Genomic DNA, 60071 nt, shown 5'->3' with positions numbered 1-60071 from the left:
TTTTTTTTCTTGTTTAAATATACTTAGCGTTGTTTTGTTAATAAGGTGCCTAATCCACCTCATCGTTCAATGTAGATGGGATATAACTCCTGTTAATCTTGGTTAGAAAGATGAGTAGGTAGGTTAACATGAGATGAGTTGCTCCTTTCTCAAATGAAATAGATGCATGGCTTGTTCAAGTCCTAATCTCGCCTTAATCTTTCCTCTAGAATCCATTAGACAGTGGTAAACAGTGCCTTTCAGAATAAAAGAATAGCAGGTTTCTGGTACAAGCCTGCTTCTTGACATAGGAATGGAAAAATATATATGGTTTTGTGATTATGTATGCTTCAAGGGTGCTTATTTGGTGATTGATGGTCTGGTGATGTGAGGAGTTAACTCCTTTTCTTTGTCATTTTTTGACCAATAAGGAACTGGGACCAGCGGCAAGTACAAACTACCAACTGCAAAGGGGTGCTTAAATATTGGGATCATTTCGATTAAAACATTCAAGCTGCTCGAATGACAGGCTAACACATATAAATAAGCTTCTTAATCAAAACATATCAACAGAGTTAAGTAGATACCGAAAAGAAAGGGTTAGGTTTTGTCCTTTTAAAAAAGAAAGACAGAAGGGTTAGGTCGAAACAGAGCTTGTGAACGTGAGTTGCTATGGCAGTTGCAAATTAGACGAAATGAAATGGAAAAGAAAAATGATACATGGAGTAGGTAGCTCATGCACAATACCGGGACAAGTGTCGGACCAAATCAGCACCAGCAACCGTGTCCTTATTATAAGTTCTATGTTTTTTTAATTGAAAAAAGAACTTTTTTTCGAAATACTTAATTGAAAAAGAACTAAACAAAGAAACATAGAGGCATTGAGGCATACAGCCTGACAAAGTGGATCCACTTTGTAACGGCGCCAAAGGGGGAAGCTCCATGCGTGTCTGTAGCACGCGTGTACACTTATTTGTGTGTGTGTGTGTGTGTTTTGCAGCGTGTATGTGGACATATACGTCAAACAAATAACACATTAAAGAGGAGATAGAGAGAGAGAGAGAAAGAGAGGTGGAGGACTAATGGCCGGCCAAGTAAGCCGAGTTCTGGATGACGGCATGCACTATGTTATTCATAGTGGCCGCAAAGATCTTTTATGTTAATCCATCAAAGGAATCTTTGTTCTTCACGCTGTCTGTCTCTCTGTTTATAATCTTTGATGATTCATTAATCCTTGCAACAGTTCCATCATCTTGTGTGCATGTGCATTCTAGGCAACTAAGAGGTTCTCTTCTGACATGCCGTAATCTATGGTGACTGAAACCTTTGTTTGGAATTCTGCAATCCTCCTCCTGTGTGAGGCCAAAGCCGTCTGTCTCCTTTGCCTCCGTCTTTGTCACATCCTGTGGCTTTTGGTTGTGCCTTCCTTTGGTGAAAGGGAGCATCTAGTGCGTAGTCCTTTGCCTTTGGCCATGATTGCTTCTCGTCTCGAAACGGAACAACCAGCTTTTTGCAGGGAATTGGACCCCCTCCTTCCCCGCCACCAAAGTTATGCTACAGTTTTGCATCTTTTTTTTTTCCAGCTACAACATTGGTTGATTCTTCAGGGCTCAAGAAACTTCATTCAGGCAGTTTTGCATGGCATTGCCAATCAAAGAAATCATGCGAGGAATCTCTGCTTAATTACCCAAAGTGTTGGGTGTTATGCTGACAAAACAAAATACTAGCTCGCTCTGAATCTGAATATCTGACGATGATGCAGATAGAGGTGGTTGGACGTCGTCAGTTATCCGTGCCACTAGACGAGCATGACCATGATGGACGATGAGCGAGCAGCATGTCATTACCTGGCGTCCGTTGGTCCGAGGCCAATCATCATGCAACGGCAACGGCATCTGTCCACTAATCCTTGTCGCGCGCTTACCTGAACCTGAACTAACAGGCCATTATATTAGCTGTCGTCGTCGAATTCAGAATTCTTCAATGGAACTGCAAGAATCCACGGGGACTTTGCTTGGAGCTCAACTCAATGATGCAACAGCTTTTGCCTGACAGCCGAACGCGTCCGGTTGCAGGGTATGATTGGATTGCCGCTTGCTGCGGCATTGCATTGCATCCCCCCCCCCCCCCCCCCCCCCCCCCCCCCCGGTGGTGGCAGACAAAGAAAGCATGGAGGACGCGATCGATGCGAGCCCGGGCGTGGCGATAAACAAGCCGTAGCCAGATTGGCAGACTACCCAACAATCCCGCAGCGTGAATCATGCATGCAGGTTATGTGCGTGCGCGCCCATATACTCTTGTTTTAGACTTTTAGTCACGATGACCGCCGGGACCGAAGCAACCCCGATGCGCTGGGCCGTGCGTGTAGTGCCGGTGCCGGCTGCCGAGAGCAACGACGCCCAAAGGGTGCGTGCGTGTCGTTGGGTGCGCGCGCCCACGCGGCAACGACGGAGCCCAGGCGGGGGTGATGGAGGCGTCGTACTTGCCGGTGGGTACGTACGAGCCACGGCGGCGAGCGACCCGATGGATGGATGGATGGATGGAGTGCGTGTGCGTCTTTCTTTCGGCTGTTGGCTACCGCCAGATCAAAAGTAGGCGTACACAGCTTGCGAGGGAGGGTCGCGCTGGACGCCACCAGTACAGCTACAGCAGCAGCATCGGTTGGAGTGGAGTCAACGAGCGCGTGCGGATCCTCCTTTCTGTTTGGTTTGGTTTCGCCTCCTGAGAGCGAGGAGATTGGAATCCTCGCCCCTGCCGTGCCGTGCCAACAGCAAGGGGACGCCCGAACGGGGGAACAACGGCCGGGGCGCGCGTCTGGTGACGTCGAGTTCGGCCTTCGGCGTCCCTCTACGGGGCAGAGGCAGGCGCGCCGGCCTTGCTTGGGCGTCGTGGGAGGACGCTGAGGAGACAGGTCGAGAAGCAATAGTGGGGCTTGGCAGAGAAATGGCCCAATCGAGCGGGAGAATAGCCATGAATGAATGCATTCTGGTGGATCTCCTCCCACCTCGATGAGAGCCCAATCTGGTGGTGCGGCTTAATCATCTGGCCCAACCGGCCCATGCTAGTCCAAAACCTGGAAACTACGTCCATGAGAGCCAAATATTTTTTTTTTAAACGAGGAATAAAATAACCATGAATGCATAAAGCCGTTAATTAGTACCTCAAGTAAAAACTGAAACGCAAGTGATCAACCACTTCCATGAGAAAGTTTGATCTACCAAAATTGAAAACTTGATCAAAGTTTGCTCCTGAACCTTTTTTCCACCCGAATTTGCCGCAAACTTTAGTAAATGAAGAAAACAAATCTCCTGGAACAACATCGAACTTTTGCTGCTAAATTGATCCTTGCATCATCCATTTTGTTTTTTAAAACTAAAGGCAGGAGCACTGCCGCATTATTTAAGAAGAAGTTACCTCATAGTAAGAGAAACGAGGCCAAACCGAACAATGCTCAGTTAATTTAATTATGGAAAACCGAGCGAAAACTACACAAAAGCGGTTGCAATACCTAGCTAAACTAGGCATAAGCACCACCACAGATGACCAAATACCTAACTGCAATCCATTTTGACCTGAAAACTCAACTGGCATGTCTACAGTCCAGAAATGCAGAAAAGGTGAACAACATATGAAAACAGTTCTTTTGGAGCCCCCTATGGATAAAGATCGAGGTGTGTAAAAATAGCCAAACGGAGAGCAACTGCTGGAGAGACGGATGCTTCACCAGGTGTCAACTGGTAGCCGGCCCAAACAGTTCTAAACTACGGATTTGACAAGTTCTGTTTGCAAACATGGGGTTCCTCTATTGCCCGGCTTTTTCTCATCTTTGTTGCCCTCCTCTCCTCGCTCCCCTCCCCCGTTCCCCCCGCGCCACGCCATTCTTGGCCGTTTCAAGGTTACAAAGGTACGACGCTTTCTCCACTCCTCTTCGTTTCGAGACACGCAATGCCAACCAGACTAGATTAGTATGACGTATTCTTCATTATTCCTGCGGTTGAGAAAGCAGCCATGAATTGATCTCATCGGGTTCCAGGTATGCTGTCGTCATCTTTGTTCTTATTCCAGGTATGCGTTATCGTGTCTAATGTTATCATGCTACTATATCATGTCTGGCTTTAGAGTTACACAAATTCGCAAAAAAGAAAAAGTTAGGCAAGAAACATTATTAGAACATCAAACTGGATTACTTTTTCTGCTGCCTTTTTTTTTCTTTAACCGTTGCAGTCATTTTCTCCAACAGAATCGAAAGAACTCCCCTGCCTATTTGACATAACGAAGAAAATTATCACAAAAAAAGAGAAATTTGACCGTGTATTTCGGCTTGTGGAACAAAATATGATTCCTTCTTGGTTTTTTTTATGAAAAGAATCATCATAAAACATTTGCACCCAAATAAATGAGAGAATAGGGCGACACCCAAACATTTGCAGTAGATCAAAGTTCAAACAGTTTTTTTTTTTTTGGTAATCAAGCAAAAGTTCAGACAGAATATTGTAGTCTACATGTGCAATAGATTGAATTTGAGTGGAAATGGTTTGACAATGTTGGAGAGCAGATGGACATCAAATCAAAAGATTACTTTTTTCCTTTAAATAGAAAACATCAAATGCTCGTTCTACAACGTGGCAGGAGCGTTTGTCACAGAGACAACGGTGAAGAGAGAAAATACACAAGAAAACGGGAAACATGGCATGCATGTTGTTGAGAAACATCTCAAGGTCAACCATATACAAAATCAGAGCTGAGAAACTAGAAATCTCCCAAATCGATGTTCATCCTGCCATGCATTAGCAGGCTAAATGCGTGTTAGCGTGCAGTAAGCTCCAACAAACAACTGACAAATCTCTCGGCTTCGCTTTGTTATGCAGCGGAAGCAGCCGCCCATGGCCACACGGCCGTCGCCGCGGTCGAGCGACGGCACGCGCCCAAGAAGCAAGAGCGGGGCCGGCAGGCCACCGTCGAGCCCGCGCAGCTCAGACCCGTCGCGCCCGTCCACGGGCCGCTCGGCTGCGGCTTCCGACAAGCCGTTGCCGTCGTTCCTCCGCCCCACCGTGAGCTCGTCGCTGCACAGCTCCTCGTCCTCTTCTTCCTTGGTGTCGCCCTCCTCCTCCTCCTCCAGCTCCAAGGGCGCCGCCGCCACGGCGAGGCGGTCCGCCGACAAGGCCCCGGCGCAGCCGCTGGGCGCGCTGCGGCCGATCACTCCCAAGGACAAGGACAAGGCGCCCGCGGCGGCGTCGGCGTCGTCATCCACGACGCGATGGTCCGCGGTGTCGCCTAGGCAGCTGATGCAAAAGGCGTCCAACGCCCTCAGAGCCACCAGCAAGTCCCACGGCAAGAGAAGCAAGGAGGCGGCGGCGTCCGGCAAGGGCGGAGCCAAAGGCGAGGCGGCGAGAGCACGGTCCCAGCAGCCCGAGACGCCCGCCGAGCCGTCGCCGGCCGTGACCCCCGTGGACTCGGAGGAGCCTGTCCTGTACGAGCCTGAAGGTGGTGTTCAAGATGAAGAGCACGTAGCGACGTCGTCGCGGGAGGCTGTCAGTACTGACATCGCCACCGTGGAGGAGAGAGATCACGAAGAGCAGGCCGTCGAGGTGGAGAAGACCATACTGGAGGAGCCTGAGGCTGTGAAGGAAGCGCCGCCGGAGCCGCAGCTGCAAGAAGAGAAGCCGCAAAGCAGTGCGGTTGCGGAGACAGAGGCGGAGTCCCAGAAGAATGCAGAGGATGAGTCGCCGGCCGTCGTCGTAGAAGAAGCCGCGGTGAAGGAGGCAGCAACACCGGTGGGACAAGACGAGCCGGCCACCAGCACAGTGGCAGAGAAGGTCGTCGAAGAGACGAAGGCCGAGGAGAGGCAACAGGAAAATGCTCTGAAACCAGAAGAGATCACAGAGAACTCTGAAACGAGCGTGATCTCTGATGAACAATCAAACGAAGAAAGAAATGTGATATCTGAAGAACTGTCAAAGGAAGGAAGCAGCATGATCTCTGAAGAACGGCCAAAGGAAGCAAGCAGCTTAATCTCTGAAGAACTCAAGGAGGAACCGAGCGTGATCTCTGAAGAACAAGAGGAAGCAAATCCTGCGCCTATCCAGAAGCACGAGGAGGTGGCCGAGGAGGCTAAAGTGGCTGCTGGATCGAGCGCGTCAGCCCCGACAACGCCACTGAAAGAAGCAGCTGACGACGACGGCGACGAGGAGGCAGTGGCCAAACAGGTGAGCGCTTCGGAGCCCGTAACGCCGGTTGCAGAAGCCATCAGCAAGAGCAAGGCGGTGATCGAGACGCAGCAGAGCGCATCGGCGCCAGTGACGCCGGTGAACGCCGCCAAGAAGAGCGGCCCATCAAAGCCGCAGGCGACGATCCCCGAGGAGTCGGCGGCGATGGCGTTCAAGGGGCGCAAGGTGAAGACGGCCATGGAGAAGCGGTCGGACGAGGAGCAGCCCAAGAAGAAGGAGGTGGCGCGGAGCAACGACGTGCTCGAGGAGGCCAAGAGCAAGCTGATGGAGAAGAGGAAGAGCAAGGTGAAGGCGCTGGTGGGCGCGTTCGAGACCGTCATGGACAGCCCCCGGGCAAGTTGAGCTGATCAAAATTTGGAGGGAATGTTGAGTGGTGATGTCAGATGTGTGGTTTGAATTTTGATGGGGTGTTCTGATAGTTTGCTTTCTTGTTTGTTGATCGTTGCTTCTTGTGCTCACTTAAACAGATGGAGATGTGTTATTGCTGATTTGTTTATTTTCTTGATGGACCTGTTATTTATAAGGAGAGAATGGCAGTTTATATGTGGCTTTGTTTGATGCAATGTAAGGTTTCCATGTATCATGTATGTGATGTAGCGCTACCAGGGTACGTTTAGCTTTTCCCTTGACATACAGTTGTAGAATAACACAATTAAATGGGACAGTTTGTATTGTTGAGATTGCAAGCATCAGTTTGTATTGTTCATGCGTCGCTGCAGATATGCTCTACATGCTGATCCATATGGGCTGGAGTCTTTACATGAAACTGAGGCCTTTGAGAATTGGATTTTGAGTTCGTTTATTTGTTTAAAACTTGTGTGTGATTGTCGTCCAGCTCTCTGCTGTTGGCTTCGTGCTCCATTTCATCTTCACCCAGAACAACACCGCACCCTGGATCCTCCTCGCCTACCTCTTCATGGTATGTACCTGATCAAACTATCAATTGATGTTCCTTTTACATATAGTTGCTATTCTTTAAGATTTGGTTCCTCGCTTAGAATACTTTTTAGGTCTTGTTGTTTAGCAGTTGCTTTTTTGTTTTGTTGATGGTTTTGATCCCAGTAAGAGTGCCGAGCTAGTTTACTTGTGGGTGGAATGAGCTAGGTCAAGTTACTTTAGCTCTTCTCACTTCTTTGCATGTGATCTTTCTATTGTAAACTGCTAATCCTAGTATACTGAATCTGAATAGTAGTCAGCTTTCAATCATAAAAATCAGCTATGATTGCTTTGATAATCTTAATCAACACATAGAGGTGACAGTTGCCGGCTACACGGCTGGCCAGCGTGCGAAGCAGGTCCCTCGCGGGAAGTATATCTCTTTCGTGTCCATCTTGGTTGGCACGGTGATCACCATGATCCTGATCCTCATGCTCAAAGTGTTCCCATTTACCCCACGGTACATCATCCCTGCCGCCGGTCTGATGGTTGGCAACGCCATGACCGTCACTGGTATCGCCATGAAGAAGCTCCAGGAGGATGTGACGATTGAAAAGAACCTGGTCAGCTACAAGCCCTCTCACAACTTGGAGACATGTGCCATTTAATTTTCTTTCCCTTGGCTAAATCTTCTTTCTTCAACATTACAAAACGACAATTTTCTTGTGAGTTTTACTCCTTTTTCTAGTATGTGTGAGATGCATGTGTTTTGTTAGTAGAAGTTGGAACTACAAAGTACAGAGGATGCATAGTGTTACTGTTCACCATCTGGCAATAGACATGCTTTGAGTTTTACTTTGGCTTGCACAACCCTTCTTTTTTTAGCGGGACTTAATACTAGCTATGAAACAATATAGATGGGTTTCTTGAAACATTACTATAGAGAAAATAGGTGGCTATCACATCACAACTAGCTCTAATTAGCTCCAAATGTGTCATAATGTACAAAGTATAACACATATAACATATTATGATTCGTGAACTAAATAAATATTAATTTGTGGAATGATCATCCTACTAAAATCGCAAACATTTACACGTCCATCTTTTCTCTTTTCTTTGCAGGTGGAGTCTGCACTTGCTCTTGGTGCAACCCCACTCCAGGCGACACTCCAACAGGCGAAGAGGGCACTGGGGATTGCCTTGGCCCCCTCCATTGACAACGCCAAGACGATGGGATTGGTCTCTTTCCCAGGCGCCATGACAGGTCTCATTATGGCGGGTGCATCACCGGTTGAGGCCATCCAAGTGCAAATCGTTGTTAAGAACATTGTTATAACTGCCTCCACGGTGAGCATCATCATCTCATCCTACCTATGTAGGAAGGCCTTTTTTTACCGAGGCCTTCCAACTTAGTGATGAAGTTTTCGATGACTAGGGTGGTTAATTAGTATTGGAGTACAAGAAATTTTTTGTCTTCTGCCATGGTTTAATAGGCCAACGCGTCAGTGCAAATTAGCTTGACATGGTATTGAATACAAATGTATTGATTTGATTTAGATAGATTAAATAACTTCTGCAAAACTATATAAGTTGGCAAAACATTCGCAAAGATACATAGTTCAGAATGATATCATGAAACTAAAAATTTAAATAGAACACTTAAATATGTAATTTGGTGCCAAGAACATGGATACATGGACACATCTCGCTCGTCCAAGAACATGCAGACACCTATAGGATGTGGAGTGCGTCGCGCGACAGTATGTGAACGTTTCATGCACCCTGTACCATGACTTGCTCTCTGTTGTGTGCTATGCCCCACTCCATCCTCAAAACAATGACATGTGTGGGGCGTGGATGCATGCAGAGGCATTTATTTCGAGGGTTGTTCGATTATGTGAAGAGACGCAGTTTGGGGATGTTATGTGGCTAGGCTAGGGACTTGAGGATCTAGGAAAGATGATGATATACCTACATGCACTCACCTGCCAAGTTGATATGTCCAAATGAGCAATTAGAGAGATGGTGTAAGCTAAGTGCACCCACCTGCCAAGTTACTGCACCGAAAAGAACAATTAGAGATATGATGCACCTAAATGCACCCATCTGCCAAGTTTAATTTGTGTACTAATCATACATTTAATTCTTTAATATAATACATCAAATTTACACGAAACATCAATATATTACTATTTTTACACATCCTTGGATAACCATACTAGTATTTTACATATACTTTTAGCTCTCATCATACACCTTGCAGTATAAACATTATTCTTCCTTTGCTTCAAAGTGCAAAGCATGTATCATACCAAGATTTAGTATTACACATCTATGTTACCGGGAACATCAATCTATATTTCTTTTTCAAGAATTTTTTTCTAACACCCATGTGTTTTAAGAACATGTGATGCAAATTTATTTTCTATCGATCTTCCACTTTTTCGATACCTTTAGCTAGCTAAGCTCGAGGAAGCGCCGTGCCATCGGATGCTTAGCACTAGACAGCTCGGACGGTGGAAGAACCTCCACGATTTCGCCGGCGACAAGGAGGCACACCAGGTCCGCGATGCGCTGGATCTGCTTCACGCTGTGGGAGACGATCACAGCGGTGAGCCCCCTCGTCTTGTTCAGCCGCAAAATGGTGTCCTCGATGTTCTGTGTGGATATGGGGTCCAGCGCGCTCGTCGGTTCATCCAACAGGAGCACCTGCAGCAATACAAGAAAAAGATCATCTCAGAAGCAATGGCAAGAGCATGAGATTCCATAGTGATCGTCTGATCGAGCAATGGAAGAGATTGAAAGAAGCACGAGTGTGTACGCGCCCATGCCTCGGGTTCGTTGGCGAGCGTGCGTGCCAAGGCGACGCGCTGCGCCTGGCCGACGGACAGCTCGGTGGCCGGCTTGGAGGACATGGCAGGATCCAGGTCGGCCAGGTTCAGTAGATTCTGCACTTCGGCTTCGGTGAGCTCCTTGCCACGCAGCTTTGGCCCATAGCGCACGTTGTACGCCACGGTTCCTGGCGTAGCAGGTAGCTTAGAAAGACAAATCAAACCAATCTTACAAAGCTCTGAATAAAGTTTGTCTTTTTTTCGGGAGGGGGATGAAGTTATCAGCAGTTTTATACTCTTTTCTTTCCCAAAAATATGGTACGCATCCTCTCTCTCTTTTTTGTTCACCATTTGTGTCATTCCTCAAAGCGTTCACCATTTTTTAGTTAAGGAGTTGGTAAGGAGCTTTAATTTGAGAAAGGAGTCGGTAAACATTTGACTGCTCTTTCAGAACAAAGCAGTAGACTCCACAGCGTATACTCTTTAGACGCTAGCAGGCATACCATCCTTTCTTAAGAAAATATTTCTCTTTCTAGTTCTATTGCTTGGAATGGGCTAATTTTTAGTGCAAAAGGTTACCATCACCTAGTTGCTGGAGGCTTGATGAACTGATGATGTGTGCCAGGAACAATTCAAATGACATTAGCAAGTCTTTATCCAATTGATATGAAAACGGCATGTAGATTTCACAGAAAAAGTCAATGTACACCTTCACGTGGTGTTATGAAATCCCGGAATCTTTGTTAAAGAATTTATTGCGTGCCTGCTTAAGCAATAATCAAACAGAATGGTTTTGTATATTTGAGTGCTTACTAATGACTATCAAACGACAAGAATGAAAGCCCGTCTAAATTCACCGAGGCCACCAGCTCTTGCTCGTCTCAGTCGACACGATTTCATTAACTAACTGTTCATTTGCACAGCACTTCTCAAAACGAAGATCATGTACACCCTTCAGTCACAAATAAATAATTCTTTAGATATCGACAATGTCTAAACCATAATTTTTTACAAGTGCTTTTGTTAAAATATTTAGTACGCTTTCGAGACAAATTTACTCGAATCATTTTGAAAAATAATCAAAACTCAAGACATAAAAAGTAATATACAGCAAAACTTTAGAAAGGTTGATCTAAGATAATCTGAAGTGTCAGTTATTTGTTAATGTAGGGAGTACTACGGCAATAATTGAGGAGAACACGTCAGTAGAAAAAGGTCAGATCTGTCAGTCCTAGTCCATGCTTTACTATGTCAAAACCGTCCTTTGGCTAATAATAAATCCCATTTTGAAACCAAGAAATCTAAGGCATCGTTGCCACACCTTTCAAGCTAAGGTCATGTTTAGTTCCTCAAAACTTCCAACTTTAACACTATGTAAAAAGAAGATTTCCCGTCACATCAAACTTGCGGTACATGCATAGAGTACTAAATGTAGACGAAATCAAAAACTAATTGCACAGTTTTGTTATACTTTGCGAGACGAATCTTTTGAGCCTAATTAGTCAATATTTGGACAATAATTCACAAATACAAACGAAACGCTACAGTGTGCTACAGTGCTACAACAGTAATTTTGCACCTCCAAACTTTGGGCAACTAAACAAGGCCTAAAATTCTCAACGTGCGCGCACCTGTCATCATCTGCGAGCAAAATGATGTCACAAAAATCGTGCTTAGCGTCACCCATACTTCCATAACAAAAGAAACTTCAACGCTTTCAAACTTTAGCAGGGTCACGTTGGATATTCGGATGCTAATTAGAAGGACTAAACATGAGCTAATTACAAAACTAATTGCACAGATGGAGTCTAATTCGCGAGACGAATCTATTAAGGCTAATTAATCCATCATTAGCAAATGGTTACTGTAGCACCACATTGCAGATCATAGACTAATTAGGCTTAATAGATTCGTCTCGCGAATTAGACTTCATCTGTGCAATTAGTTTTGTAATTAGACTATATTTAATACTCCTAATTAGTATCCAAACATCCGATGTGACAGGTGCTAAAGTTTAGCACGGTGTTCCCAAACACCCCCATCTGATTCATTTTGTGTTTGACTCAAATGAGACCTTCAAGGCTTCATTCTTTTATTTATTCCAAATCAAGTGAGCACTTTTGCTTGAAAAGGTGTTTCTGCGACACTATAATTTTGTAGCTTTTATTAATTTTTGCAATGGATGCTAGTGTTATATTTTGTAGATCATGTTAGACAAAGTGATTGTGAACAGAGATGGATTAATTAGTATTTAATTATCATCGTTGCTAATTAACTTTCACAATTGTCAAAGTGGGAAAGTTTTTTAATCGCTAATGCGGTAATGCTCTTGATCTAATACATGTACAGTCCACAAATGCTGATGAATATATCTAGGAAGCAAATTAGCTTGCAAAGCGGCACTACCGAAATGGCAAATAAGACATTATAATGATGACAACTTAATGATTGCGCCAATTTAATTTCGCGCTATACTCAAGATCACCTTCTCTATGTTTATGTTTAGATCTATAGTTTATCAATTTCGGATGATGTTATCAAATGCGATTATAATAGGCCAACGACCTAAAATATAGGCTGGCAAGAATCACTTCCATTTTGTAGCTGACAACACATTCAACAAAAACAATCTTGGTCACACAAATCTTTACCCCTAACTTAGTTTTGGACTCGTCCAAATAAACTAAGATATGGATTTATTCTCTGAAAGTAGCAAATAATTAGTTTCTTTTTTATAATTAATAATTAGTTTCTTCTGAAAAAGCCATGAGAACACGTGCTTTTTAAAAAGAAAGTAATTAAAAGATGCAAGAACCACCATATGTGTACTGTCATAGTGGACGTGTATGATTTTGATTTTCTCGACATTTTGAGTCCCGAAGAGATTTTCTCAATTTCAAGGGGGAAGCTCCAAAAGGTCCAAAGCCATCCTTTTGGCTCTTGCTGTGATCATGAGTGTCGATTCCCGATCGTACGGTCTAGGTGCGTGCGTTGACCTGTTTGGCTGGACTTATAAGCCGGCTAAAAAGCTGAAATGGCTGATTTGTTATGAGAGAAAAATACTGTTTGGTGGCCTCAAGCGAACAGAGTTCAAATGGTCTTTTCTCGTTGAATAAAAGGCAATTAGGCAGAGGGAACGGAGTGTACTGGCCGGAGTACGCGACGTACCTTCGAACATGGCAGGTTGCTGGAAGAGCATGCCGACCCTTCGCCGGAGCGTGCGGACGTCGAGGCCGCAGATGTCGGCGCCGTCGAGGAGCACGGCGCCGGGCGCGGGCTCCCAGAGGCGGTTGAGCGCGCGGAGCAGCGTGGACTTGCCGCTGCCGCTGGGCCCGATGACGCCCATCACCACGCCGCGCGGCACGTCCAGGTCGACGCCGCGCAGGATCTCCTGGCCGCCCGCCGCCTGCCGCCTCAGCTCGCGCACCCGTATCTTGGGGGGACCAGCCGCTGCCGGCGCCGCCGCCCCAGCAGCTCCGCCGCCGGCGAGTAGCCCGCCCACGTCCAGCAGGAGCTCCCTGGCTTCTTCGTCTTCCTCATCGTCGGACAAGCGAAACGTTGGTGCGATGACAAGCTCAACGCCATGGTTCGTCTGGGATTGTTGCTGACGTGAAGCTGAGTCCATTGGAGACCCGCGAGGAGAGTGATAGGAAAAGCAAACGGATTGTGCAGGATATCTGCTTCGGAACGTCCTATAGGTGTGGCCATCTTGCCCCCTTTTATAGGGCCTCGCTGATATTTGGGCTCCAAAAGTTCAGTAAAAGACCAACTTCTGCAGTAGACTTTGTCAGCTCTTGATGCATTGGCGATGACTGGCTTAGCCCTTGTTAATTCTCTGTGTGGACAAAATCGTGATGCACATGCACGCTGGGTATTTTCCCATAGAGCATCTCCAGCAGAGTGCTTATATTCATCCCTAATACTAAAAAACTATCTTTTAGGAGATTTTGAAGATGGAAGAGAACTCCAGCAGACTACCAACCAGATCCCCAATACTAAAAAATTTCAGCAATTGCCAAAAACTCAACTCCTCCCCCCTTGATGTAGGGGAAAAAGCAGCCTTCTCCAGCACTCTCCCCCTATCTACAGTTATTTTCGTGTGCGCAGACATGTCCACCGCCTAGCGCCGTCACTCAGCCACGGAGGCCGCTGCCAAAGACACCGCCGCACACCCCGAGCCTACCTAGATGAGAAACAGAGAGGGAGGGTATTCACGAGCTGCCTACCTCCACCGTGGGTGTCCCATGGTTGGTTGTAGAGCTCGTGAACAAGCCATGCGGCGTCCTTCCTCCTAGCGCACCAAGCTCGCCACGGGGAGGAGAAAACAGAGGTGAGAAGGCAGCCGCATCCCTAGGTGCGGGCGGTGCGGAGCTCGGGGGTCGTCGCAGGCGAGCTGTGGGAGGGCGTGTGTGGAGCACCACGGGTGAGGGGGCAAACCAGTGGCTGTCGCCGGTGAAGTCGGGAGGGGTGGCGGATCTGAGCGGCCGCTGCATCGGGAGAGGGCGCGGCTGTCGCGGGGGAGGCTGAGAGAGGCGGCGAATTTGAGCAGCTGCCACCGTCGCGAGGTGGCAAGGGGGGGTAGGTTGCGCAGTGAAGAAAGAAGGGGAGGCGGGAGATGAAGAAGAAGTGGGGAAAAAAGAAAAACAAATAAATCCTCAAGGTATCGGAGATGGTTTTTGGTAGTATGCTACAACGGTGATCACTAAAAATACAAAAGTAACTATTGGAAAGGGAGAAAGAAAGTATTTTGGTAGTGGAATGCAAGCAATACGCTGGAGATGCTCTCCAATCCCAGCTATAGATTACATATACTAGTATAAAGAGACGTCAAGTCGCATGCTTGATGTGCTGCAAATCAGTAGCCCGCAGCGTGCGGCCCAACTGCTCAAATGGCCAAGCCTTTTATTGTTGATTTCCTGGGTGCGGCCCAGCTACTAATCAATAAGACAGCAGCCATCACTAGAGAGCTTGGCGCCTTGAAGGGAGATATAAACACTAGAGTTTTGGAGATTCAAAAGATGAAGCAAATCCTAGAGAATATGTTCGTCTTGCATTGTCACGACCCAAATGTCCAAAACATCAATAGCATGTAATCACAAGCATCATGAGTATCATTTGGGCATAATTGAGCATCATGCCATGCATTTGTTAAGTTCATATAATTGTTGTTTATTGTTTAAATCTAACTTTGTGAAGCAACTCAAATTTATGTTGTACAAATGTGCTCCCTATTATTTTATTTAAATACTAGGTGCAATGTGATGAATTTAAAGTATTTTTACTTAATTTTTAATTTTTCAGTGATGTTTGCTTTTGTTAAAAATTCACTTAAGTTTCAGTTTTAGCTGTTTTCCTTTGTCAATTGTGTGAAAATCTGAGCAGCTATGGAGGTGATTCTTGTGGCGTTGTCTTATTTGTGATTTTATCTTTCAAATGAGTATTTTTGAGGATTTTTGGGCGCCGGTAGCTAGGTTGTTTGAAGTGGGGAAGGTTGAATAGTTTGAATTCGCTGGACCCACTCATCAGCGGCTCCTTCCTCCTCTCCCGCGCCTCCTCGTTCGCTGGTTGTGCAAAGCCAGCGGTACTCGCAGGCTGACTGTCGCCGGACTGGCCACCATGGCTTCACCCACGCGAAATGCCTCCCCTACCCTCGCCGTTCCTCGCCTTTTTAAGCACCCAGCCGACCTCCTCCGAACCCTAATCCCCTCCTCCACCATTGCCGCCGCCACCTTCTCCCACGCAGCCACCATCGCCGGTAGATTCCGTTGTCGTCGGTAAGCCTCATGCCAATTCCTCACAGCTACAGCTCCCCCACAACGCCGCGAACCCATTCTGCTGCTCACCGACTGCCCTCCTCGCTTGTGCAGGGTGCTCACCGACGAGCTCGTCCGCCACCTATGAAACTCTGACGCGGCTGCCTCCTCTTTGTCGCTGCGCCGCTGCCTGGTGAGCTCTGCAGCCTTGGGGCGCAGCCTGCCATCCTCCGCCGCGCCATGCTGCTCCCTGTGGCATCGTGCCGTCCCCGTCGTCGGCCAAGGCCACGATCGGCCGTGCGCCGCCGCCTCGTGCCTGTGTGCGTTGGTGTGTTGTGGCTGAGAGAAGAGAGAGAAGAGGGGTACGGGGAAGATTCAGAGACCCAAGTGCAAGAGTACAATAGATTTAGGGGCCTAGATGCAAACGACCTCGATTTTCCTTGGTTTCCTAGACTTAAATGGCCGCAAACTTTGGAAACACATAGAAATATGTTAAAAAAGGCTAAAAATGTGAAACTTATTTTGTTGTGTTCTTGTTATGATATAGTTTTATTCAAAAATCATTATGTGCATTTTTCCTGTTGTATATATGGTGCTATAATTTATTTTGTTCTAGACATATTAAATGCCTTATAAATCATGTGATGCTCCAAAAATTTTTGAAACCAATTCTTTTAGCTTCTACTTATCATTTATGCTCCAAATCTACAACTTGTATAACTGGAATATATAGTTTTCATGCTGTTTCAAAATATTTTTATTAGCATGGTAATTAGCATAAAAATGATAAAATGTTAAAACCACTTTTGGTAAGCCATGTTTTCTGTGTAGATCCTAGGAAAAATGATATTCATATTTTTCTGTATGATTTCCATTCCTTTTATGATTTAATGTGCTTAATGGTAGTTTGTCTTGTTTATTATATATCTCCGTATTGAAAATTAATTTTTATGTGAATCTAATTCTCATAATTTTTTATTGTTGTATTATGTCAGTGTAATTTATTTCATAATTTTTGCTCAACAAATGATTTTAATCTTGCAATGTCATGGTTGCTTTTGACTTATCATGTAAAATAATCTCTCATATATGATTGTTACTGTTTTTAGTTAGATTGTTCTATTGATAATTCATTCTTTGTTGTTTCTATTATTTCTCCATGCATTTCACGAGCATTTGCACTCATGGCATCATCTCTAATGTATGCATGCATTTCATTCATTTTAGAGAGGACTTGCCAGAGAATGAGTTGGTTGAGCCCGAAGCTGAGGCCGACGTAGAAGTGGTTGTTGAGCCCGAGGAAAATCAAGGCAAGCAGCTATGCATACTTATCCTACTTTTCAAAGTTAAATTGTTACTATGTATAGCTATGGGATGCATGTGGGTTATCTTATTGCATTATTAGATCTTATGTCTGATATTATTGCCATCCTTGTTTTATACCATTTTCCTTGTCATTCAAATAGTATGGGTAATGTTAAATTAATCTTGTTAATTGTTTAACCATATTTAGACATAGAATGGTAACTTTGGTTAGGGAATGGTTATAGGTTAATCAACACCATTTTGATCTTTAATATTGTTAAGTAATTGAGCATGATGGTTAAATGGATACAATAGTTGAGCGGTGTGTAAGGCTACGAGAATGGAGTCTTGGTTATAGACCGCTTGAGTCGATTAAGGACCGTCTGTTGTTGATGTAGGTTTGAGCACCTTTTTTGTGCTACCACACATCCCCTAATGGGAAGTATTAAGCTTAATACCTCACTTGACTCGTTCTTTGAGGCATGGACCTAGATGTGAGGTCTTCGGACTATGTAGAGGGAGTCTAGGGGTGTCCCCGGTGGATCTAAGTCGTCCTCCACATAAGTTAGGAATGTTACACTCAACTTTCGAGGCAGTTTGAAAAGGGTTGGCATGAGTAACCCCTTGTGCACCATTGATTGGGTATGCGAGCCGCAAGGTCCTCAAGTCGTGTGGGTAAAGAATACATCCTTGCAAGGATAAATCAATTCGTTTTGCTGCGCTCTTGGTTATGAGCAAGCTCAAGTCCAATGAATTCATCGTAAAGTTATTGGATGCTTATGTTACTTGTTCACATGAATATGCTCTATGTTACCATGTTGATATAGTTGTTTTAACTAAAATTTGAAGTGGGTTTTGGGCAAGATTAATAAAATTTGCGTTTTTCATATGCTTATGGTCAAAAATTAAGGATATGATGAGCTAGACTTTTGCAAAATTTACTTAACCTTAAAGCCTTACTTTTTGTTTATCCCTGTGCATGCACCTTGTTATATATTTGTGTAAGACTTGCAAGTACCTTTTTTACTCGTGTTGCTATCGCTCACCAAAGTTGCAAGTGAACCGGAGGCCGTGTTTGGTCACTTTTACCCCGCTGATCCAAGGGTGAGTGATGAGTGACTAGAGTGGTCATTGTTGCTTCGGTAGTGTTCTCGGCAATGACACCATCATTTCTTTTGTGTTATTCTATCGTATCCGCTACGTAGTGGTGCTCTTTTCATGAGTTAGATGTTGGGAAAGTTTGAATCATAATATTTAATCTCATGTTGTTGTTGTCATGAGTCCAAGACTTGTATTTTGGAGCTCATCCATTTAAATTTCAGATTTGAAGCATGTATGTCATGAACTTGTAATCTAATTGAACTTGTTGAAGTTGTGTAATGCTTCAAATTGCTCTTTGTGGTTCATGTGGTGATTGCTCTTTGTGGTTCATGTGGTGATGTGCGATTTGTACGGTTGATGTTGCTCGATCTTAGACATGTTGTGAAACACCTACAACCGGAACCGGATTTGTCTCCTGTTATGTTGAATTGCAACAAAGTGTGAGAGTTGTTACTTGACATGTCGCAAGACGAGTAACTGTTGGCTCTCGTCCTATTAGGATGACCGTCAATTCACTTACTTTTGCTCTTACTCTTAGCTATCTTAGCTATCGAAGAAAGGTACTTCTTGTACACATGTTTACTTTCAGAGAGTGTACACTTGAAAACATTGCAGATCAGGATTACAGTTACAAATCCGAGTTCACATGTACTCCTTCCTCTTACTCGGAGCAAATGGACTCGACGGCCGGGCCATCAGTTGCTGAGCTCCAAGAAGCGCCTGGCCATGGGGTGCTTGGCGCCGGACAGCTCGGACGGCGCGAGCACCTCGACGATCTCGCCGGAGACGACGAGGCACACCAGGTCGGCGATGCGCTGGATCTGCTTCACGCTGTGGGAGACGAGCACCGTGGTGAGCCCCCTCGCCTTCTTCAGCCGCACGATCGCCTCCTCGATGTTCTGCGTGGAGATGGGGTCCAGCGCGCTCGTCGGCTCGTCCAGCAGCAGCACCTGCAGCAATGGAAGTCGCCACGGTCTCATCAGCGAGGCCGCCATGGAGAATAACGGGAGCGAGGAAGAGGAAGCATGTGAGGGTGCACATGCTCACATGCGGACATGCCTCGGGGTCGTTGGCGAGGGTCCGGGCCAAGGCGACGCGCTGCGCCTGGCCGACGGACAGCTCGGAGGCCGGCTTGGAGGACAGAGCAGGGTCCAGATCGGCCATGCTCAGCAGATTCTTCACTTCGGCTTCCGTGAGCTTCTTGCCGCGCAGCTGCGGCCCGTAGCGCACGTTGTCCGCCACGGTTCCTGATATCCAAGGCACGAACACAAATCAGAGCAATCGTTGGAGGTTTTGTTTCGGATTTTCTATCATGGCTGGGCTGAGCTTAGTGTCTGTGTCTTCTTCCTAGTGCCTTCCTACGAGTTACTGAAGATAAAGTTGGGTGATCTTACTGTGATTTGCTCGTTTGCTTCATTTCTCAAGATTAAACCCAGATGATTCACTCAAGAAACAGTTTGCAATTTGACTTTTCATTCAGGATGAAGCATCATAATTCATGAAGCAGAGGAAAAACACGCTGACGTCGTGCAGGTACTGCGCAGAATAAACTAGGAAGCAATGCCACTATGCAAGAGAAATTACAAGTACACTAAAAAATGGCATTATATATTCGAAGCAGACAAACCTACCTTACATGCATCCAAGCAATACACTTGCCCAGATCTATGGCAGCTCTAAATTATGGCTTTACTCTGTCCAAACTGCTAGTTGGTGAATTCTTTTAGCTGGTTGAACCTAGCTAAACTGGTCAAAATGCTTCTCCACCTTTCTCAGGAGGTTTTTAAAGTAGGAAGGAGGGTAGGAATACCCTCTTCAACTATCTTTTAGTATCTTTTAGCTGGCGTCCGGGAAGCAGGATCCCACTCAAATTTGTCAATGGTTAGAGCTTTCTTTAATTAAGCTTAGCAGTTGCCATCCTTGTCAGCTGTGCAACCATGCTTCATCCATGATGTGCTCAAGATGATGGTCAGTCATAAATGCATCTCACGACGTTGAGACGGAGAACCATTGCGTTAGAAAAATACTAATCGTGGCGTGTTCAGAGTCAGAGTGCCCACAATTACCAATTTACCATCACTTGGATCATGCCCACCTACCCGAGTGGAAACCTTGTTTATCACTGGGCCCGAGATCTGTTGCTGGATATCCATAATTCATACTCAAACTCAAATTTAGACCCATTTCAAATGGAAAGGGTATAAGTAGAAAATTATTTATCCATTAGAAATGGGAGGGCACAATTTATCGATATACAAAGTATCTAGTATTATGAACAAGAGTGGATTTGTCCGTACCCTGCAGTGGCAGATCTAGCCTCGAGCTCTTGACCTGTTCAACCTAGAAAGGTCAGCTGGATAGCTTATCAGAGTTGGCCACTAACTGTCTACTCGCTGCCAACTATGCACAGTGCAAATGTCAAACCGCATTTGCCAACAGCTACATGCGCTTATCATATTCGGGCAAATCAAATCGGGCATCAATCAACGAGACAGGTTGATTCCCTACGAGATGAACAGATACTCTAGGAAAACAAACTACTCTAGGAAATTTTTATGATGAGCTTCGGAAAACGGGCGCACGCGCGACGTACCGTCGAACATGGCGGGGAGCTGGAAGAGCATGCCGACCCTGCGCCGGAGCGCTAGGACGTCGATGCCGCGGATGTCGGCGCCGTCGAGGAGGACGGCGCCGGGGGCGGGCTCCCAGAGGCGGTTGAGCGCGCGGAGCAGCGTGGACTTGCCGCTGCCGCTGGGCCCGATGACGCCCATCACCACGCCGCGCGGCACGTCCAGGTCGACGCCCCGCAGGATCTCGTCGCCCGTCGCGTCCGCCAGCCGACGCAGCCCGCGCACCCGGATCTTGGGATGCGCCGCCCCGGCGCCGTCGGCGAGGCCGTCCACGTCCAGCAGGTGCTCCTGGAGATCACCTGCTCCATAATTAAACAGGGTAGGATCGTGTAAGCTGAGGCTGCTGAGCACACGGCGTCCATGGCGATCGGATGTTAGGCTCGAGACATGGTGGCTCGGTGGTCACCTGAAGCTGAGCCCATTGTTGGATGGTGTACCACGGCGCGCGGCGAGGAGGAGAGGGTGGAGGCTTGGAGCTAGGGAGAGTGGCTGCCGCTCTCAGTGGAGGAAAGAAACGAAAAGGATGGGAGGGGGAGGGGGGCGGTTGGTGGCCCTGCTTTCGCAGCGTAACGTCCGATCGATCAAGATGCTGCCTGCCCGCCGGCTATTTATTAGGTCTCGCGCGCGATCGAGCCTTTCATCCTGGGCTCCAACTGAGGTGGGCGGCTTGTGGTGACGTGGCGGGTGGGCGTTATTCGGTGGCGGCCGGAGGGCGCGCCCTGCCCGCCTGCCGGTGCCGTGCCGTGCCGGTCTCGTCCGGTGGACTCGTGTCGTGGACGCGTGGCACCAAAACAAGTCCCCGATCGGGTCCCCCACAAATCGTGCGCTATTTGCTAGCCTGGCAATCTGCGCAGCAGGCAAATCGTTTCACCGGCTGCGGACAGGGGACTTTGGTCTGGGCTATGATCGAAATCTGCCGGAATGCCCCGACTGGATCAGCGCCCGCGCCCCCTGCTAGGCCCCCTTGGCTCCGCCACTGTAAATAAGGATCATCATTTAGCAGCACCTTAGATTCTCCTATTCTTTGACAGTGTTTAAGGTAGCTAAAGTCTGATGCCAATTTCACCTTTCGTTACACCAGCTTCAAAAGCAAGAGCGAGACTTTCTGCGTAGGCCATTGCTTCTAGAGTGTCAGCGTGAAGCACCATGGGGCAAACCACACCACTAGCTGCTAGAAAATTTCCCTAATCATTCCAGCACACAACACAAACAGCACCTTTCTTCGACCAAGATATGCATCAATATTGTTCAACTTGTTCGGCCTTTGGGCTCTCAGTAGTAAGAGTCCAGGGATTTTTTTTAAAAAGCCCAGTTAGATTTAAACAAACAGTTGAGTTTTATTTAGATCTGGGCTTTTATGTGGGTTAGCAAAGTCGCTCTATCGATCGAACCTAGGCCGTTCAAGAAAGTGTATACCTGGACCAACTGCCCTGCTAGTCCGTGGGCCGTCAACTGTGAGTGGGCCTTATATTTCTTTGAGTTTGGGGTTTCAGCCTCGGCGGCTCGGCTCCGAGCCTCCGACAATCCAGAGCACAGATCAAATGCCGGCAGTGCCCAGACGGACCGGACAGATCCACAGGTCTGCCTGCAACCTTTTTGGGACCAAGTTTACGGATCTGCTGATCTGCATCCGCTCAAAAGATCAAAAAAGCTGGCACTATAGGTAGCCTGCCCAGACTGTAGGCCTGTAGCTTTTGGTTTAACTGTGCGGCCATGGACATGCAAGCAGCAACCGCTGAAGCTCAGCAAGGAAATGACAGTAAAATTTGCACACATTTTTTCCGTCGTCCTTCATATGTCCTCTACTGTCTGCTCGACCAATCCAGTGACGTCGTCGTCCAAAGGGGCGCCTAGCTCCAAAGAGTCCCGTCAGAGACAACAGTGCACGACGAGATTAGTAGCTTGTGCACCTAGGATCGCGACGTATCGTATCCAAAATCCCGCCTCCATGCGGGCACGCATGCAACGTGCGTCGTTCCGTCGCCGCACGACGACAAGCCGCGCAGCGCCCAATTGTCCCGCAACGGGGTTCCGGCCGTCGCCGCCTCCACGCCGATCCACTGAACCACGCTGCAATGCGTGCTCTTCTCCTCCACACAGCTTCGCTTCAGACGGCCGCCGCCGCAGCAACGTGTGCTGTTTGCAGCAGCAGCCAGAGCTAGCTTCTGGTTGCTTCCGTTGGTCCCATCCCAATCCCATTAGAATTTAGAAGCCGGGCGGTAGGAAGCTGATGAACAGGCTTATGTCGCTCGCCGTGCACACCGGGCCGACGGAAGCCGCGAGCAGAATCATTGCGCGACAGCGGCGGCCACTGTTGCCGAACACCTCGACCTCAGCAGTAACAGTAGGAGGCTAGGAGCCCTGGCTGGCTGGCCCCTGGATCTCTTATCGCGGTGAAGCCGAGTTGGAGCAGGGCGTGGCGCCCGTGCATGGATCGACGACGACACCGGCGCGAGAAACAGGGGCATGGATCGGCGGACGAGTTGTGTGTTCTTGTGGAGCGCGGGAGCCCCATCCCCTGGAAGCCCCTGCAAGTGTGCGTAAAATCATGCACGCAGCACGCTAGGTGATGGTAAGCAAGTGGCGGTGGTGGGCTATCATTGGCGTGTACTTGCACAGTGCCGGCGCATCCAGATCTACTGGAGCAAGGGAGCAGAGCATCGTCGTCCTCAGGCACAGGCCGCACACGCAGCGCGCTCCGTACAGTTCCCTTTTTCAAATTGCCAGACGGCAGGGAGAGGAGAGCGACATGCCCCTGAAAGATAAACAAAGGCAGCAAAACCAAAGGAAAAATTCAAGGTCTCGCAGTAAGCACGTGTTGATCAGGTGGTTCAAAGTGCATGGAGCCACGGATCGTCTTGAAAGATGCTGGAGCCATGGATGGATCGTCCATTGATGCTACTAGGACCAGCTCTGAAGCCATGTATGGTACGAGGAGCAGCAGTACCAAAGCTTTCGAGGAAGCGAATTAAGTCGCGCCTTAAAACAGGCGCGGCAAATCCCTGAAACGGAAAGTGCGGCCACTGGTCCTGCCCGATCCCGCCTGCCGCCGCGCCGCACGGAAAAAAATCAAATTTTTTTCTCCAAAGGCAGCAAACATTCAAATTTCGACAGAGCAGGGAGTGCTGCTGCTCCTCACGTGTCCCCGAGCATGGATTACCCAGACGCCTGCGGCCCACTATTCACCCTTGTGACTCGAACTCCTCATGGCTGCCATGTGGGGACCGCCGCCGGCTGTCGCGGCCGTGTCAGCGGCTGAGCCGCTAATCGTCTCGTGTACACGGCCTCGCTCGGCCTCTGATCGTCTTTTGTTTTCTTCTTTACTGTGGGCATTCATTCCCTCGTTCTGATCGTGTACACGAGGGCAAGAGGCCCCCGTCTCAGGCTGCTCCTGCTCGCGAGCCAATTTTAAAACACGAGCGGGTTCCCATACTGCCCCTGGGCCGTCGGGTTTAACGGGCTCCTCCGCCGCGCCCGAAACAGTAATCTCCCCTCCCCCAGCGTTCTTAAACGCCGCATTAATAAGTACGTTACTCGCTCGAAACAGGGGTCTCTGCTCCCCAGCCCATGCCGGAAGCCTTTCTTTCACAAAAAAAATTGCCACTCCTCTGACACACGGCCCCACCGAGCCCCAACCAAACTGTCAGTGCCCTAGACTACAGTGCTGATGCCACTCTCAGCTCGGCATCACTCCGCGACAAGCCGCACGGGGGGTGGCCTCACCGGCGGAACAGCACAACTGCCCGAGGGCGCACCCGGCCAGGCCCCCACTGCCCCGTCTCCCCGCCACGAGGCCCCATCGCTGGGTGATCCGCTCACCTCCCCCCCGGCTAGCAGCTACTAGCCCTACTGCTCCGGTGTGGCCGCCTGCACGACGCTTAGGAGTAGGCTCTAGTCGCCACCGCTATTATTACCCCTACCGCTTGATTACAAGTCGCAAGCGCCTTCGTCTCTTGGTGGCAGCGGGCAGCGGCAGCGCCACGGCCACTCCCAGGTCCCGGATCGATCGCCATCGCCGATGGAGCCGTCGCGGCGGCTCCTGCTGTCGGACTACGACGGCGCGATCGAGTCGCCGATGCCGTCGCCGCCGCCCTCGTCGGCGACGCCGTTCCGGCCCGGGGTGGCCGTCGTCGTGGGCATCCTCACCAGCGTCTTCTCCATCACGTTCCTCCTCCTGCTCTACGCCAAGCACTGCAAGCGCAGCGCCGCGGAGTCGTCGGGGCCCTACGGGTCCGCCGCAGGCGGCGGCGGAGGCGGGTTCGGGTCCTCCGGCGCCGGGGCCGCGGGGGACCGGAGGAACTCCGGCGTCGACCGCGCCGTCGTGGAGTCGCTCCCCGTGTTCCGGTACGGCGCGCTGCGCGGGCAGAAGGAAGGGCTCGAGTGCGCCGTCTGCCTCGGCCGGTTCGAGCCCACGGAGGCGCTCCGGTTGCTGCCCAAGTGCCGCCACGGGTTCCACGTCGAGTGCGTCGACACCTGGCTCGACGCCCACTCCACCTGCCCGCTCTGCCGCTCCCGCGTCGACCCGGAGGACGTGCTCCTCCTCCCGGAGCCGCCCAAGCCGTCGACAACTGGCCCGCCCGACCCGCCGGAGACCAAGGCCGCCACCAAAGAGGCGCCGCAACAGACCGCTCCTGCTCCGTCGCCCTCTCCGGCTGGACGGAGGATCTCCGGGCGGCACTCCACGGGGTCGGTGCGCGCGCCGGGCCGGGTCGGCCCTAGCTCGCGGCGGTCGGCCGACGGCGGCGTAGCGGTGGGGTGCTTCGACGGCGCGAAGGTGCGCAAGGACCGGGTGCTGCTGGTGGAGCCGGCGGCCGTGGTGGCGGAGCCGGATCCGGAGGCGTTCGACCGTCGGTTCGGGCACCGCATCCTGGTGAGCACCGCCGGCGGGTGCGAGGGCGAGACGGCCCCCGCGGCGCAGCAGCGGTGGAGCGACCTGCGCCCGTCCGACCTCATGTTCGTCCGCTCCGAGTTCCTCGTCACCGACGCCGGCCGCTACTCCTGCTCCGCCGCCGTCGTCAACTCCGGCAGCGCCAGGAGCGCCATCGGCGTGCGGAGCCTGTCGGAGCTGGCCGGCGTGTGCCGCCTCCCGCCCATCCGCGCCGGGGCGTGCGAGGGCGACGACGAGCCGCGGGCCGGCGGCGCGCGGCGGTGGCCTGGGTCGAGCTGGTGGGGGGCGCCGCGGGGCCCGCACGCGCCCGCCCGTAACGGCCCTAGCGCCTGCTAGGCCGGCTACTGTTGCGCAGGGGCCCACCTTGCAGCCGGGAGAAAAGTTTTATCTGCCGTCGACGTTGCCGAGCTTACCCCCGGAGATGGCGCCGAATTACGGAGCGGTAAAGCCCCGGCCCGCGGCCTTTCGTTCCCGCCGGCGTGGTCACGTGATGGGCAGCGTGGTAATTATGGCACCCTCCCCCATCGTCCTCCCTCTTTTCGGGGCCACGCCGGCCGCGGCCTCGTAAGCCGCGCCGGAGCGCGAGGAGGAGACGGGGGATGTTGCTTTCGCGGGAATCTCGAGGCTGGTGTGTTGGTGGCTGGTTTGGTTAGCAAGCAGTACGTGCGGAGCGGATTGGGCGCGGCCCGTGGATGGCGCCGCGCAGGTCGAGGCTGGGTCTGGGTGGGTGGCCGGCCGCGGGGATCCCCTGCGGCCGGCCGGACGGGGAAGCACGCGGTGGTGTGGTGAATGCTGTGGCCGGGTTCGTGCGGGGAGCATACTTGCGGCCGCGCAGGTGTGGTTTTGGCGGCTTGCGTCGGCCGGGTCGGGGGTTGGGGAACCACACGAAAGCTGTGCGTGCGTGCGTGTGTTGGTGTACTTGTACTAGCGCTGCTCAAAATTCTTTCTTCTGTATGAAGAAACAAAAGTGCCGCGGCTTTTGGTGTAAAGCAACTATCCAGCCGGAGAGCTGCTACAACGGCTTTCGTTTCACGGAGCTCAGGTCAGGAGCTGCGTGCTTATCTGCACATGAGCATGAGCGCACATCTCTGGTGCACAGTGCAGGCATCTCGTTTTTGTTTCTTCCTGCGTTGTTTTGCGTAGGTTTTAGCCATCTAGCGTAGCGGCTCGGGTGGTTGGATCCGCACCGCATGGGGGGAGCATTCGGCGGCCGCATACCTGCCTCCCGCGCGCCCGCCATCGAACGTGGCCTCGTGCCCTCCCGTGTCGCGTATCACCGCGTGTCTGCCTGATGTCCCCACGCCCGGCCGAAGCCGAAGCCGAAGCCGCCACCCCCCCAAGGCCCCAACGGCTTCTTCTTGCTCGGCGGGATCACCTCGCTGCTCCCGGTCCCAACCAACCAAGCCGATGATTGCTGCCCTGCCGTTGCCGTCGTGCGGCCCGTGCTCGGGCGCCCGCACGTTCTCGCGTTCAATTGCCTCCTGCAGCCCTGCCATGTTGGTGCTGCAGACGCATTGAAGGAAAATTTCGCTTTTTCAGCGCCTGCCCGGCTGCCCGCCTGCCCCTGCGTCGTGAGGGTGAGGCCCGGCTGACACGGCGGTGATCAGTTCGCTGAACGCGAGCGCAGGCGCTGCAGGTGACTGGTGAGGACGTGGGGGATCACTGATTCCATCGTACGCGCGCTGTACTGTACCCGAGCGAATCGCGTATGTCTCGCTGTCGATTTTTTATGTGGGCGTACACTGCGCACAGCTAGAGCCAGTAGGTGTGAGCCTGCAGCGCAGGGGGGACGTGTACGTGGTCGTGGGGCGTGGCAGGCGCCTTCCCTTTTTGGCTCCACTCGCCGGAGGTGTCTGTCCACCGCCATGGCTCGCGAGTCACGAGCTCGTAGTACTCGCACGCTGGCCATGGCGTCAGCATCAAGCCGTGGCGATTCGCTGCGCATCAGCCAACCCACAGCAGGGGTGCTGTGAATCGTTGCGATCGTCGTCGTGTGCTCACGAGTAAAAACATGGAACATTGCCACGGGGAATCCCGGCCATTTCGCTTCGACGATAGGAGTAGTTCTCTTTTCCCGGTCACGAACTGGGACATGGTTCCGACACGGTTGCTCTCCTCGTGACACGCTCTCATGATCGCTGCTCCGATATCCCCCTCCCTCCCTCCCCAAAGCCAGAGGCCGCGAGCTTTTCGACCGCGGCTTTGTCCCTTTTCTATGCTGCGCTCGAAAAGCACACGGACGAACGGCCTCCTAGCCTAGCTTTTTCCGGGACAGGGAGACCGCGGCCCAGGGCCTCGCAGGTAGTATTGTGCTGCCGACATGATCCTCGTGACAAACAATCAATTTGCTCTACCAGATCACCGTACCCTGCGTTCCTTCGTGCCGCGCGTGCGCCCAAATTCCCCTCCCTATTTTAGTCCACTTGCTTCGTGTACCCGTTACAGGTCAGAACTCACCATGAAGTTCATCTGGTGATCTGGATGCAGTTAAAATAGTAGACTAATTTACGGTTTCACCCAGCACAGTAAAGTAATTCCCACGATTCAACGACCTATCACAGTAATCGACATATCATGGTACAGTTTGCAGCAGCATGTATCACGTCCCATGCATGTTCCTTTCAACGACCAGCGTTTGGCGTAACGCGCGTCGCTTTCGTTTGTCAATCTGGCGACAGGCGACGTGAAGGCTGGAGGGCCTCTCCGACTGATCGACGGCGACGCGGAGGACCACCGACGGCGACGTTCTGAGGTTGGCGTGGGTGTGCTGGTATTGTATTTGCTCAGGTCGTGACTTCATTTCTTCGCCCTGTTTCTCTGAAAACAATCATGCACCGCCACTGTTCTCCTCCTGCAAACCGATCGCGCGCGTACTGCAGGTGCCCGCCCGCGCGTGATGAGCAGGGGAGATTCAGGACTTGATTACTAGCGCCACTGTTACGCCGTCGTGGGCAGGGGGCTGGGACGTTGCGTCGCCTGCAGTGTTTAGAATGACGCCAGCTCAACCGGCAGGCTGGCCGTTACGGCATTGACCGTCCAATAGGGGATCGCCTTGCCTGTCGATTTCTTCACAATAATTCTCGTCCGTGCAGCTAAGAGTGAGGCGACATGTGAGATGATGGAGCCGGCCGGCCGTAGTTTCGGACAAGAAAAGCGCTGGGTCAGACGCTTCGCTAATTGCTTCCTACGGTTCTCGGGGCTGGCTGAACGAGATGGGGCCAATCGATCATGTGACTGACCTGAAGTCGGACGCGCGTTTGGAACTTGGGAACGCAATTTTCAGAAACATCGATCGGCGCGGGGACTTGCTCCGGACTCTGGTGCAGTTTCGGTGACGGCACCATCACTGAAACATGCACCTCTGATGTCACGAAACCACACGACTAGTTCTAGGCACCATGCATGTTCATTGAATGATCTGTAATCATGTGACGCATCATTTGCTTGGTTGGCAACGACTGCATGGAACTGATCAGAGAGAGAGAGAGAGAGAGAGAGAGAGAGCTACTGTAGGCTTCAACGCTGGGGTGAGGGTGAGTCATGCAACTGTTGACTTCAACCCGGCCGGCTGACGACAAGAGCAGGATATCTTTTTCTTCCTTTTTCTAAAGTTTTATAGTTACGTCAGCAGCTATTGTAGTAAGTACGTAGTAAGATGACAAACGGTAAAAAAGTGGAGTGTATGAGAACGGATCTTCAAAAAGTGCGCTTGTAAATCTCCATCTCTCTTATTTTAATATTAACCGCTTTAACGGATTTTTCATTAAAAAGGTGCCGGATATTGCATAAGGATTCAACACGAAAATTCGTTTACCAGCTGCCCCTGATGTCCAGCTGCTAGATGAGTGATGATGATAAACACGGAGGCAAGAAGTGGATGGAACGCATTGATGATGTCGGGCTACCACCGTGTCATTTGGACTGGATTGCACTCTGGGAGAGGAGTTTCCGGTCCAATATAGAAGTTGAGCCAAGTTACTGGGCTGTGGATGTCCGAGCTAACTCGATGCGTTTTGCGCTAGGAAAAATGTTCAGTCTATGGCTATCCTGAACTCTGCAGCAGGCCACTGATTTTCCCTTTTGGAGAGGAGGAGGGAAGCAGCCCACACGAGGACAATGTAGCAGCCCACACGCGGCGGAAAAGGTGGGCTCAGGAATGGGCCTCCGCTTGGCCCATCAACACACTTCATCGTATCGAGAATAGCAGCCGTAACCTCCGGATCTGACGGTACTCGAGGCCCGATCCCCGTGGCGCGCGCCCTCGGGCTCGCCGTGCCGTCGCGCTCGGCATCGCCGGCGCCCGCAACGCTGTCCCCTAGTTCATACCCGCGGCTTTGGTCCCCGTCTGCGTCCTTTCCCTGCGCTCCCACTCGCCGGGTCGCGATCCGCGGCGGCAGTCGACATCTTCTCGCGCCGCCGTGCCCGCGGCCAGCGCCGCCCTCGGCCGGGACGACACCGGCCCAGCCCCGTCGAGCGCATTCCCTCCGCTGCAGGCCTGCAGCTCTGCCGCGTCGAGGTTTTCCAGCAGCCTGGGGCGAGCCAGCGCCTCGGCTTGGACTTGAAGTGGGAGGACCTCAACGATGCATGCTGACCCGCGTCCGTGGCCCCTCTTCTGCAGAAGTCGATGGCACCATCAATTGTGGTCACAGCATGTTCACCCATCCAATGTGTCTCAAATATTCGGGGAAGATAAAGAGGCGAATCAGTCTAATTGCCACCATTATCAGTCTCTAGAAGGGAAATTTGTGTAGGCATGATCACCAACACCAATTCGTTCGTTTGGAAGAGGAGCGTATTATTCTTCACCATGACCGTCCTTTTCAGTATACGTACCACTGATGATGCACAATCCGACCGCATCAGATCGTGTGGCGCCGCCGTTGGTGGAACAATTCAATTGTGCTCGCGCATGATTAAGCAAGCAACTTAATCAGAGGGCACGTGTAGCATCAGCCCAGACGGGATGTTCCGGCGGATGTAGGCCTGTGTAGCATGCTGATGGGCTCCAGTGATAATGCCGAGCTTGTCGCGCCAATGACTAGGAAGGATCTGGAGGACTCCGAAGTCCGAACAGTACTATTGGTGGGTAAAGGGAGCGGTCATGCCGTCGCTGGCATAGTAGCGTTGTACTCTCTCTCCTAAAATGGCCGGAACAACGAACACTCTGCCCGTGCGAGGCTGCGAACGCGAGGACTTTACCTGTACCTGTACGCGTACGAGGGTGTGCTAGCCTGAATAGCAGCAAGCCGCGAATGAATGAATGCACGCGCCGGCCGGCCTCGCCTCGGAGGCCAGCCGTTGCCGTTTCTTCCCCGGTCCCAGCCGTTCGAATGCTGCTCGGCGCGGCCGCACGGGAGCGGCTCCTGGCGCGCGGGCGAGGCCGCTCCGTGGTCACCGCGCACGGGCGCGGCAGCCGGCAGGGGGGGGGCATGGCTCCCCTCCCGTTCTGCTCCTCGTCCTTCTCCTTATGCTGGCGCCGTATGGGCGGGCCATGCAGGTCGCGGTCCCGGCCCGGTTGCCTACGCTCTTCTAGACGATGACCTGCTGGCCCGGACGCCGTGGTCTGCCTGGCTGGGCTGGCACCAGTGCGGCGCTCCTGGACGCCGAGGCCGTCCGACAGGCGCCAGCTGTGATCTGCGAGCATACGATCCCCCTTGTCTGTCGTAGTGACATCCCCTCCGGCCAAGCCATGGGAGCAGCATGGGCGGGCCTTAATGCTGCAGTGGCGGCACTACCGGATGGGAGGGAAGCAGTGCATGCATGACGCACTGATGAGTAGGGTAGGATGGATGAGCCCAGCCCAGCTGGATCCCGCGAGGCCATGTCGCGCTGCTCCTCGGCGCCGACGTGTCTCGTGAAGTCGTGATGATGCGCCACTGTGGAGTACTGCAGGTTTTAAATTTTGGGTATCGTTATTGGACGTGGCAGCACCACGCGGCTGCACTGTAGGGTGTGCCATGGGTAAACCAGCAAGCACGCACCCTTCAGTCCTTCACTTCCAAATTTAGACGAAAAGGACTTCAAATTTCAAACTCGCCGGAACCCATGGAACGACAAGCTAGGGATAAAACGGTCGTGTCCGTTCGTAGAGGGTCGTCCTCGTCCAAATCAGCAGCATACCTGTATGCCCGTACCTAACGGCAGCATGTCGGAGGGGAGAACCGATGGGCGCTCCAGCCAGCGCTCGATCAAAACGTACGTATGGGTCGATTCAGCCCCTTGAAAAACTCCAGCCTGTTGTACTGTAAGTACGTATCATTGCGGCGTGGACTACTCGTGTCGCTACACACAACTCCAACTGCTCGCCGCCTTAGGACTCCTTTGGAAGGCAGGAAATAAAAAAACATGAGAATAGGAAAAATATAGGAATATTGTAGGAATGTAGATGCAAAACATAGGATTGGAAAATGTAGAAATTTTGATGGAATGGATATTTGGATATATCACAGGAAAAACATAGGAATCCTAAAGGATTTTTAGCCATGATGAAGTTGTTGTTTTCCACTAATTGATCAGACATGGCTAAACATTTCTTCTAGTACACACCATTACACCAACAATTGGGCTCCACACAGAAGGACAGCAATTAACAAGTAGCTCAAGCATTGAGTTTCTTGTTCTTCGTGCATAGGAATTTTACCGAGAGGTCCGAGTGGATGTTAGAAATCCTTTGGAATCAGCATGCAAAGGAGTAAATTCCTATGCAACACTATTCACGTTTCGTGCAAACCAAATGATAGGATAGGAACAATTCCTCTATGAACAGTATTCCTACAAAATTCCTTCAAAAAACCTGTAATCCAAAGGACCCTTAATGGTGTAGATCAAACTTTGAAAGAAACCTAATGTACCAGCAGCAGCGCCTTTACCGTGGACAATAAGCACACCTGCAGCTTGCAAGTACAGACAGACTCCAATGCCCTGGAGTCCTGGATGGGAAGGCGGGACTGGAAATGGACAGGCCATGGCCAGCTGCCGCGTTCCTTCTCCCACGGGGCAAAGAGCGCGGGCAAGCGGCCAAATACCCCCACACGGCAAAAGCCGGCAGCCGGACGAACCTTCCCCGAATCCCAGGGCTGCACGCACGCCCATGGCACATGCCGGCATGCCGCCACGCCGGATCACGCCGCGGGCTGGCACTGGCAGCACGAGCGGGCTGAGCAGCGGCCAGCAGCCTGCCCACCACCAGCCGGCGCCTCACTGTAAAGCAGCTCAGCCTGTGCGCGAGCGAGGCAAAGGAGGAGAAAGCACCCGGCAGTCACCACTTGCCCGTCCGGCTACCCCTTTTCGCGGATGCCGCCGGATCGGATGGGTGGGCATCAGGGCTTGCGTGGCCAAGTAAAGGCGCCCCCGCGCCACGCGGCCCCCACCGGCGGCCGGACGCGGCCTCGCCCTGGATCCAGTGCGTGGCCAGCCGTGCCGTGTGCCCGCGCGCGTCTGCCCCAAATCTACCCGCCCCGCGCCGCATTTACTCCGCCATACGCGCCAGCCGAGCCCGAGCCGGCACTCGCCCGTTGCTTTGCTTACCACCTGCTGCCCGTGTCCGTCTCCGTCCCCCCGCGTCTGCCTTGCTGGCTGCCACGGTTCCCGTGTATAAATACCACCCCCTCTACCCATCGACCATCACCATTCCCATCCACACCAATCCAGCCAATCAGACTTCTTCGTCACCTCCTCCTCCTCTCGAGGTCCTGTCATCCTTCCCCACTCTCACTAGCTAGCCAGAGCTGCACAACCCGCGAAGAAGATGAGGTCGTCGTTGGCAATCGCCATTGCGGCGGTGGCCTGCCTGGCGTTGGCGGCGGAGGCGGCCGGCAACTTCTACCAGGACACGGAGATGACGTGGGGCGGCGGGCGCGGCAAGGTCGTTGACGGCGGGCGCGGGCTGGACCTCACCCTCGACCGGACCTCCGGCTCCGGGTTCCAGTCGAGGAGCGAGTACCTCTTCGGCAAGATCGACATGCAGATCAAGCTGGTGCCGGGGAACTCCGCGGGCACCGTCACCACCTTCTACCTGTCGTCGCAGGGGAGCACCCACGACGAGATCGACTTCGAGTTCCTGGGCAACGTGACGGGGGAGCCTTACACGCTGCACACCAACGTGTTCACGCAGGGGCAGGGGCAGCGGGAGCAGCAGTTCCGCCTCTGGTTCGACCCCACCACCGCGTTCCACACCTACTCCATCGTCTGGAACCCGCAGCACGTCATGTGAGTCATCCATCGCCGCCTTCGAGTTCTTGAAATCCACAGACATGGCCGCTGTTGCGCGCACGTGACCTGACCGGCCTTTGTTCTCTAGCGAGCTAGAGTGCGAGACGTATGTCGCTGACAGCTAGTTCTTTCCTCTTGCTTTTGCAGCTTCGCGGTGGACGGGACGCCGATCCGGGACTTCAAGAACCACGAGGCCCGCGGCGTGGCGTTCCCCAAGTCGCAGCCGATGCGGCTGTACGCGAGCCTGTGGAACGCCGACGACTGGGCCACGCAGGGCGGGCGCGTGAAGGCGGACTGGTCCCACGCGCCCTTCGTCGCCTCCTTCAGGGGCTTCAGCGCCGACGCCTGCGTCTGGGCCAACGGCAGGCAGCAGTGCCCCGTCGGCACCATGGAGACCGCCGCCGTCGCGGGACGCCGAGGCGGGCGCAGCTGGTGGAACCAGCAACTCAGCGACATGAGCTACCGCCGCATGCGGTGGGTGCAGAGGAAGTTCATGATCTACAACTACTGCACCGACGCCAAGCGATTCCCGCAGGGCGTCCCCGCGGAGTGCCACCTCCGGTGAGCGGCGGATCCACCGGCCGGCCGTGCACGTACGATTCCTCGTCGTTCCAAAACCATCAGTGACGAAACCAGACATCGATCGATCATCGATGGATCGAAGAAGAATAAGGAACGTTTTGCAGCAGGGGGTGGTGGAGATGTAATGATGTAAATGTAGCGCGCGTATCGCATTCTTTGATTTGTTTCTGTAACACCAGATGTACACCTATGATCAGTGATCAAGTTTCTTCCAGCATAAATAATCTATCAGCGTCTGGATCATGCGTGTGTGTTCTATGGATGTCCAAACGGGCGGCCCGCCCAGGCAGGGCCCGACTAAGGAGCTTTCGTTCACGAACTCAACACCTTTCAGATTGTTTCCATAGTCTACTTGGCTGTTTCCATAGTGTAGTCTACTTGGCTGAAGGTCTAGATAAATATAAATCGTGGGTAAGTTCTAGATTATAGCCCCTGAAATCTTCGGGTTGGCACGCATCCATGACGGAATGGGCCTTGTCACAATCGGAATCACAAGAGGACAAGATTTGATCTATCAGTGAAAAGCATCGTAGGGAGTTCTTGTACGGTCTAACTTCTTTATTCAAATCAAACCTGGTTAACTGCAAGCGTGGGTTGCACACACATACCAACTTCGTGCCGGGCCAGGCCCGGCACGACACCCCCATCGTGTCGGGGCGTGCCAGCCTACGGGCTGCACGAACAGCCCAAGCCCAAGCCCACGGGCCTATTTCGTGCGGGACCAACCTGTGAAGCACAGGCACAATCTGCGTGCCGTGCCGGCCCACAGCCTGTTGAAGCATCAACTACTTCATCAGCTCCAAATTTCACAAATAAACACAAGTTCAACGGACAACATGCAGCAGACAACATGTTTTCACAAATAAGTTCTAGCGATCAACACTTCAATAGACAATAGGCACCAAATAAACACAAGTTCATCACTTCATAACTGATAAGAAAGTGTTGACAGAAATTATAGAGCTGTTTTAACACTTGATCTGTGTGATCAAGTGTTGGCTGCCTCATTAAAAACCTTCTTAGGTAAAAACCTTCTTAGGCAAGGGTAGGTCTAGCAAACAAAGAGTTAAAGATCAGGAACTTGAACTCTTGAACAACAAAACATGAATCAGTAGATGAAAAGAATAAAACATCTAGTTGTGCAAGTAGCTAAGTACTTATTGCTTATCAGTAGCTTGCCCTTCTCCTTCATCCAGGAACTTGTCGAATGCTTCCTCCAGCTCTTGCATCCCCTACTCAACCTCATGATACGCCCTTGCATCTCCCAACTCCCAGTTTTTGACGCAGATCAACATCTCCACCGAATGAGGCAGCAACTATCGTCGCCGCTCCTCGATCACCTTACGAGTTATACTAAAGCAAGACTCCGAAGAAACAGTGGAAACTAGAACATATATGACATCTGTAGCTAGTATGGACAGAATGGGATATGTAAGTTTGTGCTCATGCCACCAACTTAGAATGTTGAAATCATCATCATAACAGGTGACAGTGTCATTGTCCAAGTAAGAAGACAACTCATAAATAGATGCAATAGCAGGAGAAGATGTAGATGCAAGAGCAGTTGAAGAACTAGAACCACTGGGACTAGTATCAGGAGCCCTAAATATCTTACCCCATGCTATTTTTTTTCTTACCAATAGATCCTACTGCTTGAGAGGACCTCTGCAACCTAACTACACCAAACTTATTTTCATACTTATTATACAGTTTATATAATTCACTTCTTACGTCACTGAAGTAACTAGAATAATCAAAACCAATAGTCTGAGAAAGAAGCTGGAGAACATTATGAAAACCTCTAATCTTAGCTCTAGGATCCAATATAAATGCAAAAGAATACAAAAGAGGGATATTCTGCCAATACTTGAGGAACTTCAGTTTCATAGGAGTAACAATGCTCATGAGTAATGGATCAGTCTCTTTGGCATGTAAATAACCAGCAATGTCAATAATATGATGCAGCATCAAAGGACTTGTTGGATAGTAAACACCAGATAAAGCAACAGTTGATTCATAAAACATTTCAAGAAACTCCATAATCTTCTCAACAACAGTCCAATGACCATCACTGTCAGCGCCAAGGGAACGGGGGTCCCCCAAGAAGGCACTTACAAGTGAGGCCCGCCTGTAGAAAGAGGACCCCTCTGTGTGGAGCCCAATTAAGGAGATAGGCCCTAAAATCCGAAGCTCAAGAAGGACCCGGAAAATACCGCCTCCACATTGTGGGACCTACTAAGAGCCCACGCGATGGGAGGAGGATGCGGCCGAGGAGGCCTCCCGGGAAGCTGCCGGGGAAGGCTCGCTTCCAAGCTAAGCAAGCGATGACGTATCCTGGCGAGAGAAAGGTGCGACAATCGAGGGTAGGCCGTTAGTAGGCGCCCCGTCCCTATAAAAACACCATCAGTACGGTTGATGGGACGCGCCTAGATGCCTTGGGGACAGACAGCCTCACCCATCCCGTTCAACAGGCGAAGGGCACCGCCCTCATGTCAAGAGCGCCCGCCTAGCTCCCAGCTGCCCTCTGCTAGAGGGGTAGGCCCACACTAATGACCCAGGACGCTGCAAAAGGACTCCCGGGAACTCTGCTAGGAGGTGGGAGACCCAGGAAGTGGTAAAAGCTTCCCGGGAAGGATCTCGGGAGCTAGGTTCATCGCCCCCGTCTCGGGACGGTGGGTTCGGGCTGAGAGAAGTAAGAATTACCAAATTAAGATGGTAAAATGTGAAGATTTTCGTACAAAGGACTTGGACGGGGTGCTGCAGCGCCGTGTGTACCAAGGTAAGGAAGCGTCAGAGCAAGTGGATGGCGCGTCAGAAGAACTGTAGCAAGGAGGACGGCCATTGGGCTGCCGCGTTCACACACACAATGTAAAGAGATGGATTGGGATGCAAGGCTCGCCCCAACCAATCCCCCCATGGGCCTTGCTTATAAAAGGCCGGCTCTTGTATAAACAAGACAGATAACTCTAGCAACACAACACACAGGATGTAAGGTGTTACGCTTCCGAGCAGCCTGAACCTGTCTAAAAACTCTCTTAGCAAAATCATATACTAACTCCACTAAACGCCTCTTGAATCCCTACGCACGAACTAGCCCCAGGCCAGATCTCTAAAAGGGGGTCCCATCGGATCCCCGCTCTCGGTGTTTGACCACCGTCAATCACTAAGTAGTGGCTCACCATTAACCAAACCATAATTAGCACCAATAAAGACAGAGAAGGTGTATCTGTATGATAGAAGGTGCTTGAGCATGAGATAAGTAGAATTCCATCTCACATCCATATCCAAACCAAACTTACGAGGGCGTACCCCCGTAACAATGAAAAAGTTATGAAATGTAGCAATGCGTTGGTTAGAAGAGTTCTAATAAGAAATTGCAGTCCTAAAAGCCTCAAGATAAGACTTGATTCTCTTCAAACTAGACTTGACAATGAGGTTAATAATGTGACAAGAACAGCACTGGCGCAAGAGACCACACAATGCTTTTTGTTTATCGCGATTGTCAAGTGGTTCTAGGTCTGGACCAAGGTAACTAACAAATTCAGGAATGAGTTTGGCCATGGCAGAAGCATTTGAAGAAGCATTATCAAGTGTCACAAAAAAAATTTTATCCTTCAAACCAAACTCAGTAACAACTGCTTCAACACGTTCAGCAATGTTAACACTAAAATGTGAGACATGAATGAGCCTAAGTCCAATGACTCTCTTCTCTAACTCCCAATCGACAGAAATAAAATGAGCAACAATATTAAGATAGTCTTCCTTAGCATTGCCAGACCAAATGTCAGATGTAAGGCAAATAGAAGAAACAGATTTCTAACATTCAATTAGAGAAGCACAATGATGCAAGAAATACTTTTCTAAATCTCCAGTTATGGTTTGCCTAGAGACACTAGCAAAATGAGGATTGTGAGCACGCTGAATGTACTCCCCAAATGCATCTTCGTGACCAAAACCGAGAGGCAAATTAAGTCTAGCAATTAAATGGCACAACTCCCTATGACCAACATCAGGTTTATACTCCCAAGTATGGACAGAACCATCAACATTAAACTGAAGATGAGACTGAACTAGAGCAGCATGATTAGCTTTAGCAACACATACCTTCTGGTGCTGGAGCAAATGCCCGGTACCAGCAAAAGAACGCCCAAAAAGAACATGAGAACAATGACGACACTTAGCATCAACTCTCACCTTCTTATCGGTGGGCAAAGTCCATAGATCTCCTCGAAGTCGTTCCAAGCAGCAGACCTGACACGCTTCAACCGACAGTTAGTGCCAGTAGAGGCGGATGGCGTCGAGGATAGCATCGACGACGGTGTCTAAGTTGCAGACGCGCCGACGCCAGCAGTTGCACCTCCTGCAGCACCGGCATCATCACCGCCATCCACATTGATCGAAGCAACAGGGCTACCGAACAATGCCTCACCGCCGACAGCCAGGTCGTCCTCGTCGTCGCCGGGCAGCCCACAGGCCCTGAGGTCGTCGTTGAAGGTGTACGCTTCCATGTCGTCCATCACGACGACCTCGTGCTGCGGCCCTCCTCCGCCCTCGACAGCTCCGTTCCTCAACGGCGTGTGGCCCCGTGGGCCTCCACGCACCAGCCAGAGACCTGCAGCCAATTAGAAGCATGTGAGGGAAGCCAAGAACTCAAGAATCAAGATCAAGAACACGAACTGGGATGTCAAGTCGAGAACTTGAGAATCGAAATCTAGATCTAGGGTTAGATGGTTACCTGCGTAGCCGGAGCCCGGAGCCGGAGAGAGACAAAAGGGCAACGGCGAGACGGCAAAGACGACGACCAACTGCAGCGAGATGCAGAGGACTGGAGGAGGAGGCGATGAGAAGACAATAAAGGAGGAACTAAGGAGGCGAGGTCACGAGGAGGAGACAGGAGAGGATTAGAGCAGAGGAGGAGTCATGGTCACACGACGTGGAGAGTCGAAGATCCCACCGGAGCTGGAGATGAGGGGGAAGGCGCAGGAGGGCAGGAGGCGAGGCCGCGAGGGGCCAAGAGAGAAGAGCCGGGCCGAACAGGCGGCGGGTGGGCGTGGGAATGGAAGGCGGCTAGGGTTGGGGGAGCGGCCGGAGGGATTATATATGCCCCCTCCCCCGGGCTCCCGACCGTTGGGAGCAGGCGGGCCGGTGTCGAGCTAGCCTGTTGACTCCGTGCCAGGTCGGGCCGCTCGGTGTGCTGGGGGTGACGGCCCACACCCAGCACAAGATAGCGGGCCAGGCCAGCACGACATGGAGGCCACCGTGTCGGGCTGGGTTTGGGCCAGGCAAAAAAACGTGCTCCGGGTTGGGCTGCCGGGCCATAGCCCATCTGGACATCTATATGTGTTCTGTGTGCGGGCCGCTGTTCTGAGCAGGCAAGGCTGGCTGACAGTGGCAACCATGGACATGGCGTGATGGTCAGGGACAGGGACACCCTGTAAGGCTGGACTCATGCGCGGGAGGGCCCGGGAGGAAAGCTTATCCGGATTTGATTTCTTTAACCGAGGAAGCAGACATCCATGCGCTGCAGCCTGCATGCAATTATCGAGATCGAGATCGCGACAGGGGAGGACCGACATTCACGATTCCTGTGACCATTATTCTAAGCTGGCAATAACAAAGTTCCAACGTGCTAGTGCTAAAACAAGCGAAACTGGCGTCATCCGTCCTCGGTTTCCGCTGACGCGTTTTCTTCAGAGACCCGGTGGACGTTACCTGCCGCCTTCTCTCCCGCACAGAAAACCAGAGGAGTGGAGTCAGACTCGGACCCATCTCCATGAGTCCATGACTGCTTCCTGTTCCAACTTCCAAGTGCGCTCCAAACCGCCAACACAAATCTAAGGCTAGGATCTGCCATTACAAAAGCTTTGACGAGCCTCTGGTATTGAGCTTGTGACCTCGTAGATGAGTCAAATTTAGACATGTCAAGTTGGGTGCAGCATAATCAAAATTTCTGGCCAGCTTTGGTCAGAACTGAAATGACTTGAGTACGTGCGACCCTAAATTTAGGAGTACAGTGCGTGAAAACAGTTTTAACACGTTGGTTTAGAAGGCTTGGACCTGACGAAATAATGTTCAGCCCAGCCTATTGGAGGAGCCCAACAATCATGATCTGGCCCAAACGCTGAACGCAATGTATCATCACGCCGTGGCCCGGACTCCACCACTCCGCACTATCACCGGCCCAAAATGCCACCTACTTTTCTGTTTTTTGAGGCAAGCAAGGATGCCCAAAATGCCACCACCTACTTGATCGCGGTTATTACCTGGCCCAAATTAAAATACTAATCGCCATCTCAACTTACAAGGGCGGATTTCTTCTTCTTTTTAAGCCTCCAATCCTCCATCATCTGGTGGTGCACGAAAGTTCTACCTGTTGGAGGATGCTCATTTCAAATTCGGAATTCGTAATGATTAAATTTTTACCTTTCCGTTTCGAGAGGGACTGAAAGGGGGACTGCCGAGTTACTTGCTTTCTTGACCTCACCAAATGTACAGGGGTGAATGATGATTGAAGTTTGTGGAGACGAGACATGAGAGCGCAGCTCGGAAAGAAAAGTCGCGGATGCAATACAAAGTTATAGCACAGGCAGGCGCGCTCGATGACGACGGTGTGGGCTGTGCAGAGACCAAAACGGAAGGACCGCCTGGCACAGCCCATGTGAGAGCGCGGTACGCAGAGTAAAAGGGTGTTCACGCGCCCGCGCTCACCATGACTCCGTCTCCATCACCGATTCACCGGGCAGACGCATCGCCATGCTAGCATTCAAAGCCTGGAACCGAGGACTCAGGACTGGCCGGCTCCGCCTCCGCCCGCGTCGTGCCATACACTCATGGAGCAGCAGCTCTCGCCTCAGGTTGCAGGCACGCCGTGGTCAAGCCAATCTACGCTGCCACGTCGGGTCGCCCCCACCTGGTGCGCCCCATCCGCTGCTCCAGCAACCGCCTGTGCCCCCCGTCCTGATCGCTGGACGGTTTCCATGGCAGGTTGGCAGTATCGCGGTTCGCTGCGGTCCACGCCGTTGGGCCACAGGAAAGCCTCGCCGCAGAAGAGCGCGTGCATGCCGGCTTCGTCCTGGCATTTGGCGAAAGCGCCCCGCTACGTGCCCCCAAATCGGGCGCCTGCCTCTTTTACGTCTTTTATCTTCGCGTGCCGCGGCGACACACACCAGGCCACCTTTCTTCTCCACAGGACACGCACTGCTCTGTACTCTGCCTCATCTCCTTCCTTCCACCACCTGTTCCGTCCTCAGTTCGCCGGCACAGGCAGCCTACACATCCATCCATCCATCCGTCCGTCACATTGCCCCAAACCGATCTCCCTGCAACTTTGGAGCCGCGCGCCGGCGTCTGGGGGGCGGTGTTTTCAGGTCAGGTCAGGCATGCGCGCCTCCGGTCTGTGCTGGCCGGCCCTCCTCCTCCTCCTCGCGCTGACCGCGGCGGCGGCGGCGAGGGACCATGACTTCCGGCGGGACTTCGACGTGACATGGGGGGAGGGCAATGCGCGGTTCCGCGACGGCGGGAGGCAGGTGGAGCTGTCGCTGGACCGGCGGTCGGGCGCGCGGCTGCAGTCCAAGGAGCGCTACCTCTTCGGCCGGTTTGACATCGAGATCAAGCTCGTCCCCGGCGAGTCCGCCGGGACCATCACCTCCTTCTACGTGAGTACCCCGCCCGCTCCATCCCCGATTCTTCGTCGATCCAAACTCTGGCTTGGTCACCAGTTGCATCCTTAAGCTTCGCTAAGATTGGGCATTTTCGTTCCAATTTACTTGAGATTGTTCAGCTTCCACATCTTGTGGGGGAGGGGGGTTGTAGTGCTCGATGCATGTGTCCAACTGACTGACACTTGGCGTCCTGAGAGTCATTTTTGCGTTGCGTTGAAAAAGATCGCAACTTGGTCAGGCAAGCAGGTGAAAAATAGTAGCCGCTCTGTTCTCCGCCTCCATCGAGCAAAATCGGCGTTGGGGCTTGGCAGATCGGGCGGGTAATTGGGGTTCGCCGCGGTGAATTCTGTAAGGCATGATGAGTAAATGCTGGTAGCAATTGCGAATTCAATGGACATTGGTGATGAACAGTGCGAAGTAGCTAGACAGATCCGCTACAGTTATCGCGTGTACTACGTACGGTGAAAACGAGACCATTTCGTAGTAGTAGAAATCACTACAGTAATTGCCTGCCCCCCTAAAAAAAAAACTTTACAAGAGTCGTGGATCCCACGATTGAGATTGAGAATTCTGCTCCTAGTCAGCACTCACCAGATACTTGCTGTCACATACTATACATTTTTAGAGTACACGTACACACGCGTCGTATCTGAGTGAGATTTGCGTTGCAGATCTGCACGGGCGGCGCGCGCCACGACGAGGTGGACTTCGAGTTCCTGGGCAACGCGAGCGGGGAGCCGTACCTCCTGCACACCAACATCTTCAGCGACGGCAAGGGCGAGCGGGAGCAGCAGTTCGTGCTCTGGTTCGACCCCACGGCGGGCTTCCACACCTACTCCATCCTCTGGAACCCGCACAACATCATCCTCTACATCGACGGCACCCCGATCCGGGTGTTCCGGAACAACGCCGCCCGCGGGGTGCCCTTCCCGTCGCGGCAGCCCGTGCATGTCTTCGCCAGCATCTGGGACGCCGAGGACTGGGCCACCCAGGGGGGGCGGCTCAAGACGGACTGGGCCAGCGCGCCCTTCGTCGCCACGTACCGGCGCTACAACGTCACCAACGCATGCGTCTGGGACGAGGAAGGCGGGCGCGCGCGGTGCCCGACGGCGGCGGTGGAGGGCGGCGGGCGGCGGCGGCGGAGGCAGGCGGCGTGGATGGCGCAGAGGATGGACTGGTGGAGCTGGATGACGCTCAGCTGGGTGCGCATGAACTACATGGTCTACGACTACTGCGACGACCGCAGGCGGTTCCCGCACGGATCGCCGCCCGAGTGCGTCATCCCCATCGGAAGGTCGTGAGCTCCAGTAATCAGGCAGTTGTGTGTAGGCAGGGAGAACGAAATCTTCTGCTTCTGCTGGCTAGAGTAAGCGTTCTCTGTCTCGCCACGTACGTGCCGGCAGTGTAATAATCGTGTTTCTTCTTTTGTCTCTAGAAGATGCTGTTGTGTTGTGAGGAACAAGGTGCAAGCTGGACATGGTGTTCATTTAGAATTTTAGATTCGTCGCGATAACTTTTGAAACGGAGGAAATTCGGTGCACAAACTGTAAATAACTCCTGTTTTTTTTTTTGTTCGAGGAACAAACTGTGTTGGGCCATGACAAAATGGGCCGAAGCCTGTTAGCAGATTTGGACTGGACTGTTTGTCGTGTCGAGGAAAAAAAAAAGAAAGGTTCGGCCGGGCAACATTCCCGTAAGCTGAGGGTAAAATAAAATCGAAGCTAGGTGAAGCTATTATTTTGGTTTCACCGACTTTAGCTTCACCGGTGAAGCTGTTTTAGGATAAGTCTTCCAAAACATTTGTCACAGGCACTTGCGGGATTTGCATTTTCTACTGGTTAAGGACTTCCAACCATGAAAGTGTACAACTTTTATTTTTGTTGCAATATTCCTAAAACAAGTGTTTTCCATAGTATTTGCTACTTGTTAATCATCTTTTAATACACAGTACTGACTATACTATTCGAGCCAGCATAAAAAGGACAATAAAGGAAACGAATATACGTGGCCACGCAGCTATTCATACATTTTTTTTTAGATAAAGACGCAGCTACATGTAACATGTGCACAGTAACTACGTTGGCATGTCCTCCTCACGTTCCCCTCAACTAGCTGTGATGAAGTGAAGCCTCTGGGATGGATGGACATTTCACCAGCAAAAATCCATTCAGCATTATCCTCATCTAGCCCACCCACCCATCCATCCATCCATCACCTCCTCAATGCAAAATTGAGCTCCTCACGGTACTCCTCCGGTCTCGCTTTCGGTCGGCGTCCGGCCAGAGGCGGCTGAGCCGGCGAAACCATACACTGCTTTATTTTAAGAGTGCATAGCACGCTTTTCGTTTTTCATTAAGAAGAAAAGAATTATAACTGTGCAATTTCAGGAGAGATCCCAAAGCGTAGAGTTACAAGAACCACCACCTGTGACCAACAAAAGAAACACAACAATACTAAAAGAAACCACAACACCGCCACCACACTAAACGCGACCTAAGATGATTGAAACCTGCAGGAGATAAGGACACCATGAACACACGCACATCACCGATAGCCGAACAACCCGAAGCCAACGGAGGTAGAGCGAGAATGTCATGCAAGACGATACCTCTAAGGGGGAAGCGATGCCAACGCCGCCATCGTCCGTTTGCCCACGGAGGAGCAGACCAAGTCCTCACCTGGCAAAACCAAATGGATTTGGTGGCCACAACAACGTCCCCAGCGAGGTGAGCTACGTTATGGAACGCAACCGTTGTCGGTACCGGCGAATGCCGGGCAAAGCTTTCGCTAAGGTCCCCAAAACCAACTCCACGCAGCCGATCGCCAAGGCCTGGACGAGAGGCAAATGGATGGGATGGCAGCGAGCAGTCCACAGCGACGACGATGAGGAACATTTGCAAGTTAGCGGCCACCATCTCGACGACAACCATTGGCAGAAGAGCGAGGGACCCACTGCGGTAGGGTGGGAGGCTCCGACGGCAAGTGGGTCATCCACGAGCCATCCATGAAGAGCAACCGGAGCACGACTAGGGTGAGGTAGGGTGAAGGGAGGGGGAAAGGAAGAGAAGGGTAGGGGGAAGAGGTTAGGATCGCGCGTGGCAGGTAGGAGCCCAAGTCGGCGAAGAGCGACCAGTGACCATGGTGCGGGATGAGGGGACGTCTTCCACCGATGAGCACACCGTGCAGGTTGACCATGCCCATGAGCCCCGCCGCACCAGATCTAGGAGCAAAGCATGACCCCACCAAGGGCGCCGCCTCCACACCCCCATGCGGCCGCCCGACACCCCCACGACCTCCACCAGCGGCGACCCCTGCGACCATCTGACAATGCGCCCAAGAAAAGGCCGAGCCTTGCAGAGGTGGCCACAACAGTGTACGGGTTCCCCGAACCAGCAACACACTGCGCACACATCCCACGGCCCACTGCCGACCCTAGGCATAGCGGTGGAGGAGGAGCAGGCGGTTCCGTGCCCACGAGCCACCCGACGGCAGCAGCAACGACAGAGGGGGAGAGGGAGGTGGAGGCGAGGCCCCGCTGGAATCCGATCGCCGAGTGTCGCCCATCGAAGTCTCAGCTCCAGCAGTGGCTGAGGCAGGGAGCAGGATGGCGGACCTAGCCGCGGCCGCCCGAGCCGCCACACCCCCTGTGTCCTCCTCGTGCCGCGGTGGCGGCGTGGGGTGCCGCGCCGCCGCACCGGCGGTAGCGGCGCTGGGTTAGCTCGCGCGATCGGGATCCGGAGGAGGCGTCCAGGCGGCGGTGAGCGGCGGGGCTGATGGTGCGGCGGAGCACGAAGAGCCCAAGGCGCGGCGGAGGGGGGAGCGATGCTCTGAGCCCGACAACAGCGGCGGCGGCCACATGATCTAGGGTTAGGGTTGGGATTCAGGAGAGATAGAGGTGGCCCCGCCGCCACTCACCGGATTTCCGGCTTGCGGCTCCGGTGGCGGCGGAGGCTGCCCTAGTGGCAGGGAGGTGCGGCGGCCGCCCGAGTCGCTCGGCTCGAGCGACGCGGGGGTGGGGGGAAGAAAGAAGAGCTAAACCCTACACTGCATGGCCGCAAGCACCTGCCTGTTGCTGACCACAACCCCCGCTTCAATTCAGAAGCTCTCAGGATGGTCACGAGATGAGCTGGGAGGAGGAGATCAGTCAGGCCAGCTGCTTCCAGCTCGAACCGAGACGATCGGACGGCAACGTCGGACGTCCTTGTCACGAGTCACGGTAGGCGTAGATGGCTTGGCATGGAGGGCCTTGAAGGCGAGAGGATATACACATGCACAGAGGAATGAGATGGACACGGACATGGACGTCGTTGGACGTGCCTCTGAAATCCTTGTGATCGATCGATCGATCAACCTCTTCTCGAAATGAAGGAACGCAGAGAGGGTCTTTGCGATGAAGAACACACGATGCATGGTTCATGGTTGGTGCTGGGTCCGATCATTGGCGTTGTACGAATCTCCTAGTAGAGTCCTACACGACTAAGGACTGCATGCCTGCATGCGTGCGGATATGCTTTAAAATTAAACATGATCAGTGACCCGAGCACGACCGGCCGGCGGGCGGTAGGTCCGCCCTCCGCCGTGCGCGACCAGAATTCCACTCGTCAACCGATCTCCTTGGCGGCGACGGCGGCGGCTGGACAGGACGCGCCGGCCGGGACCGCACCGGTGATCCGCCCCGGCCGGTGCTTGGAATGTTTATGCGAATAGCGATCGGTGCTGCAATCTATACCCACTTGTTGGTGCTGATCGAGTGGGGAGACCTTTGGTAGCTACGGACGGCCTGGAAGAACAGATTGGGTCTGCCTGTCTGTCCGTCTGTCTGTCCCTCCCAACCTGAAAGGTTGAAAGAGAAAGCAAGGGGAATGATCGGATTCGGGCATGCGGGCGCCAGTGTGATAACGGCGATGGCGACATCCGGTGAATGGAAGACCGAGACGACAAAAGGGTGACGGTCCGAGAGCGATGCTTTTCTTTTTGGGTTTTTGGTTGTGTTCGGTGGAGGTTCTCCTCCTCCAACGCTTTCAGATGGCACAGAGCTGAGACCGCCGTTCTTCAGAGAATCAGAGCCGCACGCCCGACCTCGGTGCGAGCTCATCAAACGATTCCTGTGTCTCTTCCTTGCACTTGCACGCTTGATCTCAGAGATGGCCCCTAGCTCCAAAGTGTTATGCCACTAGTACGCAAGTTCTGCCGAAAGCCCCGCCGGGGTACCTACCTATATGTTCCGTTCGTTTTTAGCAAACGTATCTAGAATTTAAAAAGGTCTTTAGAGATAGATTTTGATCACATACATTTTTGCAGCATATCCAAATTGTAGGTCGTTTTGATTTTTCTAGGTGCATAAATATTATTATGCATCTAGATATAATGTATGTCTAGATACATAATAATATATATGAACCTAGAAAAGTCAAAACGACCTACAATTTGGAACGGAGGGAGTATGTATCATCAACTGTTACAAAATTAACGTCCTATTAAAAGATCTTGAAGATACAAAAGTACTCATATAACTTTTATACAGTGAGCATGGATATAATAATTTGACAAACTAATTGTTAGTAAAAATTTATAAAACTTGACACTTTTCTATTAAAAGTGAACATAGGGAGTGTACTTCCCTGGCTGAAACATAGGACAGCAGAGATTTCACAAGTACCTAACCTAATCCTCAGGAATTAATTGCAGCTACTCCTAACTTGATTGGCCGCCACGATGCTCTTTTAGTGGTTGTTTGGATCAAGGAGATTTGGAGTAAGTTTTTCTTAAGCAGGTTTTAGCTGGAGTTTTATGAAAACAAATCTTAGTTTGTTATTCGGTTAAGCTGAGTTTACGGAATATGCTGTTTGGAATAGGAGTTTGTTGGGCCCTTCCAATCGCACTACGTGAATCAGTTTTGATAAAAACGACGTTAATCCGATTTTCGCAAAACGTAAAAATCCTGGTTTATAGGAGACTGGTTTTGGACGTGCGGGTTTTATTGGGAGTACCCAGCAACATTTTTGAGTTAGTTACGTCAAAGTCAATTTTATATAATCTGGTTTTCTTAAAACTCGTGATCCAAACAACTCCTAGATTACATTTCAAAAAGCTAGCACACGTGTCCCTCCAAGGGCCGTTGGGCCAGCACAGCAGCAAGAAATGTCATCCTGCACGCGCGCACGCATGAACAGCAATCATATCGCCTTTGTGGTGAGGATTAGACGGAGCATAAACTCATCATGCTTCCAATCAGTTAGTTGGTGGCATGGCGGAGAGATGGATCGAAAGAGCACCCTACACGGCGCATCATCCACGAGACTAGAAGAAGTTGAGAAAAGACGCGCTGGTGGGTGTCGAGAGAGAGCTTTACCAATCGATGGATGAATCGACCACCGGCCCATTCAGATGGCCGGGGCAATTGGCCGCTCCACTTGATCGGTTCGAAAGCGATATGATCGATGTGAATGAAGTGAAGGCGTCGATGGATGCATGGCCCAATACTATTTCCTGATGCAGGATCATACCTGCCTCTCCCTTTTCTGTTGCAAGAGAGATGGATAAGTTTAACTACTAGGGCTATCTCAAGGCAGTGGCAGGTGAAATGGCCAAATGGGATGGGCAGGTGATAAGGCTACATGCATGGAGTGCTGTAGCAACTCTCCTCTAGGCCGGCTACCTGGCTCTTCGTCGTTGCGTTTCCTGAAACCTGCACGAGCAACGACTTGTGTGCTCCAATGAGTGAATGAATTGCGATGCCGGGACTTCACCTTGTTTGGCTTCCCACACGTTGCCGTGGATGATCTGCTGCTATAGGGGGCTTCGATTGCTATGCGTGCATTGGTGGCGCAAGGAGATGAGTCAGGTCATCACCGGCCCATTATATTTCCCATGGAACATTAGGCGACTATACAGGTGGCACAATTAGCGCAAAGTACCAACTCACGGCCGCAATCCCTTTTGTCTTTAGACCAACTCATGACCAAATTGACAGCCGGCAGATGCCCGCACTGGAAATCGGTGAAGCACTAGGAAGCTACTAGCTGATATATTTTTTAATAAAGAAAAAGTTTTTTAACATCTCTTAACAATCTATTTTGTCCATTAAATATATACCAATTCGATTTACTCCTCAAACTATCAAAATTGGTCCAATTCACCTCCTTGTCAAATTTGTCATTTTTCCCTCCTTGAAAGAGATGTATTTCAGGTCTAAATTTTGCCATGATAACCTATTTTACAAAAAAAATTACTTGGACAATGTTCCATAGATATTTTTTCATGCATTTTAATATCTTGAGGGTTAAATTAATTTCTCCCCACTCACGGAATATTGCTATTTTTAGGTTAATGCTCAAACCTTTTTAACTTTAACAATGAATAGGAAAAACATAAAGATTGACAACGTAAACTGATGTTAGTAAATTCATTGTGAAACCAACTATCATAAAATGTATAGCTTATTCTATTTTGAATGGATTATTTTTATAGTCATTAAAGATAACAATGTTTGACTTATGACAAACTTTAAAACTAGCTATATTCCAAGGAGGGGGTATCGAATGCTCCATCCTGCGAAAAATATCATGAAAATTTTCAAAGCAACAATTTAGTGCATAAAAAATTTCAAAACTTAGCTCTCCTTTGTTTTCACAAAGGATACATACTCGGCAGTAGGATATTTCTTGGTGTGGTAAAGGTAGACTCGATGGTCAGACTCACAACTTTTTTTAACATCTACAGCTGGCCGCGCTAGCCGTTCTTTCTTATCCAAGTCCTCAACACGAGTTGTTTGTGATGTACAGTGGGATGATTTCGAAAGACAGTAACAGGTCTACTCAGTCCGCAGCCGGCTGACCGTCTCTGACCGGAAATACTTCCATCACACTGCGCTCCTGGCGTATTCAGAGGGTTGAAAGGCTTTGGAGTCACTCGCAGAGACGATAAAAATGGGCACGTCCATCGACATACAGTGGCGCGCTAAGAAACAAGGAGCTGTAAATTCAGATTGGGATATACTGTACTGTGATTCTTCAATTTTTTGTTTCTGGTGTGTGCTAATTTAGCTAGCGGTTAAGCAGTCCCAATTAAAATTCCGGTGCTAAAGCTAAGATCATGAACAAGACGTGTACCAACGAGATACGTGCATGGAGCCCATCATGCATGTACCCAAGAATCTCACAATCTTGGTCCTAATCCGATACTGCTAGACGCTTTCTTCTCCTAACAGCATCCATTTCTCTTCTTTTTTTCTTCTTTTGAATTGGATCAGCATCAGTTTGTACCGGCAAAGCTGGCTGCAGGCTTCTGCCAACAGTTTCAGATTTGCAAGTTCTTGAAAGTTGGCCGTGCGTGCGTGCGAGCGTCGCTCACGGCTCTCGAGCTGGGCAGCAAAACAGCTGACGTCCTGACGAGAACATCTGCCGAACAATCCTGCAGGCCGGCGAGCCCCAGCCATAATCCATCCTTGATTCCCTGTGCCGTTGTGCGTGCAGCATCAATGTAATCTTGGTACGCCATCATCGATCGAGCCCCTGCGTCCAAACAAAACTGATGGCCGGAAGCAAGAAGGCAGAGCCGTGTGGCTCGATCGATCGATCGATCGGCGCCGTGTCAACGTCGGCGAGCCGCAAACCATTCGATGGATGATGGATCCAGCTCACGTACCAACATGCCCCTGCGATGCTCTCTCCCTCTGGTCCAACCATCGGACCGAAAGGATGCATCCGGTGGGCTATAAATACTGCGACCTGATCGCCTCTTGGTCACGCCATCCATCACAAAGCCAAGGAACTGAAGCATTGGTGTCCTTTCCTAGGACGCCAGCCAGAGGCGGCTGAGAGTCTCAAAGCCACAGATCGATAGATGCCGGCAGCGATGGCTTCTGGTCCCAAGCTGATGAGAACGGTGGCTCTTGGTGTTCTATGCTCGGCGGTGCTGCTGCTCGCGGGCGGCGCGAGCGCCGGCGGCAATTTCTACCAGGACGTGGACATCACCTGGGGCGACGGCCGCGGCAAGATCCTCGACGGCGGCCAGCTCCTGACGCTGTCCATGGACAGGTCCTCCGGCTCCGGGTTCCAGTCCAAGAACCAGTACCTCTACGGCCGCTTCGACATGCAACTCAAGCTCGTCCCCGGCGACTCCGCCGGCACCGTCACCACCTTCTACGTACGCCGCCGCCGCCGCCGTCTCGATTCCCCCTCGCTTAATGAACATCTCAATTAATCTGCTAACCCATGGTGTTCTTGCAGCTGTCGTCGCAGGGGTCGCAGCACGACGAGATCGACTTCGAGTTCCTGGGGAACGCGAGCGGGGAACCCTACACGGTGCACACCAACGTGTACAGCCAGGGGAAGGGTGGCCGGGAGCAGCAGTTCCGTATGTGGTTCGATCCCACCAAGGACTTCCACACCTACTCCGTGGTGTGGAACCCGAGCCACATCGTCTTCTACGTCGACGGCACGCCCATCCGCGACTTCCGCAACCTTGCGGCGTCCGCCGCGGGGGTGCCGTTCCCGACGAGCCAGCCGATGCGGGTGTACGCAAGCGTGTGGGACGCGGAGGAGTGGGCGACGCAGGGCGGGCGCGTCAGGACGGACTGGTCCAAGGCGCCGTTCGTGGCGTCGTACAGGGGGTTCGCCGCGGCCGGGTGCGCGGGGAGCGACGCCGCGGCGTGCGCGAGGGCCGGCGGCGCCTGGATGTTCCAGGAGCTCGACGCCGCCGGGCAGGAGGAGCTCCGGCGGGCGCGGGCCAGCTACATGATCTACGACTACTGCACCGACAAGTACAGGTTCCGGCAGGGCCCGCCGCCGGAGTGCGCCGCCGCCAAGTAGAACAATTCGTGTGGGTTTGGATGGATAGAGTACACAAATCTGTCATCGATTGGATGGATATACGTGACTGATACGGTATGAGTTTGGCGCGTCTACGTAGACGCCGGCACGCCGCCGTGCCATGTATATGTACGTGCAGTATAGTCGTCTGATGTGAAGAAAGCTTGAGCATGTCACGCCAATGACTTCTTTGGTAGACGATGACTGCGTCAACACTGCGTCATTAGGTTTGTCAAAAGGGGCTTTTAAGATGACGAGAACTTGTGGGTCATTCCGGTTTGACGAGGCCTGCACGATTTTAGGTAGATACGGAGGAGCCGGATTGTCAAGACCGCGAGCTTGAAACCCTGAACACGTACAGCGGACAGCTCGACGGAATTTGACACGGAAGCCAAAGCCTACGTCTTGCACTCGTGCTGTGTGTGAAAGGGGAGGTGCACCGCCACAGCTGCCATGGAATTCCTTCTGTCGCGGTCGGGCGGCACCTGACCCCGCCGCCGCCACCTCCCTCCCCCATCCTCCCTCTCGTTGCCGCTGCCGGAGCGAGCTGCCGGAAGCCCGCGCAGCCACGAGGAAGGTGGTGGCGGATCCTCTGTCCTTCAGAGCTCCTACCAGAGGCGGCACTATCCAGCGGCAGGGATGTCCCGACGAGCTGCGGCAAACTGCACTCGGATTCGGCTCTCCCATAGTCGGATCCGCGTGGCCCGTCACCGGATCTGGCGAGCCCCTGTCCAGATCAGGCGTGCTCGAGGTGGAATAGGGGGGGCAGCTTCGGGGCCGAGCATGGCGCTCCCTTGCCGGCTGTCGGACGCGAGATGGTGATGATCGTGCGGCTGCGGTAGAAGTTGGGCGAGCTGGTGGTATGGCATCAGCGGCGGCACAGAGCGAGGAGGCAGCGCGAGGGCGGCGGCCCATGGGCGGGGGGCTGGCAGCGGTTGCACGCGTGCGAGGTGGCAGCCCGGTAGTGACTGCACGCGTGTGAGGTAGTGCGAAGGCGCGGTGAGTCGAGGCGCACTGACGGCGCGAGGGGCCGCGCAGCGATGGCGGCCTGACGCGGGATGTGAAGGCGGCCCGGCGTGGGGTGCGAAGGTGGCCTGGCGGTGCGAGCGGCGACCCCGGACATGAGGCGCGGAGGTGACCCAGCGAGGCGTGAGGTGGCAGCGTTGCGGTAGCCTGGCGAGGGGCGCGGTGGCAGCACGGCGGCGGCCCGATGTGTGGCTAGGAGGAGTGGAAGCAGTGTGCGGCGCGGGGCGGCTCTCCTGCGACAGATCTTGTGTGGCGGCACCTCGCGGGAGGCCGATCCGAAGCCCTGCAAGCCGGATCCAGCACTCCCGGGGCCTAATCTGCAAGGAGTCTCGGCAGCTGGTGTAGGGCGGCCGTGCGCGGTGTGCAACGACGGGAGGTCATGCGTGTGAGGAGTGGCTACGACGGCGAGGAGGCTGGGCACAATGGCTTGGTGAGAGGAGGCACGGTGGCGGCGCCACCTCAAGAGGGCTTCCATGGCTGTGGTTCTGGGAATGCCGGGTTGTGTGCGTGCAGCGGCTAGGGATGGGATGCTCCGGGCGAAAGCTTTTGGCGGCAATCTTGCTGGTGGCGATGGCGGCGACGCCCTAGGGCGTTGTTCTCCCCGTTGGTGACATCATGTTGGAGCTCTATCCCTGCTGCATGGGGTTCTCTGGGTGAAAACCCTGTTGAGATTCTGGATGAGTGACAACGGCACCATTGGCATCGTGCCCTCCTTGGTGGCGTCGTTTTAGAGACCCAACTCAGCCTGTGGCATTTTTGGTGACGCCGTTGGTCATGGGAGGCTGCACCTGGTGGCGACGGTCCCGCCGCGATGGACTTGCGGTGTAGCAAGGCGACATCGTGCGGGATGGCAAGCTTGATAGGGGTTGCCCAGCTCACGTGGACGTGATCGTGATTGTGGTGGCAGCCAAAAGTTGCCACATGTTTGTCGAATTGGTTGCTTGCAGCGGACCGTGGCGGCTAGCGTTGCTTGGCAGCTGTCAGTGCGGCGTGGGACCGTGTCAGAGGACGGCGCTTGCGGCAACGTCATCGTGGGACGACTACGCCTGCAGCAGACTGTGGCGGGTTGCTCGGCTCTGCTGGGCTACTCCGGTGCGGTACATTGTTGGTAGACAGCGCAAGTGACTTCTTTGGCATGCTGGCATGACGGCGGAGCTATGTGCGCGGGTTGAGCAACAAGACAAAGTCGACCTGTGGCGGTGGCTTGGCTTCTCGATGGAGACCTTTGGTAGTGGGGCAACATTGCTCAACTTCCAACGGCGACAAAAGAAACGGATCCGTGACATGGAGTTCTGTGGTAGGCGTGGCGGTGCCCCCGCGTGCGATGTCTCTTCGAGGCGACGAGAGCGAGGTGGAGTCCAACGGCGGATGTGGCGAGGCCCCCGTGCGTTGTGCTTTCATGGTGGCGACTGCGAGGCAGCCTGCGAGACATCCTTAATCAGGTGGTATCACTCTGTCGGGTGGAGTGTGGTGTTGCAGCGGCACTGTGATGAAGGGTCTGCATGGCGGTGGCTTTCTCGGTGTGGTGCGGTCTGTTTCTCTCAGTTCCATGTCAACGCGGAGTCACGCCTAAGGGTTCGGCGACTACATGTGTGTGAGACTGTCGGAGGTGTCGCGATAAAGGAGGCTTCGGCCACTGCTAGTTGAGTGGAGTGGTGTGACCGCGTTGATGTCCCAATCCAACCACTCGGGTTTGGCGGTTGTGGAGTTGAGTGTTTACCCGTGTTGACGTCTCAGTCCAACCGGGCGAGTCTAGTTTTTTTTCTTTTCTTTTTTTTCCTGCCTATGGCCTCCTAGGGCTGTAATCTTGTATTTTTTTCTGCTATATTAATAGAAACTCATAATATCTTGTGCGGTTTGTTAAAAAAATTTCTTCCGTCGGCTCTCCGCGTTTGCTGCTCTGGAACCGCGTAGGACTCGGTGCTTCAATGGGCTGGGCTCACTTTTCGATTTCGTGTGGACTGGGCTGCATCCGTTTTAAAAAGCATCTGGACCTGCGCCCGTCGCAAGTGTGGGACACAACAACAACATCCTGCCACTTTGGCTTGATCTTTTTTCACGAGCTCGAGGATGGCCGGTGTGGGGCAAATTTGACACGGGAAGCCAAAGCCTACGTCATGCACTCGTGCTGCGTGTGAAAGGGGAGGTGCACCGCCGCAGCCTGCTGCCATGGAATTCCTTCCATCGCGGCTCGGGCGGCACTTGATCCCGGCCGCCGCCGCCACCTCCCTCCCCCATCCTCCCTCTCCTCGCCTCCGTCGGAGCGAACTGCCGGATGCCCGCACAGCCGTGAGGAAGGTGGCAGCGGGGCCTTTGTCCTTCAAAGCTCATACCAGAGGTGGCTCTATCCAGCGGCAGGGATGTCCCGGTGAGCTGCGCTTGGATTCGACTCTCCCATAGCCGGATCCGTGTGGCTCATCACCAGATCTGGCGAGCCCCTGTCCAGATCGGGCGTGCTCGAGGTGGAATCGAGGGGGGCAGCTTCGGGGGCGAGCATTGCGCTCCCTTTTCGGCTGTCGGACGCGAGATGGTTATAAGCGTGCGGCTGTGGCAGAAGTTGGGCGAGCTGGTGGTATGGCGGCGGCGGCGTCACGGAGCGAGGAGGCAGCGCGAGGGCGGCTGCCCACGGGCGTGAGGTCGGCGGCAGTCGCACACCTGTGAGGTAGCAGCCCGGCAGCGGCCGCACACGTGCGAGGTGGCACGAAGGGGCAGTGAGTCGAGACACCCTAGCGGCGCGAGTGGCTGCGCGGCGGTAGCGGCCCGGCGTGGGGCACGAAGGCGGCCTGGTGGCACAAGTGGCGACCTGGACATAGGGCGCGGAGGTGACCCAGCGAAGCGCGAGGTGGCACCGTTGCGCCGGCCTGACGAGGGTCCGATGCATGGTAGGGAGGAGTGGAGGCAACATGCGGCGCGGCGCGGCTCTCCTTCGACAAATCCTATGTGACGGCAGCCCGCGGGAGTCAGATCTAGAGCCCTGCAGGCCAGATCCAGCGCTCCCAGGGCCTAATCTGCAAGGAGTCCCGACGGCCGGTGTGGGGCAACTGTGCGCGGCGTGAAACGGCGAGAGGTCGTGCGCGTGAGGAGTGGCTGCGGCGGCAAGGAGGTTGGGCACGGCGGTGTGGTGAGAGGACGCACGATGACGGCGCCGCCTCGAGAGGGCTTCCATGGCTGTGGTCCTGGGAATGTGGGGCTGTGTGCATGCAGCGGCTAGGGATGGGTTGCTCGCGGCGAAAGCCTTTGTCGGCAATCTTGCTGGTGGCGATGGCAGCGACGCACTAGGGCATCGTTCTTCCCGTTAGGGAAGTCATGTTGGAGCTCTATCCCTGCTGCACGGGGTTCTCTGGGTGAAAACTCTGTCCAGATTCTGGACGAGTGATGGCGGCACCATTGGCATCGTGTCCTCCTTGGAGGCGTCATTTTAGAGACCCAACTCGGCTTGTGGCATTTTTGGTGATGCCATTGGTCATGGGAGGCTGCACCTGGTGGCAGCGGTCCCGCCGTGACAGGCTTACGGTGTGGCAAGGCAGCTTCGTGCGAAATGGCAAGCTTGACAGGGGTTGCCCAGCTCACGTGGAGGTGATCATGGTTATGGTGGCGGCCAGGGATTGTCGCATGTTTGTCGGATTGGCTGCTTGCAGCGGACCGCGACGGCTGGCGTTGCTTGGCAGCTGTCAGTGCGGCGTGGGACCGCGTCAGAGGACGGCACTTGCGGCAACATCATCGTGGGACAACTAGGCTTGCAGCGGACTGTGGTGGTTTGCTCGGCTCTGCTGGGCTACTCCGGTGTGGTACATTGTCGGAAAATGGCGCAAGCGACTTCTTTGGCATGCTGGCATGACGGCGGAGCTATGTGCACGGGTTGAGCAACGAGGCGAAGTCGACCTGCGATGGTGGCTTGGCTGCTCGATGGAGACCTTGGGTAGCAGGGCAACATTACTCACCTTCCGATGGCGACAAAAGAAACAGATCCATGACATGGAGTTCTGTGGCGGGCGTGGCGAGGCCCCCGCGCACGGTGTCTCTTCGAGGCGACGAGAGCGAGGTGGAGTCCAATGGCGGATGTGGCAAGACCGCTGTGTGTTGTACTTTCGTGGTGGCGTCTGCGAGGTAGCCTGCGAGAGGTCCGGATCTAGTGGTATCACTCTGTCGGGTGTAGTGTGGTGTTGCAGCGGCAATGTGGCGAAGGGTCTGTATGGCGGTGGCTTTCTCGATGTGGTGCGGTCTGTTTCTCTCGATTCCATGTCAACGCGGAGTCACGCCTGGGGGTTCGGCGACTACATGTGTGTGAGACTGTCGGACGTGCCGCGATAAAGGAGGCTTCGGCCACTGCTAGTTGAGTGGAGCAGTGCGACCGCGTTGATGTCCCAGTCCAACCGGGCGATTCTAGTTTTTTTTTTCTTTTTTTCCCTACCTACTGTTATATCAATAGAAACTCATAATATCTTGTGCGGTTCGTTAAAAAAATTTCTTCCGTCGGCTCTCCGCGTCTGCTGCTTTGCAACCGCGTAGGACTCGGTGCTTCAGGGGGCTGGGCTCCATTTTTGATTTCATGTGGACTGGGCTGCATCCGCTTTAAAAAGCATCTGGACCTACGACCCGTCGCAAGTGTGGGACACAACAACAACATCCCGCCACTTTAGCTTGATCTTTTTTCACGAGCTTGAGGGCGGCAACAAGGCGACCAAACTTCAAAGGCGTGGACCTTATGCATTGCAGTCAGGCTAAGAAAACGTTTACAAGTTCAGCTTCAGCATATAATATAATAGCGTTTACAATAAAACACACGTGTTCATCCTCCAAACGTTGGGGACAACCTTGCCTTCTCTCCCTACACACATAACCTGATGGAATGGGAACAACCTCACTATTTAACAAGGTGGGACTAAAGGGTGCGGTGGAGCGGGTTGCATCGACGTTTGTAGCCAGTGGCACCGATCATGGTGCTATCGCTCGATTCCTCTTCTATTGTCTCAAGCGACACCGTACATGTGTGAGCACATAGGAGAGGAAGGCATTGCTAGAGCTGGAGGCGTCATTCACTATCATGCTCGGCCTCGACGGGAGCATGGACCCTTCATGGAACTTGTTCATCGTCCTAAGGATCGTCGCACGAATGAAGTTAGGCGACGAGTGCTAAGAGAAGCCCATTGCCATTCTCGGGAGCAAGTTGGACCACATGACGTTGGACGACAATGGAAGCGGAAGAAAGATGGTGCTGCTTCGACCTTTCTAACATTAGGGTATGTGCCCCTCTGGCAGTTTATATATTTCAACTCATACATATCAAAGTCACTAATCTTTATGACCACCTTTCTATTTAATAATATAGGTTGAAGTCATGATAAACCTCAAGCTATCTTTGTCGGTGTCGCTATGCGAATGAACAACTTAAGGTTAAGAAGGTCCATGAGAAAAAAAAATCGTTGGCACGAGGTTTACGACTATTTGTTCTTGCATAAGTAAATATGGTTTGTATGAGAAAAAATATTTTAGAAGAAGGGAAAAATGGTACTGATGGACACACCATAATGCAATCACATATGTAAACATAATTTTTTGGTGAAAAAACAACCTCATATTGTACTTTCTCGTGGGCTTGGTTAGGCTTTTGGTGCACCATGTACTATTGGGCTTAGGTTCAGCGAAGTGCAAAAGGGGACGTGTTCATGGTTCTATCGGGCCTAACTAGTAGGGGAAAATCTATATAGCTTCTCCAAGTATTTTTTTTTCTAGACCTGAGCAACCGAGTTCGGCCCGGCCCGAGCCCACCGGGCTAAGCCCAGCTCGCACCTCTAATAGGGTGGGTAGTGGCGCTAATTTGCAGCCCAAAAAAATGGGCAGGCTCGACCCGGCCAATTATGTATTTCAATTATTTTTACATGTAAAAATAGTGGGCTCTGATCTTTTGGGTTTTTTTAGAGCGCAGGCGCTGATGAAATAAGCAGTGCACCATCTTCCGTTTCATCGTTAACATCATAACATGGACTGGGCTGGTGCAGCCTGCTGGAAAGAGATAGCGCTTATTGGGCCCGGCAGAGCCTTTTGGGGACAGTTTGGCAGGATCGGCCCAATTTTTTTTTTTAAGAGCCTGAACCAACACAGGATACATATCAATTCCCAGGGCAACATGTCGGCAGCATCCTGTCGTGCAGCGCCTCTGATTCGTTCAAGATCATCACTATGCAGCCAGAGCCAAGGCATAGCCGTAAGCCCGTGACCGTGACGGGACTGTCCCCGTCCACTCTCCAACCATCCGACTCTCCCACAAGCCTGAGGCGCCGGCACGGCATGGTCCGCCGCCGATCACCGGCCGGCCATGACATGCACGCGTGCACGAATGGCTGGCAGGTACCCAACGATGCGTCCTGTCGCTGCGTGCCGCCGATCGGTGGCCGGGGCAGATCTGATCGAGTGGCTGAGGCCGGTCGAGCCGGACCACCACCACGCGAATCATACACCACCAGACAGCAATCGATTCTTGCACTAAATGATTCTGATCAAAAGCAAAAAAATTCTGATGAGACTCTGAAAGAAACTGCAGTGCGCTGAAAACCTTGACTCTAGTTAAATCGGCAAGCAAATCGGTGCTTACCTCGCAAGTCATCTACTACATTACATCTCTACGGGCATCAAGAAGCGTTCTTACAGAAATCGACAACAAAAGGAAACGATTCCTATGGGCCGGAGCGGAAGCACTTATGGGCGCTAAATGTAAAGTCAATTGGCCGAGATCGGCCCGCCTCACAATCATGGGTGGCCTGGGCATACTCCACCTCGGACGCTTTGCAAGAGCACTCAGACTCCGCTGGCTGTGGCGGTGGTGGTCAGACGATGACAAGCTCTGGGACGACACCAACTTACCGTGCTCTACAACGGACCAACTGCTGTTTGCGGCAGCAACATCTATTGATGTTGGCGATGGGGCAAAAACTAGGTTCTGGACTAGTGCTTGGTTGCAAGGACGACAACCATGCGATATGGCACCGCACCTCTTCCGAATCAGCCGATTGCAAGAAAGGAACACTAAAACAGGCGCTAGCAAACAATAAATGGATAAGGGATATTAATTTACGACACCAAAGCTTCTCTACCCAACACTTTGTGGAATTTATTTCGCTGTGGTGCGCAACCTGAGATGTAAACCTGCAACAGGATGTAAGTGACACAGTCCGGTGGAAATTTACAA

General features: G+C 52.4%; 7 protein-coding genes and 1 pseudogene across 9 annotated transcripts; 6 read left to right on the top strand and 2 right to left on the bottom strand.

Moving 5' to 3' along the window:
• The first annotated feature begins 4595 nt into the window (after window positions 1-4595).
• LOC117853210 (uncharacterized) lies at window positions 4596-6892 on the top strand. Its single transcript, XM_034735590.2, has one exon. It carries the CDS (start codon window positions 4842-4844, stop codon window positions 6546-6548), a length of 1707 nt encoding a protein of 568 aa, XP_034591481.1. The 5' UTR covers window positions 4596-4841; the 3' UTR covers window positions 6549-6892.
• On the top strand, window positions 6737-8520 carry LOC117853687 (UPF0014 membrane protein STAR2-like; annotated as a pseudogene).
• Window positions 8521-9219: 699 nt separating this feature from the next.
• Window positions 9220-13593, bottom strand: LOC117851936 (protein STAR1). The gene is made up of 3 exons (XM_034733843.2): window positions 13085-13593; window positions 9917-10104; window positions 9220-9794 (listed from the first exon to the last, which is right to left on the bottom strand). Exons 1-3 carry the CDS (start codon window positions 13539-13541, stop codon window positions 9543-9545), a joined length of 897 nt encoding a protein of 298 aa, XP_034589734.1. The 5' UTR covers window positions 13542-13593; the 3' UTR covers window positions 9220-9542.
• Window positions 13594-18586: 4993 nt separating this feature from the next.
• LOC117851562 (protein STAR1) lies at window positions 18587-21318 on the bottom strand. Of its 3 annotated transcripts, none has more exons than XM_034733384.2 (4): window positions 21112-21318; window positions 20669-21007; window positions 19123-19322; window positions 18587-19025 (listed from the first exon to the last, which is right to left on the bottom strand). In XM_034733384.2, exons 1-4 carry the CDS (start codon window positions 21125-21127, stop codon window positions 18771-18773), a joined length of 810 nt encoding a protein of 269 aa, XP_034589275.1. In that variant the 5' UTR covers window positions 21128-21318; the 3' UTR covers window positions 18587-18770. The 3 variants fall into 3 exon arrangements, with proteins under 3 accessions (XP_034589275.1, XP_034589277.1, XP_034589276.1); XM_034733386.2 differs by having other exon boundaries at window positions 19135-19322; window positions 21112-21309; XM_034733385.2 differs by having other exon boundaries at window positions 20669-21004; window positions 21112-21308.
• Window positions 21319-24303: 2985 nt separating this feature from the next.
• Window positions 24304-26660, top strand: LOC117851534 (RING-H2 finger protein ATL43). Its single transcript, XM_034733359.2, has one exon. The coding sequence runs from the start codon at window positions 24724-24726 to the stop codon at window positions 25927-25929; it is 1206 nt and encodes a 401-aa protein (XP_034589250.1). The 5' UTR covers window positions 24304-24723; the 3' UTR covers window positions 25930-26660.
• Window positions 26661-33193: 6533 nt separating this feature from the next.
• LOC117851235 (xyloglucan endotransglucosylase/hydrolase protein 22) lies at window positions 33194-34629 on the top strand. Its single transcript, XM_034733013.2, has 2 exons — window positions 33194-33801; window positions 33952-34629. Exons 1-2 carry the CDS (start codon window positions 33341-33343, stop codon window positions 34367-34369), a joined length of 879 nt encoding a protein of 292 aa, XP_034588904.1. The 5' UTR covers window positions 33194-33340; the 3' UTR covers window positions 34370-34629.
• A 6594-nt stretch (window positions 34630-41223) lies between these two features.
• On the top strand, window positions 41224-43591 carry LOC117853768 (xyloglucan endotransglucosylase protein 7). The gene is made up of 2 exons (XM_034736056.2): window positions 41224-42041; window positions 42719-43591. The coding sequence occupies exons 1-2, from the start codon at window positions 41364-41366 to the stop codon at window positions 43346-43348; spliced, it is 1308 nt and encodes a 435-aa protein (XP_034591947.2). The 5' UTR covers window positions 41224-41363; the 3' UTR covers window positions 43349-43591.
• A 7188-nt stretch (window positions 43592-50779) lies between these two features.
• Window positions 50780-52057, top strand: LOC117853769 (xyloglucan endotransglucosylase protein 7). Its single transcript, XM_034736057.2, has 2 exons — window positions 50780-51194; window positions 51278-52057. Exons 1-2 carry the CDS (start codon window positions 50892-50894, stop codon window positions 51857-51859), a joined length of 885 nt encoding a protein of 294 aa, XP_034591948.1. The 5' UTR covers window positions 50780-50891; the 3' UTR covers window positions 51860-52057.
• Window positions 52058-60071: the final 8014 nt, after the last annotated feature.

Source organism: Setaria viridis, chromosome 4 (assembly GCF_005286985.2).
Source record: "Setaria viridis chromosome 4, Setaria_viridis_v4.0, whole genome shotgun sequence".
Classification (NCBI taxonomy): Eukaryota; Viridiplantae; Streptophyta; class Magnoliopsida; order Poales; family Poaceae; genus Setaria; species Setaria viridis.
The sequence above is the reverse complement of the archived record's forward strand: the minus strand, read 5'-3'. Positions and strand labels throughout refer to the sequence as shown.

Excerpts from the sequence above, each read along its gene's own strand:
- LOC117851235 (XM_034733013.2), top strand. The coding sequence starts at position 33,341 with ATGAGGTCGTCGTTGGCAATCGCCATTGCGGCGGTGGCCTGCCTGGCG. Across the intron at positions 33,802-33,951 it reads TGGAACCCGCAGCACGTCAT|CTTCGCGGTGGACGGGACGC; the intron begins GTGAGTCATCCA and ends TTGCTTTTGCAG.
- LOC117851534 (XM_034733359.2), top strand. The coding sequence starts at position 24,724 with ATGGAGCCGTCGCGGCGGCTCCTGCTGTCGGACTACGACGGCGCGATC.
- LOC117853769 (XM_034736057.2), top strand. The coding sequence starts at position 50,892 with ATGCCGGCAGCGATGGCTTCTGGTCCCAAGCTGATGAGAACGGTGGCT. Across the intron at positions 51,195-51,277 it reads GCACCGTCACCACCTTCTAC|CTGTCGTCGCAGGGGTCGCA; the intron begins GTACGCCGCCGC and ends GTGTTCTTGCAG.
- LOC117851936 (XM_034733843.2), bottom strand. The coding sequence starts at position 13,541 with ATGGACTCAGCTTCACGTCAGCAACAATCCCAGACGAACCATGGCGTT. Across the intron at positions 10,105-13,084 it reads GCAACCTGCCATGTTCGAAG|GAACCGTGGCGTACAACGTG; the intron begins GTACGTCGCGTA and ends CTGCTACGCCAG. Across the intron at positions 9,795-9,916 it reads CGCTCGCCAACGAACCCGAG|GTGCTCCTGTTGGATGAACC; the intron begins GCATGGGCGCGT and ends GTATTGCTGCAG.
- LOC117853768 (XM_034736056.2), top strand. The coding sequence starts at position 41,364 with ATGGCAGGTTGGCAGTATCGCGGTTCGCTGCGGTCCACGCCGTTGGGC. Across the intron at positions 42,042-42,718 it reads GGACCATCACCTCCTTCTAC|ATCTGCACGGGCGGCGCGCG; the intron begins GTGAGTACCCCG and ends TTTGCGTTGCAG.
- LOC117851562 (XM_034733384.2), bottom strand. Across the intron at positions 19,323-20,668 it reads GCTCCCCGCCATGTTCGACG|GAACCGTGGCGGACAACGTG; the intron begins GTACGTCGCGCG and ends CTTGGATATCAG. Across the intron at positions 19,026-19,122 it reads ACCCCGAGGCATGTCCGCAT|GTGCTGCTGCTGGACGAGCC; the intron begins GTGAGCATGTGC and ends CCATTGCTGCAG.
- LOC117853210 (XM_034735590.2), top strand. The coding sequence starts at position 4,842 with ATGCAGCGGAAGCAGCCGCCCATGGCCACACGGCCGTCGCCGCGGTCG.